Source organism: Salvia splendens, chromosome 3 (genome assembly GCF_004379255.2).
Source record: "Salvia splendens isolate huo1 chromosome 3, SspV2, whole genome shotgun sequence".
Taxonomy (NCBI): Eukaryota; Viridiplantae; Streptophyta; class Magnoliopsida; order Lamiales; family Lamiaceae; genus Salvia; species Salvia splendens.
This window is the reverse complement of record NC_056034.1, coordinates 27,733,081-27,805,169: the sequence shown is the minus strand read 5'-3', so window position 1 is coordinate 27,805,169 and position 72,089 is coordinate 27,733,081. Positions and strand designations below refer to the sequence as shown.

Sequence of the window (72,089 nt, the reverse complement as noted above, 5' to 3'; positions counted from 1 at the left end):
ACCACTTTTTGCGGTACGGTATGCGGTATGACGTTCTTGGTACGGTACCGTACCGACCCACGCCTACCATTGAATATCATAGAAATATTTACTCTTTTTTTTTGCAAAAGTTATATTTTTAGTTGTTTTATAAATGAATTCAATTTAGAAAATAAAAGAATGTTTGATTTTGCTAGATTATTTGGCTGACTTAGAATTTAGGAATTTTTTTTTGTTTATTGATTTTGGATATGTAATTGGTTCCAAAACAAATTAAAAAGCTAAGGACCGTTATATCGATATCAAACAACGTTTTAAAAATTAGACTAGATTGGTCAGTTCGACCGATCCGACTACGAACCGAGATGCAGTTAGATCAGGTTCACCCCTTATATCAGTTAATATACTCCCTCCATTCCCAAACAATAGTTTTTTTTTCCATTTTGGCCAATCTCACAAAATTAGTCCACTTTCATTTTATCAAGTTTGTCAGTCTAGTGAAATGGACCTCATTCTCCATTATTAACACTTCAATCAATTTTTCTTTCTATCCCTCTCATACTTTCACAATTTTTCATTAAAACTCGTGTCTACTCAAAGTTTCTATTTTTATGGGACGGATGGGGTATTAGACCACTGGACCAGGAAAAAAACCGATTTTTATTTTTAAAATGTTTTATTTCAAAATTTGTGGTTAGTGGGGGATGAACAGAGGATCTCTGGTCAAGTAATCAACAACTCTACTATTCCATCACATCCAATTTTTATGAAAATGATAAACATCAACTACTCTTATACATTAAACTTGAAATTTTTTACCCATACAAACTAATCATTTGTGTTTAATTTTATATTTTTATAAGTAATTGTTAGTATGCATATTTAATTATAAATATTTTTTATCAGTTATGAAATTTTGTTATTATTTATAAAATATAGTTATAACTAATAATTATTATCCCACAAAACTTGTTAAATTTTACTTTTTACTATTTTTGGTAGTGGACCTCATATTCCACTTATTCAATCCAACTCACACTTTATTATAAAACTAATATATAAAAGTAGGACTCGCTCTCCACTAACTTTTTCGACTCACTTTCAATTATATTTCTTAAAACCCGTGGTCGTTCAAAGTGTGACAAAATTTAAGGGACGGAGGGACTTAAATTTATTTGAGTTATCATTAATTATAGTTTGTAATTTACTAAATATTAATATTTTCATAGTATATAATTAATATATATACATTAAAAATTTTATATACTAGTACTATTTTTATATATATTAATCAATATTTCGTGTTTTATTATATATATTTGCGATAATAATAGAATTCTATTGTAGAATATAGATAATACATTATGACTTGATATTTGATCAGATAAACTTATTTGAATTAATATTTATTTTTCATCAATATTTATATATAAGTACAAAGTTCTGTATTTCCCCTAACAAATAATGTATAGTATATTTAATTATATTTTTTAATACAAATTAATTAAATTTTATCATTCATTAAATTTTAATTGTTTATATTTGAATATAAAATTAATTATATACTCTATGATTTAATATTTTTATGATATTTATTATTTTATCATTCATTAAATTTTATATATTTTACATATTTCGTCCCTTAAAAATAATAAGTATATTTACATGTTGGTCGGCCACTTAAAATTATACAATTATATTTAAGAAGCTTTTAAACAAATATTATCAAACACATAGGGGTGTGCATTCGGGTTTCGGTTCGTTTTTTTGCCAAAACCGAACCAAAACTGAAAAACCGAATTTAGTTCAAAATCCAAACCGAACCGAACCCGAAAAACCGAAACCGAAAAACTAAAAATCGAACTTAAAAAACCGAAAAACCCGAACAAAACCGAAAAACCTGAAAAAAATAAATATAATATAAATATATATTTATATATGTGTATTTTATTTTATTTTATATATACTAATAGAATATTTATATATAATATAAAATTAATAATACATATAATATATATTATATAGTAGAATATATTAAAAGAATATATATATTATATATAATATAATATATTAAATTAATAGAATATATATATAATTCGGTTTTTCGGTTTTTCAGTTTTTTTCTTCGCCCGAACCGAATCGAACCAAAAAACCAAATTTTTTTTATTTTTAAAACCGAACCGAGCCGAAAAACCGAAAAAACTGAACCGAATTTCAAAATTTCGGTTTGGTTCGGTTCGGATATTCGGTTTCCGGTTTTTTTGCTCACCCCTACAAATAGTTTATTTTATTTACAACTTATACCATTAAAAAAAATAATTTAATATTTTGTGGATCACACTGTCCATATACACTACTTAAATGAATTACTAATAATATGGATCTTACAATCCATTAACACTAATTTTTCTATCTATTTTTTTTCTTTTACTTTATTTACTGCTTTTTAAAACTTGTTATTTTTAAGAGATAGGTGTGGTAAATATTTGCAGTATACAACGGTTGGACTAATGATTTAACCGATTGAATCCTAAACTAGTTAGAGTAGCTTTATTGATTTACTTATCAATCCAATTTTTAAAATATTGACGTTAAGATATATATTTGAATTTTGCGAAAACAACATAAAAAGGAAGCCGTCTTTGAATTGAATTTGTGTTTCTAGTAATTCATCATTTTCAATCTAACACAACTATTTATAGTGCTAAAGCTACACTAATTAATGTATACTACAATCAACATATTCAACTTCTGTTGTTTTCCGTCGTTGCCTTGATATTCCTTTGATGATCTCTTCAACCATCGCCTTAATATGTCCGCTCCAATTTTTTTTTCATTATTCCAATATACCAGTATCAATTTTTTTTAGCTGGTGTAAATATTTGGAATTGTCTACTCGTTTACTAATTAAAATTTGATAATATCGTTGGAACAATTTGTAAAACTCTCTTAAAATAAAAATTATGATGAATATTAAAAGGATATGAGCTAGATTAGATTAATATGAATTAAATAATTATAGTTGGACTATAATTATAATAGTCCATAAACCCAACAATAATGGAACCCTAGTGACTCATCATCTACATAATGGTTATTTATTCTCCATTGTGGGAGAGGAAAAATAGCGTAACATTAGAGGGAAAATACGAAAAGCTTTGTAGAGAGAATTTCTAGCTTTCTTCTACGGAGCAATTGTACCGGGATAGTTCCTGCATCGGATTGGATTGCACGTGGACCTCGATAGTAGTGGATTCAACTTGCAGGATACAATCGTAGAAGAAAACAACACAACAAGTAAGATTTAGTTCCGTTGTGTATTATGTGTTCAACTTACAATATAATTATGAATCTACATCTGTTATTCTTGTCTGCAATTTCCGCTGCGCTCATTAGATGAATACAAGAATTCCTAACAGTGGTATCAGAGCCGGGGCTCGATTCATAATCTGTTTTGTAATTTGATTATATGTGGCGATTTTGGAAATCAAACTTTTATACTTGGTTTAACAGTTTCGACAGAAACTGAAATTAGATTTCAAATATTAGAAATTAGATTTCAAACTTCAACGTTTCGAAAATTGTTTGAAACATGGGAATCAGATTTCCACAATTTGGGAAATTAAAGAAAACCGAACTGCGATAAATTTTATTGAAGGAGATTCAAGGGGTTTTTGATGGATTTATTATGACTGTACATTGGATTGGTGATTCTGGGTTTGTTGGCACCAAAAACTGGGTATTATCTGTATAATCTTGTGAACGGGCGGTGGGAGCTGATCTTTTAATATTAAATATGCCTAAATAGATTAATTTCACCATAATTATGATGAAGAAACACGAAATACATATGCCACAGATAAGTAAAAGGTTTTAATTTGATTTTGAAATCAAAAGTGGTTTTGAACCAAAAACAGGTTTCGGATTTTATAAAGGATTTAATTTGATTTTGAAATCAAAAGGTGGTTTTGAACCAAAATGGGTTTCCTCTGCGCAGCGATGACTGGATTTGTTTTTTAGGATTAATTGATTGTTTGATTAATTCAATCTTAAAGGTTAATCATTGAGATTAATATTAAATATATTATTAATATTGTTTTAGAATTAATATTAAATATCTATTTATATTAGTTGGGAATTGATATAGACTAGATGATAAATTTATTAATTGGATTAATGGATTAATGAGCAAGAATTTGTTAATATTATTATTTTTTGGAATAATAAATAATATATGTGCTTGATGATGATTTGAAATTATTTATTACAAATTTATTAATTTAGAATTAATATAGATTGGATTAATTTCGTTAATTAGATTAACAAATTGGGACATAGTTATCATCTGGAAATGATAATATATACTCCACAGCACAATATTAATTTGGAATTAATATTAAATATGTATAATTATATTAATTTAGAATTAATATAATTAAATCCACATTTAATTAGAGAATAAATTTGATTTTATTTGTTGAGCTTTATTTGATATCCTATGTGATAAGCATGCTATTTGATTTTATGCTTATTTATTTAACTATAGTAGTTAGAGACCGTTTTATTGTTTGGGTAGGCGGCGCCCAGTATATGTAGTCCGTGTTATACTATGTTTGGGTAGGCGGCGCCCAGTATTTGTAGTCCGTGTTATACTATGTCTGAGTAGGCGGCGCCCAGTAATTGTTTGAAATTTAATATAAGATATTATATTCACAGAACTAGTATCACACTTTTCCCCATAAAATATAAGTCTTGTTTTGAAACAAATGCATCGTCCATCATAATTGTTTGATGTTCCTAGCCTTTTCGACTACGAGTTTTACGCCAAAGTGTTTACTCTAAATCTACAAGGGCTAGGCTCATTCATAGATGCATGGTTGGCATCGTGTGATGGGGTTGACTTGTTTAAATTGTTTAGTGACGCCAAAGCGACCTAAATAGTTTATGGATGCATATTAATTAGATTAATAAACCAAGAATTGCAAAATAGTTGTTACAATTGGCTTGGAGGCCTACCTTGTGATATTATTGTAGTGATCAGCCAAAGCAGGGGCTGCAATAATATAGACTTGGATCTTGGACCACTAAAATTTATATTTAATATAAATTCGTATTTTATGTTTGGGGGGCATAATATATGTTAAAATTAGTGGGAGCTAATCAATACAATAAACATTTGTTTGATTAGTGATACAAATGTGATCTTTATATGTTTTTCTAATTTGCTTTTCGTTTTATTTTCTGTTCAGATAATATGTCAAACTTATCTTATGAGTGTATGATGGAAACAAACAAATTGACTAGGTCAAATTTCACGGAGTGATAGAGAGACTGCCCAAAACTCAAGGCACAAGGTGCAACGAGTGAGAGTTCAGCTATGTTTGTCATTGAGATAAATATGCCTATGAATAACTCACAATCCTGGGCATTGGATACCGCTTGTGGTTCACACATTTGTAATAATGTCCAAGGTTTAATTGACAGCAGGAAAGTGAGGCCTGGGGAAGTAGACCTACGTGTTGGAAATGGAGCAAAAGTTGCTGCCGAACGCGTGGGAACTTATAGATTAGATCTTCCCTCAGGACATAGACTAGATTTACATAATTGTTATTTTGTTCCAGTTATTTCAAAGAATATTATTTCCATTCCGATGTTGGACATCAAAGGTTTTTCCTTCCATTTTGCAAACAACAGATGCTCGTTTTCTAATAATGGATTGTTTTATGGAAATGCCTCTTTAGAGAATGGATTATATATGCTTGAATAAAAACGGAATATTCTCAATGTGCAAAATAAAAGACTTAAGCTATTTAATACGGATAATGCTACTTATCTTTGGCATTGTAGACTTGGTCATATCAATGAGAAAAGGATAGCGAAATTGCGAAAGTTAGATTATCTAAATTCATTTGATTTTGAATCATATGGTGCTTGTGAATTCCGTCTCAAAGGAAAGATGACTAATAAGCCACTTTCTGGGAAAGGGGTGCGTGCTAATGATGTGCTAGAGTTGATCCACACAGATGTGTGTGGACCGTTTCCAACTCAAGCAAAAGGTGGTTATTCGTACTTCATTACTTTCACTGATGAATTGACAAGGTATGGATATGTGTATCTTATGAAACACAAATCTGAGGCCTTTGAGAAATTTATAGAGTTTAAGTGTGAAGTTGAGAAATAACTTGGGAAAAGTATCAAAACTATTCGATCAGATCGAGGAGGGGAATACTTGAGCCGAGAATTTCTTGATTACTTGAAATCGCATGGAATTCAGTCAGATTGGACACCTCCTGGTACACCACAAATGAATGGAGTATCTGAAAGGAGAAACCGAACATTACTAGATATGGTTCGATCCATGATGAGTTTAGCTAGTCTTTATTTATTTCTCTGGGGTCATGCTTTACTAACGGCTATTTACATTCTAAATAGGATTCCTTCTAAATCAGTCGAGAAAACATCATATGAGTTATGGTGTGGCAAGAAAGCAAGTCTTAACCATATCCGTACCTGGGGTTGTCCAGCTTTTGTTAAGAAAATTATGACTGATAAATTGGAAACTAAAAGTGAGAAATGTTATTTTGTGGGATATCCTAAAGAAACTAAAGGGTACGATTTTACTGTCCCAAAAATCACAAGGTGATAACATCAAGGAATGTGACGTTCCTTGAAGACAGTTATGTCTGCAAGGAACAAGGTCAAAATACAGTAGTTCTTGAAGAAATTCAAGAACCACAAGTTAACAATGAGGATGAGGTATTATCCACTGGATTGGACAATAACTCAGTGGGAGTTTTTGATGATCTATTGAGAGGGGAAATTACTCTTAGAGAGGACCTTAGAGAGACTCTCGAAGGACCACCTAAAGACAATGAGATGCATCAAAGACAAGATGATACAATAGTTGCATCACCTCTACCTCAAGAAGATCATAGTGATATTCCTGAACCTTCTCACATACAGAATGAACAGCCTGAACCAGAGCAAAACCAACTCAATAGGCCTAGAAGGATTCGTCGTGCACCTGAGAGACTGAATCTAATGGTTGAGAACCAAGATGATGAAGTTGATTTAGATGACGATGAGCCTAAGACCTATACCGAGGCAGTGTCGGACACCGATCGAGAGAAGTGGCTTGAAGCCTTGATATCTGAAATGGACTCGATGTACTTCAACTTAGTCTGGGAACTAGTTGACTTGCCAGATGGGGTTTACCCCATAGGTTGCAAATGGATCTTCAAAAAGAAGAGAGATGCAGATGGCAAAGTACAAACCTACAAGGCTAGGTTAGTGGCAAAGGGTTATAGTCAGCGCGAAGGCATTGACTGTGATGAAACCTTTTCGCCAGTTGCTAAGATCAAGTCCATTAGGATATTCTTGCAATTGCTGTATACTACAATTTTGACATTTGGCAAATGAATGTCAAAACCGCATTTCTCAATGGAGAATTAGAAGGTGATGTCTATATGACACAGCCTGAATGTTTTGTATCGAAAGAAAGGCCGAATGCAGTGTGCAAGCTAAAGAAGTCCATTTATGGACTTAAGCAAGCTTCGAGGAGTTGGAATATTTGTTTTGACAGAACAATCAAATCGTTTGGTTTTGTCAGAAGCAAAGAGGATCCATGTGTTTATAGTAAACGCGAAAATGGAAACGTCGTATACCTTATCATATATGTTGATGACATCTTGATTATAGGAAGTGATCGTTCCATGATGCAATCCGTAAAAGAATGATTGTCTAGTTCCTTTATGATAAAGGATCTGGGTGATGCTTCCTACATCCTTGGAATTAAGATCTATCGAGATAGACCAAATAGGATGTTAGGATTATCACAATCCACTTACATAGACAAGTTGCTAAGACGCTTCTCAATGGAGAATTCTATGAAAGGTTTTCTTCCTATGGGACATGACATTGTATTGTCAAAGAAAGATTGTCCTTCTAATGACAAAGAAAGAGACAACATGAAAAGGATCTCTTATGCTTCGACTATAGGATATATTATGTAGGGCATGATCTCTACAAGGCCAGATGTGGTCTATGTGCTTAGCATGACAGACAGATTTCAGCAAAATCCCAGTGAGGAACATTGGAAAATTGGTAAGACTATTCTTAAGTACCTTAGAAGGACTAAATAATATTTCTTAGTCTATGGTGGACAACCAGAGTTATCAGTTACTGGGTACACTGATGCTAGTTTCCAAACATACCATGACGACTATAAGTCTCAGTCTGGCTATGTTTTGTCCTCAATGGTGGAGCAGTGAGTTGGAATAGTTCCAAGCAAGGTACAACTGCCGATTCCACCACCGAATCCGAGTATATTGCTGTATCTGAAGCTGCCAAAGAAGTTGTTGCTTGATTAGAGTTCGTTAAAGAACTGGGTGTCATTCCGAGTGCCAATAATGCAATACCTTTGTATTGTGACAACACTGGAGCTGTTGCGCAAGCAAAACAACCCAGAGCTACGAACAGGAACAAACATGTTCCCAGAAGATATCATCTGATTAGAGAAATAATTGAAAGAGGCGACATAAAATTAGAAATAGTACCCACTGATAATAATTTGGCTGATCCTTTTACCAAACCGTTATGTTAGCAAAACACAACAAGCACTTTGAGAGCTTAGGTGTTAAGCATGTTGGTAGATGGCTTTAAATCAGTGAGAGTTACAGTTTTATATGTCTTAGAAACATTTTGTGTTGAGACAATACTACTTGATCACATTATATGAAAATTTTATTTTCTATGGGTTTTGTGCACTTATTGGAATAATTGTTTAAAATATTTGCATTTATTCTAAATATTTGTTCCCTTGAATTATGACTGTCGTTAATGGTGTGAGACATTAATGATATAGTATAATTCTAAAATAGCCTTAACCAATGATCATCAAGAATGGAATATTGATGATATGTTATAGGTTAGCATGGGGTTTGCATCACATTCTTCGAGAATGTAGTTGTTCTCACAACTATGAGATATTAGATACTCGTGATGGACACATGGTATACTTTGGAGAGTATTGGTATACCCTACTATTAAACTGTTTTGTTAAGTGTCTACAGTTTATTAGTACATGAAGTATGTAATAGTCCTTGGATCTGAGGTCATTACACATTTTGTTTGTTCAGTGGTGTGCTTTGATCTTGTCCAACGCTTTGCCTCCCAAAGGAGGATTGAGACACGGACTTGTGTTGGGTATATCATAAGATAAATGGAAATGGTAGTTGAGCCAAGAATGAGATTCATTCTTCGATTAGAATTTTGAGAGAACACTAAAATTCTCTATATTACTTGACCATTAAGTCATTGGCTAATGCAAAGATGTATTCGATTAAAATAATTGAATATGATCGAATGGGTCATTTAATAAAGATGAGATAAAGTGATTGAGCTATTTGGATGACACATGACAAATCTTAGGCTCAATCGGGTGGTTCGTGAATGAAAGGATATTACTATAAACTTTGTGTAAAGACTTGTTTACCGAATTCACGTAAACGTCCTTCATATATCGAGCTACGTTGTCAACGCAGTCTAGGAGTTTTGTGCAGACTTCGATTAGATCGTCGTCGATAATGAGGGCCTAAAGGGTCACACTATATGTGTATTTTGATCCGCTCAAGGGTACAGAGTTGGAATTGCGTATTATATCTAATGCTAGTCCAAGTGGGAGATTGAAAGGATATGTGCTAGATTAGATTAATATGAATTAAATAATTATAGTTGGACTACAATTATAATAGTCCATAAGCCCAACAATCATGGAACCCTAGTGACTCATCATCTACATAATGGTTATTTATTCTCCATTGTGGGAGAGGAAAAATAACGTAACATTAGAGAGAAAATACGAAAAGCTTTGTAGAGAGAATTCCTAGCTTTCTTCTACGGAGCAATTGTACCGGGATAGTTCCTGCATCGGATTGGATTGCACGTGGACTTCGATAGTAGTGGATTCAACTTGCAGGATACAATCGTAGAAGAAAACAACACAACAAGATTTAGTTCCGTTGTGTATTACGTGCTCAACTTACAATATAATAATGAATCTAGATCTGTTATTCTTGTCTGCAATTTCCGCTGCGCTCATTAGATGAATACAAGAATTCCTAACATGTTTACTCATTTAATCATTATTTAACGATGTGCTGGCATGACCATTTGGTGTGATCCCATCTTAATTAGACTATCTCCAACCATACTCCAAAAATAAATTTTGGTGTAGAAATCTTCTTCAACTATACACTATACTCAAACCTATTTTTGGTGTTTTTTTGTGAAACAACACCAAATATGGTGTTACTGCAAAAATTTTGTGAGACGGAAACTCAAAAATGGTATAAATGGTTGAAGTAAAATTACTTTTGGTGTGATGTATACTCAAAAATGAGTTTGAGTTTGGTGTAAATGGTTGGAGATGGTCTTACACTCGAACCTTACATTGTTTTGGGAAATTCGTCAACCGCTATTTTCAGACTTAATGAATTTTTTGCCACGTTAGATAACCAATGTTGTTGGTTATTAATTTATTGGATAGCGATTTATGACAAAATATTCAATAGACTTTCCATACCAAATTGACATTATGAGGTGGTGTGCCCAATCAAATATATTAATCTTCGACAAATAGAAATGACCCACATCCAACTAATAGAGCCAACTAGACATGCCAACTAATAGAGTTATTTTTAAAAAAATATTCATTAAACCACTTATAAAAAAAGATATTCATTAAATCACTTTTATAAAATATTGTATAATTTTTAAATATGGAAACTATCAATATGCTTTTTTCCTTCTACGTATAGTATATACACACTTATATATACATAATACAATAATTATATTTTATACGTACTTTTGGCAACAATAAAAAATAATATAATCATGCGACACTTTGTTAGTATTGTTTAAAATTCATAATTATAATTTTATTCTTATACATTTATATACAAAAATATATAATTGAAAATTTACACAGTAAAAAAATAATGGCTATAATTTCATTTTTCTATTTTTCTAGTGCATTTTAATGGTTGTTTACTTAGTACTCTCTCCGTTCCCAAAAAGTATAAACTTAATATGGAAATAAAAAGTAAATAATAAATATAAAATATGCAAATATATTTATATATTAGAGGAAAAATATTGGCAATTTTTATATTTTAAGATTATGCAATATTCCATAAAAGTGGTTTAATAATATCTTCTAAAAATAACTCTATTAGTTGACCGGTCTAGTTGGATGTAAGTCATTTATATTTCCATTTCTCAAAGATTAATTGGTTGGACACGCCATCTCATAATGTCACTTTTGTATGGAAGTCACTGAATATTTTCTCGTGATTTAGAGACATAATATCTCTATGTCATAATGCTTTTACATTTATTTGTCATAGGCATAATTTATATTGTGACTAATTTATCCTAACCTTATAGTACTATTAAATAGATGGGTAGTGATAAATTAATAAAAATTGTATACACAAAATTGGACATTTAAAATGTAATATTGTAATGTATTACATGTTTATCCTTTTTGTTGACCATTTAGGAAAGATTAAGTTTCTCATAATCAACATTTATATATTTAAGTAATAATAAGTAATTAATATGTAGATCAACCGTTACATAATATATTCTTTCATTAACAAAATTGAGGATATTTCTTTTCCATTTTATCAAAATTTAAACTCTCCCCTACAAATTATATTCATATGGTTCATGATTTCATGATTTTCTGATGAATATTATGATAAGGAATAAATTAAAATAAATTTAATAAAAAATTACAATATTTTTAGAAAAATATTATAGATTAACTTTCTTCAAATTTGCAAAATACAGTACTACCGTAAAAGCATTTGTGACACCCCGGAATTTCGTTCCTTTCTTTTGAGATAAATCAGATTTATTAGCTTAATTTTTCATTTAGAAGACGTGTGATCGTAGAATTTTTGTTGTAATCCCGACCTTTTAAAATTATAAGTGCTCGATCTTGGAGAATAAGGAATAAGAAATTATTCATGCAAAAGAGAATAAATTAGTGCAATACTTTTTGAAGAGGATTTTACATATGTTTTGGAAAGACAAAGTGAAAAAGACTACACTATGTAGCTTACATCATGTGGTACCACAATCGTGGAATGCAAAAACCTCCACTTTAAATATTCTAACACTAAGCATTTGGTCTAAAAACAGTAGTAAGATAGATTAGGATTGGGACAAGTCCCTACCCTTTTCTTCTTCTCTATCGACGACCACATAAGACTCCAAATTTGACAACCATATGCCTCCTTCTCCTTGGCAAATTCTTGCATCAGAATGGCAACAACATAGGCAAGAGTACCTACATTTGTGATACCAAAATAGTTAAAGGAAGAAGATCAAGTATAGTAAGGTCAAATATGACATCACAAAAAAAAGGAAAAGGGCAGCTAGCATAGGGGCAGCCAAGACACCCCTACAAACTCATGAGATCAGCCAGTTTAAGGTCCCAAGACTTGCACAAATTAAGTAAAGAGGCATTGTGCCAAGTCTAAAAAGAGATAGAGCTGGCAGCCCCAAAGTAGGAGGCTTTGCCCCCAAGTTTTAGTCACAAACAACCAAGAAATGTGGCTATATAAACCACCCACTCCTCTCCCACACCTCTCAAGCACCCCAAAGTTCGAGTATTATCAAGGAGTATCAAAGGAGAGGCAGTGGCAGGGAGCAAGGAGGGTAGCCAAGAAACAAAGGATTCACCAAGTGAGGTAATTACCTCAACACCTCAACACCATATTTTGCATCATGTAGATCAACCACAATAGATAGTCAATAACTTAGAATCATAGAAGCTCAATAGAATATCCACAATAATAGCATAAGTAAGCAATACGCAGGAAGCCTCACAACAGTAACAAATTTGAGATGATATTGTCGACTGCCTCTTAGGCAATCAACAAATAGAAACTTAAGGTTATCAAGATTCTCACACAATATCAGCAAGTTAAGTTCCCTTCTCAAAGATCACAACTTTAGAATACTCAATTACCAACACCACTTGAGACTGCCATAGCTCAAGGCAAGAAAAAGAAGTTTAAGGGGAAAAGGGGAAGGTGACTTAGCTTAGGAAGTGGGCTGTCCGGCGACGGCGACACCGGAGCTTCCACACACAACAGAGAAGGAGAGCCGGAGAGTACGCGCAGCGCTAGGAGCTCCCCGACGCTTGTTCGACGGAGGCGCTGCGATCTCCGGATAAAGAGTCTCGGCGGAAAAACAGAGAAGGAGATAAAGGGAGAAAGGCGACGCCTGTTCTCCCATTGGTAACACCGCTGCTCTCCAAATCGAAGGAGACGAGGACACGGACCCGGCGGTGGAGTCCGGAGCGAAGGCGTACTGCCTCCCGGAGAGCTCGACGGAGCAGTGAAACCGCAGAGAGAGAGAGAGAAGATGATGGAGGCAGTGGCGATGCGTGCCGTACGCTGCCAGCGACGCAGAGGAGGCGCCGACCGGAGCAGCGGCGGGCGCGAGGAGAAGACGCCACAGTGCCCCTCTCGGTTTGGAGAAATTCAAATTTGTGGAGGAAGAGAGGTCACTCCGGCGTGGACTCGCCGGAGACGAGCGAACAGCGGGGTGAATTCGCCGGAGGCGGCGACGAGACGAGGTGGAAGGAGGAACCGCCGCTGCTGCATCCTCAATTCTTAGGGTTTTTTTTTTGGAGGATTTGAAGAATTTGGGGGTAATTTTTGGAGAAGTACCGATGGGAGTGGAGTAAGTATTGGATTCATTTACTTTAGAGTTGGGCCATGTTGAATTAAAAGAAAAAGAGAGTCCGATGGAAGAATAAAGAGATTGGGCTTGTCTCTTTTAATTAAGGAATCGAGTTTAAGGATTTGGGCCAGAGGCCTATTTAGTTTAATTTGGGCCGAGAACGGTTAGTTGTTGTGTTGGAATTAATTTAAAGGTTTGAGTTGAAGCTCAATAAATTAATTCTCGAATAATTTACTAAATTCCGAAGATGGAAAATTTTGAAGTTGGATAAGCGAGGGCCGACCGGCGTCGCCCCGCGACGCCATGGGCGGCATTAAGAAAATTCGAAGAAAAGAATTAGAATGGATTTTTTTTCAAGAATCCATATTTTATTTAAATAAGAGCACAAATAATTGTGTTAGAGAAAATAGAATTTCTCCAGATTTAGTAAAGAGAATAATTAATCTCTGCACACAAGTGAAGCCCGAGGTAGGATTAAGAAAAATCCTATAAGCCGAGACTAAGATATAGGTGCTATCCTCTCGGATGCATGCATTCTTTTCTCAGGAAAAATAGTTCATGTATTAATTAGCGTGTTACGCTATTTATTTTCAAAGGATAAATTATTCAAGGGCAAGTGAGGCCAGGCGAGAGTTGTTATTTGGAGATAGGCGTATCAGGTGGGCTTTCTTTTAATATCTAGCACATTAGTGCGGATATAAATCAAATACTTGGCGAAATTATGAAGTATCATCTTTTCTCAAAAATGAAGCTGTGATTATTTTCAAGTTGTTGTCATGCCATAAAATGTTTATTTTTGAGGCCTATCTGTTGGGGCTATATGCCGAGGGCTTTGGCGAGCCAAAGCTATGTAACGAATTCTATTCCCAATAGGACCGCCCTATTCGGAATAATGTGCACAAGGGCTGTGAGCCATCCAAGAGGAAGGAGTATTGATCGGAGTCGATGTTATTAATTAATCACGTGGATCTTTCGACGATTCGTGTCTTCATACACGAAGTCGTTTAGTAAAGACTTATTTCGCTGTACTTTTGTTTAGTGATAATTTCAAAGTCCCACCATCGAACTCTGATTTAGTTGATGAGATGAATTATTCTATTTCTGAGACCGTGTAATTGAATACTTGGCTTCTATTTTATGATATCAATCGATTTGGCCTTTTCGGCTAGTTCCTTGAGTTCTACCCTTTTTCTTTCCTCGTTTCTTTAATCCCTCTTATTAGTCACGGATTACACGATTTTGCTATCCTTAGCAAAATGCGATCGTGACAACATTTGAATTGACTTACAAATGGAGAATTTTATTTAATATTCACACATTTATTTATCGTTTGAGTTTGCTAAAAACTGATATATACGTACTAATTTTTAATTCAATATCTAATACTATCATTGACAACAAATTATTTTATTATGAAATGGTTTTACAAATTAAAATTACAAAAACAACTATATGCATATATATTCAATTTCTTAATATTATCATTTAATGAAAAAATAATAATCATTCGCATCTTTATGTTGTTACTAAATAATCTTCAAAATTCTAAGTTATAAACCAATTACATGTATATATACTTAATTTTTTCGTATTATCATCCACCAAAATAACTATAGTCGTACTCATCTAATTATTCATAGTTCCTAAAATTCTAAGTTATAAAAACGATTACATTTATATATACTTAATTATTTGTGTTATTATTCAATGAAATAATCATAGTTATTCGCACCCAATTATTTTGTTATAAAATAATCTATAAAAATTCTGAGTTATAAAAACGATTACATGTATATATACTTCATTTTTTAGTTTTATCATCCAACGAAATAATCATAGTCATTCTTATTCAATTATTTTATCATTAAATTCTTTAAAAATCTAAGTTATAAAAACGAGAACATGTATATATATTTAGTGTTATCATCCAACGAGATAATCATTGTCAATTGCATCTAATTATTTAAATAGCATTAAGTAAAAATATAAGTTATGTAAATATATATATTTAATTTCTTAGTGTTATCATTCAACGTAACAATTATAGTCATCCACATTCAACTATTTTATTATTAAATAATCTTTAAATTTATAACTTATAAAAATGACTACATGTATATATATACTTAATTTCTTATTATTATCATCCAACGAAATAATATTAGTCATTCACATCCAATTATTTTTTGTTAAATAATTCTTAAACTTTAAAGTTATAAAAATAATTTCTTGTATATATACTTAATTTCTTAGAGTTATCATCTAACGAAATTAGTCATTCGCATCCAATTATTCTATTAAATAATCTATAAAATTCTAAGTTATAAAAGGACTACGTGGATATACACTTGATTTGTTAACGTCGTCATTTAAGGAAATGATCATAGTTTTTCACATTTCATTATTTTATTACTAAATAATCTTTAAAATTCTAAGTTAATAAAAAAACTATATGTACATATACTTTATTTATAAGTGTTATTATTCAATGAAATAATAACGGTAGTTGTCATCCAATTATTTTATTATTATATAATTTCTTAGTGTTGTCATCAAATGAAATCATAAGTCATTCACGTGCAATCATTTTATTTTTAAATATTTCTTAAAATTTTAAGTTATAAAAACAACAATGTATGTATACTTAAATTCTTAGTGTTATCGTCCAACAAAATAACATTCTATTTGTCCCATTAAAAATAAAATATTTTTTTGGATTATCCCACTGAAAATAACATATTCTCTATTTTTTTTCTCTTTTACTTTATTTATTCTTTATTTAACTAAAAAAAACAATAATAGTACTATTAAAATCCTGTGACAGTATTTAATATGATGGAGAGAGATTAATAATCATTCGCATCCAATTATTTTGTTATTAAATTATCATTTAAATTTTAAGTTATATAGACGATTGAATGTATATACTTAATTTTCTAATATGATCATTCAGTAAAATAATATTGACATTCTTTTTAGTCTTTACTATTTTATTTATTTATTTATATATTTAAAATTGACATATAGCAATGTAATAGCCAAAGCTACGTAGGAGCTTAGTCCTTTTAAACTTTTTTTTCTTAAATTTGTACTATATGACATTAATCTAAAATTGTAAAGTAATTTCTTTTTGTTTTCATCATTTTACTGTTAAAGCGCAAAAAATTACTATAAGTATTAAAATTTTAAGGTATGTAATCTTATAATTTTGAATTCAACGATAATTTAGTGCTAAATATTAGTAGTAGTATATTCGTTTGTTAAAACATATGCATAATCAACAATCTTGGCTACCATTAAATTATCTTAGTTTATAAAATTCCCATATATAAATGACACCTTTTTTATTGTATCCATCTTCCACATTTTCATAATTTCCATATTTTATAAAAAGGATAATTTAGTAAGAAAATAGTAATAAGAAAACCGGTTTAAATTAAAACCGGTTTAAAATGTAAGGGCAAATTTAATTTATCTTTACTCTAAATAGATATATACCTAATTAAGGAAAATTAAATCAAATTAAATATTCTTATCTAAATGCATAGTATTTACTAGTTGGAGATAACTTGAATAGTCCATAAGTAATGGATTTTATAAATTTTCATAGGTATAAAACTATTAACAAAATATTAGTTTCATTTAGATTATAAATTAATTATTATAGTTTAATTAACAAACTAGCTACATAACTTAATTATTGTATTTAATTGTAAATTAATTTGATAACTTAAATAGCATTATATGTTTTTTCAAATAATTTTTTACTTAATCATTTTATAGATTAGTATAGTTTTTTCTTTGTCTTTTGTGCTATTTTTTCATAGCTTGTTCTTTATCGTTAAATTTTTTAAAACATTTTATCAATGTAGTAACAATAAAATCAATTTTTAATATATGAAAAAATATAATAAAAATTAAATACTTTTCTCATTTGAATTGTATAATAAAATAATGTACTGTTATTATGATAATGCTTTTTTGGGATTATCTTTTTCATTTTTGTGTTGTTTTGCTTAGCTTTTATTAAATGTAATATTTTTATTTTATTTGAGCAAGGAACTTTTATATTTATAAAGAAAAAAATATGAACTCCAATATCTTAGAACGAAAAAGAGAGAATATTAAATAGACTAGTTAAAAATATTTGAATTTTTTTATCAACAAGGGGTTAGAGTACGTATCATTCCATAAATTAAAAATTTTAAAAACATTGCATTTTTGAAAGTAAAGAATTAAAATTACAATTTTGAAATTCTTAAAATCAAAACTGTAAACTGAATTAGTACTACTATTATTTTATCATATGTCAAATTTTAATTTGTTACATTATATACTGGATTGAGATAAGAATTTTAACATTTTACAAATAAAAAGAGAAAATGTTAATTATATAGCCTTAAAATATTGCATAGATGTGTCATTCCAAAATAATGAATTTATAGAAACTAATATTTTGGAAGGTAAATAATTAAAATTAAAATTATGAAATTTTTTAAATTAAAATCGTAAACTCAGTTAGTATCAATACATCATACGCATATCAAAATTTGAATTTGTTGTATGTTCAGTGAATAAAGTTAAGAAGTGATAACTTTATACCTTTAAACTATTGAACAAACGAGTTAAGAAGTGTTAACATTCCAAAAAAATACCAGATAAACTAGGAGAGAAATGAGAAACAATATGAAGAAATTTCCAATAAAATTGATACTCAGTCGAAAATGAATGGTTACTGAACGAGGGAAAATTATAGTACTACTTTATATTTTATAAATTTTTTAAAGTACTTAAATTTTAAAATTATCTGTTTTATTTTTAACAAAAAAATTGGTGAAATTGTTAATCTTTTCTTATATTCGTTCTTCAATTTTTCGAGTACATAACAAAAAAAAAGTGATAAATGTGTAATAAATGTGGGTCCTTCCTTCTCTAACCTTCCAACGTTTCAAAATTCTATATCTTCGGATATAATTTCCTTAATTCAAGCTATCCTTATTTAAGATGTTAATTAACTCTTAAATGCAAATTATGGATTATATGGAAGGGCAATAAGGTATATATACAAAACATAAATTTAATCAACAATAAAATATAATGTAAAATTACTATTTAAACCCCATTTTGGCAATGCCATAATGTCAAAAAATTTATTTCCCTAATTTATTATAGTAGTACTATTACTTTAATTTCCAAATTACATAAAATATACTATTATACATTGGATCCGTTCATTTAAGACTTCTTATAAATTGGATCCGTGCATTTAACACAAAATATAAATACTAAACGCTGGTAATTTTTAAGAAGGCATATTTAAAATAACTAATTTAATGACAAACTAAAATACAAATAGTACTCCCTCCGTCCCGCACTACTTGCACTTATTTCCTTTTTAGCGTCCCAAGTTATTTGCACTCTTTCCATTTTTAGTAACAATTTATACCTACAGCCGTAATTGTTGACTTTGTCTATCACTCATTCCTTAATCTCCGTGCCCAAAAGGAAATGTGCGAGTAATGCGGGACGGAGGGAGTAGTATTCAGAAAATAATACTCCTTCCGTCCCAAGTTACTTGAGTCATATTCTATTTTGAGTTGTCCTAAGTTAGTTGAGTCATTTTTTTTTTGGCTAAAAACAAAACATTTAATCACACTTACTTTATTCTTTCTTTTAGTTTACTTTCTCTCATCTCTTTTGCTTTATTCTCTCGTCTATTTTATTTAACTCACTAAACACAACTTTTCTTAAATCTCGTGCCGAAAAGAAACGCGTAGGACGGAGGGAGTAGCAATTATGGTAAGACTAATTAAACGCAAATTAATAGAGTGGAGGGAAACAAAAGTGAATTTCAACGGACCTCCAAATATTTGAAATGCTCCCGCGCCATCCACTCCACTCTACTCTACTATTTACCTCCGTTTCTTCTTCTTCTTCAACGCTGAAACAAACAAGGAATTCAGCAAATAATGGCGAAGCAAAGTAAAACGAAGAAGCAGGAATACGTTGGAAAAGGAAAAGTAACACCAGTTCAGATCGCCTTCATCGTCGATTGATATCTCTCCGATAATACTTATATCCACACGCGCTCCAATTTCCGATCCGAAGCATCGCATCTAATCGCCAAATCACCCGTTCAAGAAGTAATTTTATAAGTTTCTTATTATATTTCCGTTATTTATTAGGTTTATTGATGTGTGATTTTTGTAGGCTCCGAAAAGCTTGTTGAGCTTGGCTGCGATCCTGGATGAGTACATTACACTCAAGGAGCAGAAGGTGTTGGTTGATCAAGAGATTGAACACGAGAAATTGCGTGTTCAGAATTTGCTTAACGGAATGCAGGAGGCTATGAACGCTTATAATACTCCTCCCCCACCGCCCTCGGCAGGTACCATTTCGCCCTAATTTGGTTCTAAACAACAGAATTGATATAGAATTTTAAGTTGATTTTGTATAAATAATTGTTGAAAATGTTGTCATCTCGAATCGATCCACTCTGAATAACTGTAAAAAAATCATGGATTAAATATGCCCGGTCAATGGATTTTGACCAAATAATAAATGTGACGAGACATTTAATTTTGTGAAATTAAATGATATAGCGTCGATCTACATTTTACGTAGATAAATGTAGTATATTCACTTTCTCAAATCCGATTTCCGGTGAGTGAGAAATAGTGGATTAAAGTTGGGCATAATTAGCTTTTAATTAAAGCTTGGAGTTGGAGCTTAGGGAATAATTAACTAGTGTTAATTATCCCACATTGGAGGATTAACACATCTTTTAATGTGTTTAAATTAAGTGACTTTATGTTACTTAATAATTATAGTGGACCAAGATGGGTGAAAAAGCCCACGCGCGTACACGCGCGCGCCGCCGCCCGCCCGCCCGAGCCCGAGCCCGTGCCCGTGCTCGCGGTCGCGGGCCCGATCCCGATCCCGATCTCGATCTCGATCTTGGACTTGGATCTTGGCAATTGGTCTTTGGGTGGTGCTTGGGCTTGGTGCTTGGGCTTGTCCCTAGCCCCAACTCAAGCCACGTCGTCAAGCGTGGCACAGTCAGAGCTGCCACGTGAGAAAAGCACACGCTCCGCACGCGAAAGGCACACTCCTGCCACACGCTCGTAACCGTCGGCGGTTACGAATCTGCCATGATGAGCCTTCATGGCTGTTGACCCACAGCAGTGGACCGAGCCTATAAATAGGCTAGCCACTCCATGCATTTGCACTACATCATTCACAAGCATCATAAGCTCTCTCCCTCTCTGCATTGTCTTTCTGTCGAAGCTCTGCCCTCTCCTCCATCCAGTTCGCCGGAGCTCTGCTGATTGCGGTGCTGCATCAATAGAGACGTAGCCGTTTTACCTTTGGGGACGACACGCCAAACCGAAGAGCACTACCGGGGCGTATCTCGTCTTGCGGGAAGAGGCCTCCTCGACTCGGCTAATTCACGGTTTAGTTGTTTCGACTTACGTTGTAATTTTTAAGTTCAGTTCTTCATTTTCTTCCTTTTGGGTTGTATTACGCCCTACAGTTATCTTTGTAATCCCAGAATCCAACAATCGCAAGACGAGATAACTTGCCTTTGAAGGAATTTGGACTCTAAACTGAACTAAAACTTTCGAAACACTTAACACCTTTGCTGGAGATGTCGACTGATTCCAACACCGCCACTGCCACCACCGCCGCCGCCATTCCCTCCACCATGGCGACCACTGGACCGGTCAACACTTCATCGATTCCCTCGATGATGCCAACCCCCGGCTTCCCAGCCGCCTCATCCACTGTCCCGTGGGTTTGGGACAACCCTTTCGGGGCGTCCACTGGTTCCACCTTTGGTGGTTCGGTTGGTTCCACTTTTAGTGGTTCCTTCGGATCCTTTAATGGATCGAGTGTTGGTGCCTCCGGGCTCAATACTGGTGTTGGATCTTCCGGGATCAACACGAATGTGGGGGGCACTATGCCCAACACGAACATGGGGGGCTCTATGCCCAACCAAGTTGTTGGCTCCTTCGGGGGCAACGGAATTGGTCCCTTCCATGGACCAACTTCGGCACCTTTGGCACCAAGAATGATGCCACCTGCAGAGAAACCACCCAAGTTTGGAGGATCTGACTTCAAGAGGTGGTACCAAAAGATGTTGTTCTACTTGACAACATTGGGCGTCGCCAACTTTCTCACTGAAAACGAGCCGCCCGCGCCAAGCGACCAAGAGACTAGGCTCGAAGTCATGGCGGACTATGAAGCTTGGAGAAAAGGGGATTATCTATGTAAAAATTTTATTTTAAGTGCATTAGATGATAGCCTCTACAATGTATACTCCAATGTAATCACATCTAAACAAATGTGGGAAAACCTAGAAAAGAAGTATAGCATAGATAATGCTGCAGGGACGGAACAAGTTGTAGCTTCCAAATTTATGGACTACAAGATGGTCGATTCTCGACCCGTCATGGAGCAAGTCCAAGAGCTCCAAATGATCATCCACTCATTAGTGGCTGAAGGGATGACCTTGCCGGATAAATTTCTAAGGTGCACGATCATTGACAAGCTCCCTTCAAGTTGGAAGGACTTCAAGAGTTATCTCAAGCACAAGCGAAAGCAGATGACCCTTGAAGACTTGATCGTGAAGTTGCGCATTGAGGCTGATGTGCGCAAGAGCGACCAAAAGACTAAGGGATTCACCCCAAATGAAGCCAAAGCCAATCTGTTGGAGCGGGGCGGTCCCTCCAACAAACGCCCTCGCCCGAACCGTCCAAGTGACAAAGGGAAGGGAAAGCAGCATTCAAAGAAGTTTGAAGGCGACTGCTACAAATGTGGCAAACAAGGCCACTTTGCAAAAGACTGCCGCAGCAAGAAGAAGAAGCCGGCTACCCACGTCGTTGAGAAGGAGTTCAAGGACTGGGATGAGAACGACCTCATTGCAGTGGTCACTGAAGAGGTTAACCTTGTTGATAACAAGGGTGGCTGGTACATCGACACCGGCGCTACTGCTCATGTCTGCTCAGATAGGAGCAAGTTTGCCTCCTACACGGCTGTTGAAGGGAGGAAAATCAACATGGGGAATCAAGCATCGTCCGAAATCCTCGGCGTTGGCAACGTGATTCTCATGATGACGTCTGGCGTCACAATCACTTTGAAGGATGTGCTGCATGTCCCGGACATCCGCAAGAACCTAGTGTCAGGATCAATACTAGTTAATAAGGGGTTTAAACTTGTATTTGAGTCTGATAGGTTTGCTTTGTATAAGTTTGGAAAATCCCTCGGAAAAAGGTTATGTAACCGATGGGCTTTTCAAACATAGTGTGACGACTCGCAGTGTTGCTAAGCCTTTGGCTAATAAGAATAAAGCATCTACTTCCTCTTACTTGACTGAGTGTTCAAATTTGTGGCATTGTAGATTGAGACATGTAAATTCAAAAGCCATTAAAAGATTAGTAAATTTAGATTTACTAAAGGCTAATGAATTGGATATCCAAGATAAATGTGAAATTTGTCTTGAAGCAAAAATGACTAAGTTGCCGTTTCACTTGGTTGAACGAAGCACAAAACCCCTTGAATTAATTCACACGGACGTATGTGATTTAAAGATGGTGCAAACTAGAGGTGGTAAAAAGTATTTTATCACTTTCATAGATGATTGCACAAGGTATTGCTACATTTATCTTTTAAGAAGTAAAGATGAAGCAATAGAAGCGTTCAAAAACTATAAGAACGAAGTTGAGAATCAACTTAGTTGTAAAATCAAATCGATTCGAAGCGATAGAGGAGGCGAATATAGAGAATCAACTTAGTTGATTTGCCTGAATGTGCTAAACTAGGATGCAAATGGGTCCTTAAAAGAAAGTTTAAGGCCGATGGAACAGTTGATAAGTATAAAGCCCGTTTAGTAGTAAAGGGTTTTAAACAAAAGGAAGGACATGACTTCTTCGATACATAATCACCTGTAACAAGGATTACATCTATTCGAGTGCTTCTCGCTATTGCTGCATTGCACAATCTTGAGATTCATCAAATGGATGTAAAGACCGTGTTTCTAAATGATGAATTAGAAGTTGAAATATATATGGAGCAACCCGAAGGGTTTGTAGTACATGGACAAGAGAAAAAGGTATGCAAGCTCGTAAAGTCTCTATATGGATTAAAACAAGCGCCATTGCAATGGCACTTGAAGTTTGATAATGTGATGTTATCAAATGGGTTTAAAATCAACGAGTGCGACAAATGTGTCTACATCAAGAGCACTAATAACGGCCATGTTATAGTGTGTCTATACGTTGATGATATGTTAATCTTGGGTAGTAACACTCAAGTAATTAACGATACAAATGCCATGTTAAAGAGAAACTTTGACATGAAAGACATGGGTCTAGCCGATGTAATTCTTGGGATGAAGATTCTAAGAACGTCTGATGGAATCATCTTAGCACAATCACATTATGTTGAGAAGATATTGAATAAATTCAAAGCCTATGATGGCGCGCCTGTTAAGACTCCAATTGAACTCGACGTTCACTTGAGCAAAAATAAAGGCGAGCCCGTTGCACAAGAAGAGTATGCACGGGTGATCGAATGCATTATGTACTTGACTAATTGCACTCGACCTGACATCGCTTGTGCCGTGAACAAGTTGAGTCGTTACACGAGCAATCCAAGCAAAGAGCATTGGAGAGCTCTTGTGAGGGTTTTGAGATATTTAAAACATACTCAAAATCTTGGGCTACACTTCTCGAGATACCCCCGGTACTTGAAGGGTACTGTGATGCGAATTGGATATCCGATAATAGAGATTCACTTTCAACAAGTGGATACGTCTTTACTATTGTGGGTGGTGCTGTATCGTGAAAATCCACAAAACAGACTTGTATAGCCCGATCAACAATGCAATTGGAGTTCATTGCCTTAGATAAGGCGGGTGAGGAAGCCGAGTGGCTTAAGAACTTCCTTGAAGATATTCCATGTTGGTCTAAGCCAGTGCCACCAGTGCTAATCCACTGCGATAGCCAAGCGGCGATTGGAAGGGCAAACAATGGCTTCTATAATGGTAAGTCTCGACATATACGTCGACGACATAACACCGTGAGACATTTGATCACAACAGGGGTGATTACAATTGACTATGTGAAGTCAATAGATAATCTAGCGGATCCACTAACCAAAGGGTTAAACCGTGATCAAATGAATAAGTTGCTAGAGGGAATGAGTTTGAAATCCACAAACTAAAGAACTATTATAGTGGTAACCCAACCATGATGACTGGAGATCCCAAGAACTTGGTTCAAAGGGACAACTAAGCTATGAGAGTTCATGAGAAACACTCAACTATATCTATTCCCTAGAGAGCAATAGAGTGTTGAAGAACTTGCCTAGTGGTAAAGGCTAAGTCTATGACTTTTAATGATTCTTAAGGATCCCAAAGAGATGGAGTTCTCAAAGATACCAAGTATGGCAAGGTACTTGACTAAGCATCACCTATGTAAGTGCGAAATGTGGTCGCTTCATAAAACACACTTATGAATCCAAAGTGGTGTCCAAGACCGCAATGGACACAAAACGTGAGAACGGATGAGGTTGAGGTGTTTAAGCGTTAACACCATTGTCTCGGTGCACGCCGTGGGGGATTAGTTCAAAGCATCGCGCTACTAAGCCGCCTGTGTATCCGATGGTGTCGACTATGGAAGGTTCAAGGCCAACAACTACCTATCCTTATGCTTATATACCTCTCGAGGGTTGAGCTTGTGTCTGCATGCATATGCATTCGGCTATTTCCACTCATGTGGGGGATTGTAAAAAATCATGGATTAAATATGCCCGGTCAATGGATTTTGACCAAATAATAAATGTGACGAGACATTTAATTTTGTAAAATTAAATGACATAGCGTCGATCTACATTTTACGTAGATAAATGCAGTATATTCACTTTCTCAAATCCGATTTCCGGTGAGTGAGAAATAGTGGATTAAAGTTGGGCATAATTAGCTTTTAATTAAAGCTTGGAGTTGGAGCTTAGGGAATAATTAACTAGTGTTAATTATCCCACATTGGAGGATTAACACATCTTTTAATGTGTTTAAATTAAGTGACTTTATGTTACTTAATAATTATAGTGGACCAAGATGGGTGAAAGAGCCCACAAGCGCGCACACGCGCGCGCTGCCGCCGCTTGCCCGCCCGAGCCCGAGCCCGTGCACGTGCTCGTACTCGTGGTCGCGGTCGCGGGCCGCGGGCCTCGGGCCCGGGCCCGATCCCGATCCCGATCTCGATCTTGGACTTAGACTTGGACTTGGACTTGGACTTGGATCTTGGCAATTGGTCTTTGGGTGGTCTTTGGGCTTGGTGTTTGGGCTTGTCCCTAGCCCCAAATCTTTTTATACCACCGCAGAGTCAGCAATCCAAGTGGCTTGACACGTCGTCAAGCGTGGCACAGTCAGAGCTGCCACGTGAGAAAACCACACGCTCCGCACTCGAAAGGCATACTCCTGCCACACGTTTGTAACCGTCGGCGGTTACGAATCTGCCATGATGAGCCTTCATGGCTGTTGACCCACAGCAGTGGACCGAGCCTATAAATAGGCTAGCCACTCCATGCATTTGCACTACATCATTCACAAGCATCATAAGCTCTCTCCCTCTCTGCATTGTCTTTCTGTCGAAGCTCTGCCCTCTCCTCCATCCAGTTCGCCGGAGCTCTGCTGATTGCGGTGCTGCATCAATAGAGACGTAGCCGTTTTACCTTTGGGGACGACACGCCAAACCGAAGAGCACTACCGGGGCGTATCTCGTCTTGCGGGAAGAGGCCTCCTCGACTCGGCTAATTCACGGTTTAGTTGTTTCGACTTACGTTGTAATTTTTAAGTTCAGTTCTTCCTTTTCTTCCTTTTGGGTTGTATTACACCCTACGGTTATCTTTGTAATCCCAGAATCCAACAATAACAACCACGATTTGTATATCTACTTCTTTGTTACTGTTGTGACTTGAAACACTTGCAATCAGAAATTTGATCCAATTCAGGCTTTTCTTTGGAGTAATGTCTGTATTTGTTTGTTATCCAGGCTTTTATCGAATGCACAACAACACTGGCTATGAAATCTACATTTAGGCTGCCCGATACAAGGAATGTTTGCACGAATTTCTCCACTCCAATCACAAATCAAGCACCAACCAAAAGAAAAGAAATCAAACATGCCTCAGATGGTCCTGCAGCTATCAAGAGATCTCGTACAAACGCGCATTCCAAAGGTAAATTCTTTCGTGCTAGCAACTGCACGATTGTAGAAATAGCTGGCTGATCATACGATCTTAAATGTGCTGCATTTTATATTTTCTCAGATGCTAGCATAGTTACACAATCAAACAATGCAAAAATGAATCAAGAAATGGCTGTGATGAACTCTGCTGCTCGGTCGTTTGCTTTTGCGAACGCCACCAGTAGATCACCAGCTCAAGGATCTAACGTTGTAAAATGTTTGTTCAACCAAGAAAGTCCAGCATCACGAGCAAATTCATCTGTCCCTAAAACACCCCCAAGGGCATCTACTTCTCAAACTGAAAAATCCGCTTCTCCTTTAGAAATTTCAACTGCTACCTCAAGTAAAGATGTTGCTCCCCAACAGATTATCTCTGCTAACTGCACTATAATCTCCTCAGAGACCATTCGTGTGAGCCCCAACAAGCAAATAGCTTATTACTCGATAGAGAAAAACCAAATCACTTGCTCGCCTCTTAAGTCAAATTTGAAGAGGACTAACGTGAACGAGCATGTTAAGGAAAGGCTTGATTTTGGCACTTCTGAAATGCCAATGATCACGGAGAATCAGGCAACTGATGGCAACTCAACATCTGAATCTGAGAAAGAAGCAGATAATCTTGACTTGGATTTTCCAAACTTAGATAGCCTTGGTTTGGATTTCAACCTTTCAGAGTTTCTGTTGGACTTTGATATTGGAGGTGACTCGCCTTTATCTTCAGGGCAAGAATTTGCTTCTTCACCAGATTCTTTTTTACGGGCTTCTCTATGAATTATTCTTTTCACTATCCAATTGTTTTCTAAATAAGCTAGCCAATCTTTGTGCCCCACCATTTCAGGTCTCCTCTCACCTCTGGAAACATTGAAATAGGTGCTACACAAATCACATCAGAATACTCATCAACCATGGCAGGACTTATAGGGCATACAAATATCAACTTAGTTGGTATGAAGTTAAATATTTGTGTTGTTTTAGTAAAGCCTTGTGCATGCTGACATTTCTGTAATGATTTACTTTAGCAGGGATAGATCCTGTTTCATCTACGAGGTCTGTCACTAAATGTATTACAATTGTCAGTCCTGGTAATTTTTCTCCCCCTACTATGCTGGTCAATATATGTTGTGATGCATTGCTCTTCTTGAAGCATAGTTTTCCTCTGTTTGCAGTCAAAAATCAGAGAAGGAACTTCACTCAGAATTAACTTATCCGATAGGCCATGATGGGCTCGAGAAAACCTCTTCATTCCGATAACACTGACAAGCTACAAGGGATCACTGACATTCACATTTGCTATCTAAGATTTGCTAGGATAGATGATTTTTTACTGCATTATGTAAATGCACTATAACTATTCATAGACGTAGTATTTTAATTTGGTTCAAACATTAAGAGCATGAATAACGCTTGGGGCCGGGCCGCATCTCGCGAGTTCCGGCCCGTCCCGCGCGTTGGAGGAGGAGGCGGCACGGCCTGGGCTGGTCCCCATGCCGCGATCGCGGCCTGGTGCTCGTCCCGCGGCCCGGCCTGGGACGGCGTTATTCTGGAGCCGGGCCAAATCCGCGAGTCCTGCCCCAGCGTTACACGCTTCTCGGGCCGGGCCGCAACCGATTTTTTTTTTTAAATTCGATTTTTTTTTATAAATACTACATTTTCATACACATTCAACTTCACATTCAACTTCAAATCTCTTCTTATAATTCCAAAAAATGCCTCATCGTCAAAGAATATTCGAAGATCAATTAACCCGGGTGTTAGGCGAGGCGCTGCCGGCAATCCAAGAAGAAATGAACAACGAAGTTGAACGCTTCCAAGCTTGGAACGAAGAACAAACCTGGGTACCACGTTCTCGGATGTATATTCACCGAGACCGTGAAGCAGCTGCGTTGCGGCTTTTCACGGATTATTTCTCAAGAGATCCGCGATGGAGTGATCAGATGTTCCGTCGCCGGTTCCGGATGCGGAGGCCTTTGTTCCTACGCATTGTCAACGCAGTTGTATCTCGTGACATGTATTTCGGCCAAACTACTGATGCTGTGGGCCGGCAAAGTATATCGACGTTGCAGAAATGCACGTCTGCCATTCGTCAACTCGCTTACGGAACTACATCAGATATGTTCGATGAGTATCTCCATGTAAGCGAGCCTACTGGACGGGAGTGTCTCGCGAGATTCTGTCGGGCAGTCATCGAAGAATTCAAGGATACGCACTTGAGAAAGCCAACGACCGACGACATTAGGAAGTTGGTCGACATGCACTAGCGGGTCCACGGCTTTCCGGGGATGCTTGGAAGCATCGACTGTATACACTGGCAGTGGAAGAATTGTCCAACGGCTTGGAGAGGACAATACACTAGTGGGCACAAGGGCACACATCCGACGATTGTCTTGGAGGCCGTTGCCGACCAACGATTGCATGCCTACTTTGGTGTCGCGGGGTCCAACAACGACCTCAATGTGTTGAACGAGTCTCCATTGTTCAATGACTTGAGTGCCGGGCGAGCACCGAACATAGAGTTCACGGCCAACCAACGTCGGTATAGTATGGGGTACTATATGGCAGACGAGATCTACCCTCGATGGCCTGTGTTCGTGAGGACTATCACAGCTCCGACAACCGATCGGAGGGCAATGTTTGCCCGAAGGCAAGAGGCCGTTCGGAAAGATGTCGAGCGTGCATTCGGAGTCCTCCAAGCGCGGTGGACTATCGTGAAGGGAGCGGCCCGTGGTTGGCAGCGGTCACACATCACCGACATCATGTATGCATGTATCATAATGCATAACATGATCGTTGAGGACGAGCAAGATAACGTCACATCGTGGAGCCACGATCCGCTCGCCAGCACCGGGAGTGACTACGTTGTCACCGAGCCGCCCGTGCAAGGCCTTCCTCCCGACATCCGCAATGTCATGGCCCGTTCAGCTGCGATGCGCCAAGAGGAACAACACACTCGCCTCCAAGCCGATCTAATCGAAGAAATTTGGACTCGCACCAACGTTTTCCAGCATTGACGTTATGTTTTTATGTATTTTATTTTCAGTTTTAAAATTTATATGTTGTAATTTTGCAGTATTCGGCGAAATGTTATAAATTTCCGGCGTTTTTTTTTATGTTTAAAATAGGTTGGAGTTGTGAATAGTGTCATTTATTAGTTGCGGCCCGAGTTGCGGCCTGCAGGGTTAGAGGCTTCTCAGGCCGGGCCGCAACTGTAGAGGAATGATGACGTGGAGGGGACTTGGGGACAGAACTTGGGACGGGGTTATTTATGCTCTAACGGTGTATAGGCAGGAAACTAGCAATGCATGAATGAAATATTTTCTTTTGTCTGGATTTGGTTCCTGGTTCCTCGGGTCATCTAGATACTTCATTGAAGGAGCAGATTCTACCTGCTTTTGAAATCTCGATGTTTCCGCGAGTCAGCGTGAATTCTCCGCAGGCAATGTCTAAGGTGAAAGCATACACTCCTCTCTCCCTATCGAGATCATGAAATGATTGAGCTTGTGATACGGAGTGAAAGGCAGAATCACCGAATGCATTCGTTAGTATGGATGCATCTTTCAACTTGCAGTTATTTGAATTTCTACTCCTTCATAAATTCAATCAAAATGAAGGAAATTATACTATTAGCCATCAATTATGCTGCTACAATTAGACCTTCTGAGAAATCCGAGCTGTTGCAGAAACATGTTTCTTTTTATTTTAATTTTTTTAATGACATACAAATCCCACATATGCAGGTGCTTTACCTCACGTTATATGTTAATCCCACAAATGCAGATATAGACATTTCTTGAATTACTACACTTGATTCCATGAGCAATCAACCCGCACATTAGAACAGCTACAAAAAAACTTTCCTGCATATGATAACGACGCAAAGAATGGAAACAAACGCTACAAGTGCTCCATCTCTACAAAGCCCAAACTCAGCCCACGTCAGAGGTCTTTTGACATCGGCCAATGCTTCTCTGAAACGTTTGTTCAGATCATCCAGGGACCCTGAGTTATCAATCACAATGTCTGTTTTCGTCTTCTTCAAATCCAGAGGCATCTGTGCATTGATCCGACTGTTCGCCTCCTCAGCTGTTGTTCCATCTCTTGACATGAGCCGTTCGAGTTGAGTCTGAGGGTCCACCCAAACCACAATAATGGGTTTGGTCCACTTGTCCATGTTGGCCTCAAACAACAGTGGTACATCGAGGGTAATGGTTTTACAACCCTTCATCCATAACTTGAACACTTCTAGCAATATCCCAGTGGAAATATAAGGGGCCAGCAACCTGAAAATGGAATAGTTTAACTAACTCATCGAGTGTTCACATCATCATAAAACCATCATAATGAAGCCAATTAAGAGGTTAGAGAAATGACGAGAGATACTGCCAAACTGCATGTCTATGCTTGATTATAGTATTAATTTGCAGCGATGCTTACTTACATGAAGAAAGGTTCACTACAGTGTCTACCAATTATCAAACTAAGGAGACATCAAGTATCCATATAGGGCAACAAAGGGAGTTAGTTTGATAACAAATTAGTGCCAATTCCAGAACCTAAACATCATTTACATACATTTTTACACATAGAGAGCTCTTCACTTTCAAACGTAGTATGAAAATCAGCAGAGTCTTAACCTCTAAATAACTAGCTTACATTCATCAATGCAAAGTTAGGCTCACCGAAGCCAGAATTGGCAAGTAAAAGAAAGCATGCTTTTTTTTTATCTTACATCTACTTACAATTTGAAAACAGATCAACTAACATAAAAAGCCTCAAGAGAGGTTGAGAAAGTAGCCTGATAATGAGCCATACATGGAAAACATATTTTACCATATCTCTCAGCAACTTCCAACCATCCTCGACTACCTAAAGAATTCCATCACATACCTCTACCTTGAGGCATTCTAAATGAAAATCCATGGTCTCATGCCCCTCTCACTTGGTATAGGAATTAGACAGTAAAAAAATGAAGTATAATATCTTACATTCATTCACCTTAGGGGTTGTTCGATTTGCAAAATTGTATATCAGGATTAAATATGTAATGTGTTTGTTTCATGAGATTGAATAATCATGTGATAATTAGTCATGGCCAACACCTCCAACAAAAATAATCTCACAACTTAATCCTAGATTATATTTTATCTAGGAAACCGAACATCACCTTAGAGTCTTACTTGGTCACAGTTTCAACATCCAAGAAATAAACTTCCCTATAATTATTAAAGAGAGTTACCAACTTTAACATAGAACAATTCATCAAAAATTAGAAGTATAATTCAAAATTTCTACTCATATAAACTTGTAATCTATTTTACAGAAGCATCAACATTACCTATTAAGAAGCTGACGCTTATCAGGATCATTGAACACAATTTGCCCTAATTTCGGCCGATCGACTTCTCCACTGGGAAGCAAAATCTCGTTACCAAACGCAGCCACCACTTTTCTCCACCCACCAGTTCCTTTCTTCAGAACATTCTAGAACTCCACCAAGGAAATAATTACTATGTCAAACAACAGAAGAAGAGTAGGATTTTCATAATCAGTTTGGGGAATAGTTTAGGGCATACGCGAGCGACGACGTCAGCATCGACAACGGGAATACCATGAGCTTTAAAGAGGTTTGAAACCGTACTCTTGCCCGATCCTATGCCGCCGGTCAATCCGACGATCCTCATAATGAAGGAGTGCTGCCGGAAATTGAAATCCAGCAGAATTTCAGAAAACTCAGTTCTCAAACAATTAAAGATTGGTGATTCACACGCAACGGTTAAACAATTAAAGAATCTGTAAAATACTCAAAATACCTGAAGGTGGAAGACAAGCGGCGGAGTGTGGGTGGTGTCGCGGTCGTCGGATCCTCTGCAGTGGGGAGGAATCACAGCACCGTGCTATGCAAAGAAAGACGCCGCTTTTACTCTTTGTTATTGCTTTTTTTTTTATACTGTATTTAGTTTTTAGTAGTGGCACGAAATAATTACACCATACATATTAGGGCTGACAAGTCGTGCGGATTGGGTCGTTATCGGGTCAACCTGATAATGACCCAACCCAATAAGGCCTAACCTGAACCCGACCTGTTAAGGAAACTGTAAATCCGAACACGAACCCGACCTGCTATCTTCAAATCCGAACACGACCCGCACCCGACACGAACCCGTTATCGACACAATATAATATGGGTTGACACGACACGATAACAACCCGAACCTGATATTACACGATTAAAACCTAATATTACACGATTAAACCTTAATTTTTAACCTAATTTACACAATTAAAATTCGTTTTACACTATTTAAACCTAATTTATAAGAAATTAAAACATTAAAGTAATATATATGTTTTTAAATAATAATAAAAATAATAATATTATTTCTTAATGGGTTACCCGTATCTAGGGATGTCAATCGGGCCGGCCCATCGGGTTTCGGGCCAGCCCTACTCGGGTTGCGGGTCAATCGGGTGCGGACTAATCGGGTTGTGAATTCTTTCGGTTTGTAAAAGTTCAACCCTAACCCTAAAAGCTCGGGTTTCGGGCTAGCCCAACGGGTTAATCGGGTTGCTACCGATGAGATTAACATGCGATCAATCCAATAAATAATGATGAAAATTAGTTATATTCATAAAATGTAAAATATTTAATTATGATAAATTTGAGATATATGGTCAAACTCAATCATAAACATGATTAAATACTAATATTTGAGATATTTCGTGAAATTATAATGTATGTTTTAGAAATTTAAATATTTTTAAGAGAATTTGAAGTTTTTAATTTATTTATCAATTATTATATTAATAAAAATTCAATATAAAATTTGTATATTTAATATAAAATTGAAAGTTATTTTTTTAGTTATCTATATTATAAAATTATTCAATGAAGTGTCGAATTAGGAGTAAAAAATAGAATAATAAAAATTTTATCGGGTTTTCGGGCCAGCCCATCGGGTTTTCGGGTCTAGCCCTAACGGGTCACGGGTTAATCGGGTGCGGGCTAATCGGGTTTTAATTTTATCGGGCTAGAAATTTCTAGCCCTAACCCTATAAATTTGGCGGGCTATTCGGGCCAGCCCACGGGTTGCGGGTTACATTGACATCCCTACCCGTATCCGACCCGAACCCGACCCGAACCCAACCCAAAATTATAGGGTTCTTAATGGGTCAACCGATAAGGACACAGATCCAATAAGACTTGACCCCAACCCAATAATTTCGTGCGGATTCGTGTCGGATTATCGTGTCGTGTCGAAAATTGCCAGCCCTAATACATATGTATATGTATGTATGTTTCAACAATGTTTCAAATTATATATATAGGTTTTAAATGAAATGTGAGATGAATGAGTTAGTGGAAGGCATGACTCTATTACCAATTATGGTAAAAGTGAACTGGAACTCCTATTTGCGGACATACTAAAATGAAAAAATGGGACTCCTAAGTGTTTCAAATTAGTGCATTCCGCTAAAAATCACTGACAGCGTTACTTTTATCTTATTTTTTATCCTATTCTCTCCAAAAATTATTTCTTATTTTCATCTTATTAGCATGATATTACTTCTTCAAATAATAACTCATATATTGCCCGTATAAGCATCTTCTATCATGCAGTAGTTATGCATATCATTTCAGCTAATATTTGCAGCTAATCTATATAAATAATTTTCAACCAATTTTTCATCCTCCCTAATTTCACGAACAAACAATTCCACCTTATCTTTGATAAGTTAATGATTCATCTCCTTCTAGCTGACCACATAATCTTTTCATTTCCTTTATCCTATTCTTAATTGGTTTTAGCCTTCTTTCACACACAAACACACACATATTCAATCTCTTTCTCCCAAAAAAAGAAAAGAAAAATGAATGTGTTGCTGCAACTATATAGTAGCTTGTTTTCGGAAGACTTGCAGCACCGAAAATGGCCTTCTTCCACTCCAATTTCATTCTGCAAACTCCTCATCAAGATATTTATATGTTCTAATCATGTTTTTAGATGGCATAATTTTGGAGTGAATAGAATAGAAAATAAGATACGATAACGGTTGTTAGTGATTTTTAACGGAGTGCACTAATTTGAAACACTAGTCAAACTTTTTGTATGATATATGATAAGTTAAAACCTTTTGTACTAATTTGAAATATTGGTGAAACATTTTGTATGGACTAGGGTCAACACCCGTGCTATACACGGGACATAAGATTTTCAAACCATGTAAATAAAGATCAAAGAGTATGAGTTAGTTAGAATAAAATATTAGTAGTAAAAATAAATACATAATAGAAAGAGAAGAAAATAAATATGTGTAAATAAAGACTAAAAAGTAAAAATCAGATAAATGGAACAAAATAAATGCTGGGGTTTGGTGCCCCTTGCACAGCGGAAGACTTGTACAAAACAAATAAATCAGATAAGGATCTATTTGACCGAGTATGCGATTAATCAATTCACATGTTAAACAGATAATTGCATGCTAGAACGCAAATAATTCATGCTCAAAGAAAGTAAATCCTAAAACATGAATTCTACGGTTTAGAGTTACCGATTTGATTCTCCAAAGAATTGTCAATTGCTCGCGCCTTCTCCACGATGATCTTCAATACTAGACCACGAATCTTGTCACTGGTTCCTGAACTGTATCTCGATATCAGGGTGAACTGATCTTATCAAAATACTAGGACTCGAATAAAGAAGACAGAAATTCCTCACGGAGGAGAGCTGAAGAAAAAATCGTCTCCTTCATTAATTAGAGAGGGACGAAATTTTCTAGGAAAAATAATAATTGTGTTTTTTCTGTCTCATTTATTCTCCTATTTATATTAAGTTCATATTAGGCCCAGTCAGAGATCTATGGAAGGTTTTGGATATGGCATCACCCAATTAGCTTTTTCTAATTAAATTGAACTCATAATTTAATATAAGCTTATATTGAAATATTACGAGCAACCATTATAGAAGTAATATTGCACTGCCCATCCAAATCCGAAATTACAAGTAATCCGGGTTTCCGTTATGTTTATTGTTTATTTCCCGCGCTTAAGATATAAATGTCCATTAATTAATTAATGTCTGGTATGGACTTAATTAATTAACATCTTATTAATTCCAAGAGTGGACTTAGCAAGAAACACTTATTTATTATTCATGGAATAATTAAATTCCAACTGGTCAGTTTTCGAATAATAAAACCTTGTTTCGAGCAAACCTTGTTTCAATGAATAATAAACGCTTATTTATTATTCATAGAGTAATCAAACGACCAAACCTTGTGGATGTTATCAAACGAGACTCACCTCACGCACGATTCAATATAATAGCAATCCTAGCACCGCTAGATATTAATCACCACTACCCAATATACCAGGATTTTTGGGTTGCGAAAAACTCGCACCGTTTGGTAAGTCAAAGTAGTGCATAATCAATATCGTATGCTCAATGCTAACATTAATAAGAGTTTGATTACTCTATGAATAATAAATAAGCGTTTCTTGCTAAGTCCACTATTGGAGATAATAATATGTTAATTAATTAAGTCCATAGCAGACATTAATTAATTAATGGACGTTTCTATCTTAAGCACGGGAAATAAATGACAAAAAATGGAAATCCGGAATACTTGTAATTTCAGATTTGGATGGGCAGTGCAATATTACTTCTGTAGTGGCTGCTCGTAATATTACAATATAAGCTTATATTAAATTGTGGGTTCAATTTAATTAGTAAAAAGCTAATTGGGGGAGGCCATATCGAAATTCTTCCATAGATCCCTGACTGGGCCCAATATGTGGCTTAATATAAATAGGAGAATAAAGGAGACAGAAAAAATACATTATTTTCATCAAAATTTTCGTTCCCCTCTCTGCCTTGAAGAGAGACGATTTTCAGCTCTCCTCCGTGAGCAGTTTCCGTCTTCTTTATTTGAGTCCTAGTATTCCGGTGAGATCAGCCCACACTGATATCAGTTTACAGTCCGAGAACCAGTCAGAAGATCCGTGGTTTAGTACTCAAGATCTTCACATGGAGAAGGCGCTAGCTCTCTTCGATTCTTTGGAGAATCAACGAGGTAAATTGCTAATTCCGTAGTAAGCATGTTCTAGGTGTTAATTGTGCTAAAGCATGTTTGAATTCAAGTTATGAGCATGATACATGTGAGCATTACGCGAAAAGATTTTGTCTAAATAATCAGCTAAATAGATCAGAATCTTTATGTGATAAATTTATTGCATGCTTCCGCTGCCAACCCCTTCAATCAGTAGACCAAGAGGTAATTTAAATCCATTTCCAGATCTAAATCATCGGCTTATTTCTATATGAGTATCCAATGTTGAATAAAATCTAACAAATATGAGCCTAATTCAGAAAGGATTTTTTCTTCATTAAACTTCTATATGTAAAACTTGAATTTGTTTATAGAAGACATAACACAGCTGTTGCTTCAATGCATGCTTAAAATTTTTACTAAACAACTTCAAAGATGGAGTGAAATCGTACCTGTGCCAATATTTCAGTCATAATTTAACACATAAACAATATCTATGCCATTGCTGAAAATATTGAATTTTGAGCTTTTTTCAACAAAAGGGTCAATGTTTAAAAGCTCAACATAAAGGGATTTGAGAGATAGAAGTATGCAAAGAATATCAGGATATTTGAAGATGAGTACCTGAACTTGAATATGTTAAGTGCTCAGATGGCAAACTCTTGAGTATTGCAGATTTTTTCAATTTCTTCATTGATTATTCCTTTGATATGTGTATCCACAGAGAGATTAAAGGGTAATATAACAAATAATTGAAAATGGAAAAGCTAAGCTTTAAAAGGTATAGAACTACTTCTAAACTATGATGACCTTACACCATGTAAACAGATTATATATAGGAGAAAGAAGAAGGTTATGAGAATTATAGATAAGTAAAAACTGAGAGACAAATGATAATGGGAAAGCTGGAAATTAAAGGGTTAGATCTACACACAAACCAAGGAGGCCTTTCAGTTTATCATGGTTATCAGTAATCCAAACCATGCAAAATAGACATACAAAAGGCACCTTAGAATTACCGATGTGGTAATAATAAATTTTACAAAAATGACTTCAAATTAGACTTAGATCAATTATTTTCTAATTGAATGTTTAAAATATGAGCTTAAGAGATTCACAAATGCAAAATACTAAGGTATACAGAATTGTTTTTATTTGAATACAGGGTTCTTTGTATGAAGAGTGAAGGAATAAAATATACACAGTTTTAGCTATTTTCCAACTATTCAATTAGTAATTGGTAAATGATAATACATCAACTTCTACATTACTTCAAAGTAGGAATAAAATAAATTATCTAATCAACTGTCTGTTTGTGTTTCTATATGTTTCCTGTTTGTGTTTCTATATGTTTCTTAGTATTTTCTGTGATTCAAATTGTCTGAATCAACCGTCTGTTTGTGAATTTCAGAGACTTAATTTGTAAAAGGTCATCCATTAACTTCTACATTGCTTCTAAATAGGAAAAAAAGGATTTTGAATACTAATATTGAACTTAAATGGTGTTTCAATATATTTCTTTAAATTATGTGATTCAAATAATGTTAATCCACTATCCACTTGTGAATTACAGGAAGATAAGGTTATTTTGCTAATGAAAACATTGATAGGGATGAATTGCACATATATATTGCTGCAATCTTTTTTATAATACACACAGTGTTTCTAATAGATTTGAATGCATTCTTCTAAGTTGAAAAAATTAAATTAAGTTAAGTGCATAGAATGATTTAATTCAACAACATTCTAAATTTGAGTAGTAATTAACACAAATTGTCATACAAACTTCTGCTCAATTTCTTTAAAGAGTTTAGTATAACATAACAAAGAAAAAAAGCTTCATATAAGAATTCTTCGAGGAATACACATTATATGCCATGAATGAAAATTTATTGAACTGTATACTAATATATGATCTTCTGATTTGAGCAGCCTAAGTGGTAGACAACAATAAAGACATGACCTCTTGAAGAAAGAGAAGCAACCAAAGAATGAAGTTTGATGAGCTTAAAAGATAAGTCACAAATAAATCAGTAATATATTTAAAGTTCTGAGTGCTTTTGGTTATGTTTGCATGATCTACTTGCTTAAATCATGATTAATAGACATTAGTAAATATGAATGCATATAAAACTTTAAACATCATGTTATGGAAATTATTCTAAGTCTAGGACTTAATAATTGATACTCCTCTACTGGCATGCATCAATTGTAGTAGACAAAGATAGCTGCCAAATTTTCCAAATATTATCTACCTTTGAATCATGTAAAACACACTTCAAAGTATTGTCATTCTTGTCTTCCGGTAAACCTTGATACACACGAACACACCTCACTTTAATTGTGGAGTTGGTTATTGCCTTGCTAAGATTGTTAACACATGTAACAAATGGAGCCATTAAATCAAAAGTTCACCTGTAAAATTCCAAAAAAATAAGTCTGTTTAGAGATATAAACAATGGCTAATGCATCTAACTCTTGCCCTTACAATAACAGCCTCTTTGCAGGTATGACATACATTACAAAGGAATGCTGAAATAATAAATATATTGTTACATTCCTCTGTAGGTAAATTGCTACTGAGAGGTATAGACAAAGTCATTTGAGAAAAGGGGAGATGTCAGTAACAGAAAAGGGAGGTCGAGAAGATTTTTTACCAAAATGGTAAGAATGTACATTACTGCAATCAAATAATAGAAACAGTTAGTGTACTAATTTTGTACTGCAACAATAACTATAAACTCCATATATGTGCAGGAAAAATGTTACAAAAGGGGAGACATCAGTGAAAGAAAAGGGATGCCAAGACTATCTTTTACCAAAATGGTAAGAATGTATATTGCAACAATCAAAACAATTCTTATAGAAACACTTAGTCTACTGATTTTGTACAGCAACCAATAACTATAAACTCCCCACATGTGCAGAAATAATGCAACAAAACAGAAGATATCAGTGAAAGAAAAGGGAAGAAAAGAAGATATTTTACCAAATGGTAAGAATGTTATTCACAATAATCAAAACAATTCTAATTGAAACAGAGATTAAACATTTAGTCTACTAATTTTATAAGAATGGAAAGAAGATACAACTACCAAAAACCGAGCTAATCACTGTGAGTTGCAGTGAGATGTAAGTTTTTAAGAGAGTGTTGCTAACTGATTTGTAAACTGATTGATTAAACGTATTTATAAAGGAGGAAACCAGCCTACACTGCACACATGTAAACCAATACATATTCCCAAAAAAACAAAATGATTATTAGAACCATTCACATATCTTCTTTAAAATATATATCAAATAATATTTTAGTAAGTTTTAATAAGTATAAAAATAATAAAAGGGTGTTAAGAATGCATTACCAATATTAAGTGTTAAATTTGCCGAATTAATAATAAGGAATATAAATGAGTGGCAGTTGTGTCTTGGAAAATGATTGAAACAATAAAAGCTATTAACTGAATGACCCATTTGACTTGTCAAATAAATGAGCTTGCTGATTGATATTTCTGTATTTAAACTAATCCAATTTTTCAGGAATGCAAAAGGGATTCATTATAACCCTAAAAAAGGAGCTTCCAGCCACCCTCTCCAAAAGAAAAAGAGAGAGACAAAAATGTTAACATAGGCTGGTACCTACACAGAGTCTGCAAAAGTTCTGAGAAGTGATTCTTCCATAAGAAACTCTTCAAGTCTGCATATGAAGTTAGAAGAAATCCAAAACGGTGCACATTAAAAGGTAACACATTTCATAAATAATATTAGTTTAAATCAAGTCCAGTAACTATCTTAATACCCTTTCTATATCATATTACATAATATTCATATTACTTCTAATATCACTATCAGATTCCCTTTCTGATGCAATAAACAAAAGAATATCATACACAAAGAAATAGATCTAACTATCTCCATACCCTTTATGAATGTGATTATAAAAGAAATAGGTCAGAATGACCATTGCAGTTTTGTGAATTAGAGATAAACAACCTCTATAATAGGGGAAGGACACCAATGTAAATAATTGCATATTACTCATATAACAAAGTGTGCACTACACAATTGTGGAACTTCAGTTATACATAGTTGAAAAACTAATAACTCCATTTTTATGCACAGGTTATCAAGTCATTTAAGGAAGATAAACAATTTATACATAAAGTATAAATCAACAAAGATTATAAGGAGATTTAGGGCAAACAAACTTTTCAAGTAATTACATAAATTTCCATGGTAATTATTTCACTACTCTTTACAAAAAAATCTTTATTGGGAGTTAGTTGTCAACATTGGTGCCATTAATTCCTATACATGATAAGATATATATCATCTATCCCTATTGCTTTTAAAATAAATCTAGCAAACTTCTTTTAGTTAGTTATTCTGAAATTGAAGCAAATTAGCCATTCAATAAAATGTTTTGGATGTAATTTAATGATGCACAAACTTTCCACTTCATTATATCACCTCTACCATAACTATATATATATATATATATATATATATATATATATATATATATATATATATATATATATATATATATATCTATCTTAGAAACACAATTAAAACTTATTTGCAGATATGGTATGTTGCAACCTTAATGTAGATAGTTTCAATTATTTTATTGCACCGTTTTTCCCTATATTTACAGACCCCAATTTCTTAAATATATATATAGGGGTGTGTTAATGTCCTTCGCAGCTTTTCAGTCCAATGTTCTTTTTAATCAAAGGCCTTGGATCCTTGAATTGGATGGTTGTGATGATCTACATTATTTGACGAAAAATTTGCATTATTAGTCGGTGTGCATTATTCAACTGAAAATCTGCATTATTACACTATAATGGTGCATTATTAGTCGGTGTGCATTATTCAACAGAAAATCTGCATTATTAAATGACACATGACATCAATCTAACCGTCGGATGACAAAATCGTGGGGCTGAGATTAAAAAGAACAATAAAACAAAAGATACAAAAATGAAATGAATACATCTCTCTCTCTCTCTCTCTCTATATATATATATATATATATATATATATATATAGGGTAGTGTTAATCTCCTTTTCTCCCCTTAGATTTAAGTTCCTTCTTCATTTGGAGCGTTAGATTAGATGGGTGGCCGATCCGGATTAGAAGCATAGTTAGGATTCCGTCGGTGCATTATTTGGTGCATTTCGTGCATCATAGGGGTTAATTAGTAAATGTATATTCTCAATACCTCCCAAAAACAGCATGTGCGAGATTTTAGCAGAGTATACCCACGACCTTCCATTTACTCTACACATTTGTCACTCCAAACGTATCTACTCTCAATCTCTCTATCCGCTTCGTCTCCCCAATCTCTATCCCATTTCAAAACCCTAGCCGCCTATTCAAGGTACCGGCCATCTCAACGGACCTTCGAAGGTCGTCAGATTCCCGGTTCAACAACCCTCCCATTTTGTACAAGCATTTTCTGCGGTCGACGAGGAGGTACGGCTTGTCGAAGATTAATTTCTGGGTTTAATTTCTGGGTTTCAGCAAACGTTTCTCCCCGATTTTCGACCCTACCTCACCACACAAACGACGATTCACCCATTTTTGCCCATAAATGAGGATATTTTCAAAATGGGATTTCTTCTAGATTATGGTTAAAAATTGTTTAGTTACCCATTATGTAGATGAAATCTGATAGGGTTCTGATTTTTTGGTTCGTCTCCCAGATTTATCACGACGAAAAGAGGACGTCCTTCCACTTCACAACCATCCCAGCCTGAAGGTGAGCATTCAATTTCATTTGCATGTCCAATTCCTGGAATAATTGGCTGCTTCTGTACATGAAGTATTGGGCGAATGCAAAATTCATGGCCGCATTATTTAACTGAATCTGTACATTATTTACATATTTGTATGCATTAATTATCATGTTTTAGGCATTATAGGCCTGCTGTTGTACATGAGTCAATGAGTGAATGCAGTAGTTGTATGTTCGTTTCTTGATTGAATCTGTACATTATGTAGCTATTTCTATGCATTATTTAGCATGGTTTAGCCATTATGTGACTTGTGTTGTACATGGGTCAAAAAGTGAATGCAATATTTGTATGTTCATTACTTGATCGAATCTGTACATTATGTAGCTATTTCTATGCATTCTTTATCCTATTTTATGCATCATTTGACTGTTGTTGTACATGAGTCTAAGAGTGACTGCAGTATTTACATGTTCATTACTTGAGTGAGTCGGTTCATTATTTGGCTATTTGAACGCATTATTTATCTTGTTTTATGCATCATGTGACTGCTGTTGTACATGAGTCAAAGAGTGAATGGAATATTTGTATGTTCATTACTTGATCGGATCTGTACATTATTTAGTTATTTTAGTGCATTATTTATTATGGTTTATGCTTTATGTGACTGTTGTTGGACATGAGACAATGAGTGATTGCAATATTCATGGTGCATTTGTTGATTTATTCTGAACATTATTTGATTATTAAAATGCATTATGTATCAGTTTTTATGCATTATTTTGATGCTTATGTACAAGGGTGTATAAGTGAATGCAGTATAACTGTCGACATTATTTTATTCAGTCTGCACATTATGTAACTAATTGTATGTTATTATTCTATATGTTGTACAACATCAAAGCAGCTAAGATTGGACATCGACGAGGCGGTCGATGATATACTGCCAGTAGGAATTGCCCATAAATTCCGGGAGTGATTATCAGAGGCCGGGACTAGTACAGCTCCGGAAGAGACCGAGGATAGGAAACCAAGGGGTAGGAACGTCGACCATCTGTATTGTTGACGAACTCCTACAGAGTTTCTGAATTGTATAAAGAGTTTAACTCCACGGCAGAAGATAGCCGTCACGGAACTTGTACATGAGTCTAAGAGTGAATGCAATATTTGTACATTATTTAGCTATTTCTATGCATTATTTATCCTGTTTTATGCATCATTTGACTGTTGTTGTACATTACTTAAGAATGAATGCAATATTTGTATGTTCATTATTTGAGTGATTTTGTACATTATTTGGCTATTTGAATGCATTATTTATCCTGTTTAATGCATCGCGTGGTTGCTGTCGTACATACTAAACCCTAGCCCCTAGGCTTGTTAAACCCCTAGGGAAAACAAGAAACATGCGCCAAACATCGAAACACGGCACACCTTAAATTAAACGGGTCAGGATAAATGTTCATTACATATCACAAAAAATGCATTACAGAAACTAAACTACGCATTATACTACACTAAAATGTACATTATGTATATCTGTTTTAAAAAATACCTACGCGCTATGCATGTGCAATCCGAGATGAATTACTGCAGCTCGTGTATTTGGACAACATTTTTTAGACTTAAAACATACTACACCCTAGCCCCTGGGCTTGTTAAACCCTTAGGGAAAACAAGGAACGTGCGCCAAACATCGAAACAAGACACAACTTAAATGAAACGGTGCTGGATAAATGTTCATTACATATCACAAGTAATGCATTACAGAAACTAAAACTACGCATTACACTATATAATATGTACATTATGTATATTTGTTTTAAAATATACCTACGCTTTATGCATGTGCAACCCAGACGAATTACTCCAGCTCGTGTATTTGGACAACGTTTTTAAGACTTAGAACATACTACACCCTAGCCCCTAGGCTTGTCAAACCCTTAGGGAAAACAAGAAACGTTCGCCAAACAACGGCACACGGCACAACTTAAGTTAAATGGGTTAGGATAAATGTGCATTACACATCACAAATAATGCATTATATAATATAAACTACGCATTATACTATACAAAATATACATTATGTGCAACCACAGACGAATAACTGCAGCTCGTGTATTTGGACAACGTTTTTTAGACTTAGAACATACTACACCATAGCCCCTAGGCTTGTTAAACCCTTAGGGAAAACAAGAAAACTGCGCCAAACATCGAAACACGACACAACTTAAATTAAACGCATCAGTATAAATGTTCATTACATATCACAAATAATGCATTACAGAAACTAAACTACGCATTATACTATACAATTTGTACATTATGTGTACAATATGTGGATCGACGACCGAGTTCACATTCATCAGCACTTCAAAGTCCCCGAGTTGAACCATTCAACTCACTAGCACAACCTCTTCTACCGCCGCGTTTCGCTCTACCTCACCTCCCTCCCGTCGCTCGAGGACTCCGATTTCACCAACCTCTCCGCCGGCAAAAAATCAAACGACATCGTTTTATCGCTCGACGAAAATCAGACGATCCACGATGATTTCCTCGACGCGAGAGTCTCGTGGCTGAATCCAGTGGTATGAATGATCCCCTATGTCACATGAAGTAACATCCTAGGGGTATGAATGCACCTTAGCCACCACATAATCAAAAAACGTCAAACATGCTTGGATAAAACAGTAAACAGGCACACCAACATGAAACACGAATTTCCTGATCTACACAGTTTAGGCGTAAAATTGTAAATTGAAACACGAATTTACTGATCTACACAGTTTGGGTTATGCGACTGATTTACTGATCTTTGAGCAACATGGGACGATGCTCTAATGGAGCAAAACTTTGCTGGAAAGCCATTCTCTTGAAATGAAATTGATGTGATTAAATTTTGTGGGGTCTAATATGGATATAGGAAGTAGCTAGATTTAAAGAGATGAAGGAGCAATGCATTTGGAGAAAATGACAAACAACACGTAGAAGCAATGATTCTTCTAACCGGTGATTTTAAAATGGTGGAAAATATGATAAAACGCGGACTGAAGGAGCAAGGATTAAAAGAAATCTAAAACAGATCTTGATGCAAAACTGCAGAAATCCTCAACGGAGGAAATCATGGACCATTCCATAACTAACTTCAATAGATATTCTCCAATTTACCCTTCTCACGTTAAAAATACATGGAATATGATAATTTGAATCAAATATTTAGTCCATTAGATTAGCATAAATCAATGCTGGAGATTAAGAAGAAGAAAGGATTAATAAGGGGAAAAGGATTTGAATACAACTCTATATATATATATATATATGGATGTGATCATATGATAACCCATATTTATGGTGATAACCTAATAACCTATCATTCTATGGACGAAATATATCATTTTATAAAATAGAACATCATTTTATGGATTAAAAGTATCATTCTATGCATGCTGAAAAAATATCATTTTATAGTGTATAAATATCATTTTTAGTAAAAATGATATTTTTGACCTATAAAATGATAGGTATTAGGTTATCACCATAAATATGGTTATCATTTTAACGCACCCATATATATATATGGTTTTGATCTATACAAAACTATATTTAAATACAGAAACGCAGAACAATATCATACGTAGGGCACATTTAGGTCATAGTTAGTTAATTTTTAGGTCATGCTAACAAAGCATGACCTAAAATGATCTTAGCATGAAATTAAACTTAAATATTATAATATGACCTAAAATTTCTTAATAATGACCTTCCGTGTTTTTGGTTAATTATTGACCATTAGATCATCGAATCCTAGGGCCAAGATTTGGGCTGCATTTCTGGATTTAAATGCATTTTTGTTTTGAACATCTCTATATATATATATATATATATATATGAATACTAACATGTTATTTACCTTTTTCAGAGATAAATTGCATTGGAAACAGATTTATGTATCTAATAGGTTGTCTCCCTCTCTCTCCCTCCCAATCTGTGTGTGTGTCTGTATCTCTATCACTATATCTCTCTCTCACCCCATCAATTTGTTGGAATCATGCTTGGTCAAACGATTTTGACTAATAATAAATATTACAAGACATTTAATTTTGTAAAATTAAATGCAATAGCGTCGATCTAAGTTCCGAGTAGATGACCGTAGCATATTCATTTTTTCAAATCCGATTCCTGGTGAGTGAGAAATAATATATTAAAGTTAGTCACAATAAAGCTAGAAATGAGCTATGAGAAAATACCTAAGGGATTAATTAACTAAGTGTTAATTATCCCACATCGGGGATGATAAACTTCTTTGATGAAGTATTTAATAAGATGAATTATTATGTGTAATAATTATGGTGGAATAAGATGGGTGACATAGCCCACACGCGCGCGCACGCGCGCCGCCGCCCGCCCGCGAGCCGCGCACCATGCCCCGTGCACCGGGCGCCGTGTGCCTTGGTCTTTGGGTGGTCTTTGAGCGTGGTTCAAGCCCCGCTTGTTCCTTTTAGACCACCTCAAACTCCACGCTATCCCCGACGGACCCCGACTCATGGTGGTCCTGGTCCATGTCAGGTCCCTGCTGGACCCCGACGCATAACGGGACACAAAAGGTCCCTGATGGACCCCGACGGTCCATGGTGTATCCCGTCGTGTAGTGTGTCCAGATGCATCATGTCTCTTCAGCTCCCAATGGCTAGTGCACCAGTCAGTAACCCCGGGCGGTTACAGTTAATGGCCATGATGACAGACATTATGTTTGTTGACTCCAGCAACCCCTGCGGGTGGACTTGACCTATAAATAGGCATGCATCCATTGCATTCAAAACACAACAAACTCAAGTATTCTTGCATACACGCTCTCTCCCTCTCTGCATAATCTTCCCGTCGAAGCTTTGCCCCCGCCTTACTCCCATTCGCCGGAGCTCTGCTGCTAGCGGTGCTGCTACTTCAGAGACGAAGCCATTTTATCTTTGGGGACGACACGCTAAAACCGAGAGCACTACCGGGGCGTATCTCGTCTTACGGAAAGAGGACTCCTCGACTCGGCTTACATCTTTACGGTTTATTGTTTCGAATTCTTCTTTGTAATTTCAATTAAGTTTATTTCCCTTTAATTTCTCCATTCTTCATTGGAGTTGTATTACGCTCAGTTAGTGTATCTTTGTATCACAGTAAATTTTCAACCAACAATCGCAAGACGAGATACACTTGCCGTTGAAAAAGGAGTTTGACTTTAAATTGAATCTAAAACTTTCGAAACTAATATCTTAGCATGGAGATGGACCTCGTTAGTATACTTTCGAAACTATTGTTAGGGTTAGTATACTGAAAAGTATAAATGGTGACTTAAGATGAAATCTATATGGAACAACCTGAAGGTTTTGTAGTACCTGGACAAGAGAGAAAGGTTTGCAAAATGGTTAAGTCCTTTTATGGATTGAAACGAGCATCGTTGCTTAAAATTTGATAGTGTGGTGTTATCAAATGAATTTAAAATCAACGAAGGTGACAAATGTGTCTACATTAAGAACACTGATAATAGATACGTTATAGTGTGTCTCTACGTTGATGATATGTTAATCATGGGTAGTAACTATACGAAAACCATGTTAAAAAGAAACTTTGACATGAAAGATATGGGTCTAGCCGATGTGATTTTTGGAATGAAAAATTCTAATTCAAATGAATCATCTTGACATAATCTCATTATGTTGAGAAAGTACTAAAGAGATTCAACGCCTATGATGGCATGTCGGCTAAGACACCAATATAGCTCAATGTTCACTTGAGCAAGAACAAGGGCGAGCCCGCTGCATAAGAAGATTATGCACGGGGCATTGGGTGCATTATGCATTTGACTAATTGCACTAGACTTGACATTGTTTGCGTTGTGAACAAGTTGAGTCGTTACACGAGCAATCCAAACAAGGAGAGTTGGAAAGCTCTTGTAAGAGTTTTGAGGTACTTGAAATATACTCAAAATCATAGGCTATAATTCTCGATATACCCCCCGATACTTGAAGGGTACTGTGATGCGAACTGGATATCCGATAACAAAGACTCACTTTGAACAAGTGGATATGTCTTTACTATTGGGGGGTACTGTCTCATGAAAATCCATGAAACAGACATGTATAGCTCGATCAACCATGGAATCGAAATTCATAGCTTTAGATAAAGTTAGTGAGGAAGCTGAGTGGCTTAAGAACTTCCTTGATGATATTTTATGGTGGTCTAAGCCAGTGCCTCCAGCGTTTATTCATTGTGATAGCTAAGCTGTTATATGAAGGACAAATAATGGCTTTTACAATGGTAAGTCCGGACATATTCGTCAACGATATAATACCATGAGACATTTGATCACAACATAGGTGATTACATTTGATTATGTGAAGTCATTGGGTAATCTAGCGGATCCGCTAACCATATGGTTAAATCGTGATCAAATGAATAAATTGTTAGAGGGAATGGGTTTAAAATCCATAAACTAAAGAATTGTCATAATGGTAACCCAACCATGATGACTGGAGATCCCAAGAACTTGGTTCAATGGAAAAACTAAGCTATGAGAGTTCGTGTGAAACACTCATCTATATCTATTCCCTAGAGAGCAATAAAGTGTTGAAAGACTAGCCTAGTGGTGAGGTTAAGTCTATGACTTTTAATGGTCCCTAAAGGATCTCGTTGAGAAGAAGTTCTCAAGGAGACCGAGTATGGCAAGATACTTAACGAAGAATCACCTATGTAAGTGTGATGTGGGGCCGCTTCAAACAATACACTTATGAATCCAGAGTGGTGTCCTAGGCCTGAAATGGACACAAAACGTGAGAACGGATGAGGTTGAGGTGTTTAGGTGTTAACATCATTGTTTAGGTGCATTCCGTGGAGAAATAGTTCAAAGCATCGCGCTACTAGTCCGCATGTGTATCCGATGGTGTTGACTATGGATGGTTCAAAGCCAAAAACTACCTATCCTTATGCTTACATACCTCTTGAGGGTTGAGCTTGTGTCTGCATACATATGCATTTGGCAATTTCCACTCATGTGGGGGATTGTTGGAATCGTGCTTGGTCAAACGACTTTGACTAATAATAAATGTTACAAGACATTTAATTTTGTGAAATTAAATACAATAGCGTCGATCTAAGTTCCGAGTAGATGACCGTAGCATATTCATTTTCTCAAATTCCCGGTGAGTGAGAAATAATATATTAAAATTAGTCATAATAAAGTTAGAAATGAGCTATGAGAAAAAAAATAAGGGATTAATTAACTAAGTGTTAATTATCCCACATCGGGGATGATAAATTCTTTGATGAAGTATTTAATAAGATGAATTATTATGTGTAATAATTATCGTGGAATAAGATGGGTGACAAAGCCCACACGCGCGCGCCACCGCCGCCCGCCCACGAGCCGCACACCGTGCCTCGTGCCCCGTGCACCGGGCGCTGTGTGCCTTGTGCCTTGGTCTTTGGGTGGTCTTTGGGCTGTTATTTGGAGCTGGTCGTTGAGCGTGGTTCAAGCCCCGCTTGTTCCTTTTAGACCAACTCAAACTCCACACTATCCCCGACGGACCCCGACTCATGGTGGTCCCGGTCCACGTTAGGTCCCCGCTGGACCCCGATGCATAACGGGAGACAAAAGGTCCCCGATGGACCCCAACGGTCCATGGTGTATCCCGTCGTATAGTGTGTCCAGATGCATCGTGTCTCTTCAGCTCCCAACGGCTAGTGCACCAGTCAGTAACCCCCGGCGGTTACGGTCAATGGCCTTGATGACAGACATTATGTCTATTGACTCCAGCAACCCCTGCGGGTGGACTTGTTCTATAAATAGGCATGCATCCATTGTATTCAAAACACAACAAACTCAAGCATTCTTGCATACACGCTATCTCCCTCTCTGCATAATCTTCCCGTCGAAGCTCTGCCCCCGCCTTACTCCCGTTCGCCGGAGCTCTGCTGATAGCAGTGCTGCTACTTCAGAGACGAAGCCGTTTTATCTTTGGGGACGACATGCTAAACCGAGAGCACTACCGGGGAGTATCTCGTCTTGCGGAAAGAGGACTCCTCGACTCTGCTTACATCTTTACGGTTTATTGTTTCGAACTGTTCTTTGTAATTTCAATTAAGTTTATTTCCGTTTAATTTCTCCATTCTTCATTGGGTTGTATCACAGTAAATTTTCAACCAACACAATTTCTCTCTCTCTCTCCCCTATTTTTCATGTTCTAAATTTGTGATCTAATGCTCTTCCCTCTCCCTTTGCTTTTTAATTTTCTTAAAAGGGTGATTTTAGTTCACTAAGGATTTCAGGTGCATGAGATAAGATCTCTGAAATTAAGGTATCAATATAAAAAATTAAATAGATTCATTATCATTATTTCTTAGTTGTATAATCATAATACTAATAATGTAATTTTATTTCCTTGCACATCTGGACTAATGAAATATTGAAGAAAATACATTCAATACCAACATTGGGAAAATGAAATTCATCTTGTTTATCACGTTTTCACAGTATCACATGTGCTGACAACTTTTTTTTCTAAAACAATATAATATAAAAGTAATCCAGAAATTGCAACAATTATAAAAGAAAAAAAAACAATCACAGCTTCACAAAATCCCACCAAAAGGGTACTATAGTAATTTCAACCAACTGCCACTTTTAAGTAGTATAGATAGTGTAATTATCCCTAGTAATACTGGTATTACTTTAGTTTACTAACAAGAGGCTACTTTGTATGGTGGAATAAAATAACAATTCTACCTCTATTTCATTTTTGTTTGGTATATTTTTCATTAAGAATTACTATTCTATTTGGAATCACCGTTCCATTCCATATGGGAATAGTACTTCCTTCAGATTTTAACAAAATAATAAAATATATTATTTTATATTTAAATTCAATATCACTCAATTTTATAATTTTTAAATTTTATAATAAAATCAAATTTTATAATTGTTAATTATTAAAAAAATCCATACACACACATTGCACACACACTATGCACACTATACACACACGCACACACTACACACATTGCACACACCACACACACTACACAATTTCATTCCATTTGTATTCCTTATATTCATCAAGCACAAGAATGGAATGGAATCCCCATTCCATTCTCACCCTTATTCCATTCCCATATCCATTCTATTCCCTCCTTATTTCATTCCTTCATAACAAGAATCTCCTAAAAGTTATTGGACGAGGCATTATGTTTTTATGTATTTCTTTTCTTTCTTTTTTATATTTCTATTAAGTTGATAATTAAATTTTTAATTAGTTATATTTGTAACAAAAGGAGCAAAAGTTAGTTTAATAATATCTGTGTAATACTGGTAATTTTTTTAATACACCAAAAAACTAAATTAAACTGAATTTGAAATTAAAAATGAATTATGGAATTAAGATTGAAATTATATAACAGAATTAGGGGATTCAATCATCATTTTTAAATATATATATATATATATATATATATATATATATATATATATATATATATATATATTTAGGGATGTATTCATATCCTTTTTCTAATTATTGTTCAACCTTCTCCTTAAATCTCAGCCCCACGATTTTGTGATCTGATAGCCGAGATACATGCTCCTTTTATTAATAAAATTATTATTTTAATTCAAAAAGGGCAGATTTGGTATTAGAAATTAAGTCAGTTTCCTTCCATGATTTACGTTATATATTGTTCCTAAATTCAAGGCTCCCATGATTTGATTTCCTTAATTAATTATCTTAATCTAAACTACATCTTTCTACAATTAAATTTTTATAGCATATTATAATTAAATAGCACGTAAATCGCTGAAATTGAAAGCGTAACAAATATTAATTTTTGAGATATACTACATACTTTCTTTTATTTAGCAATCCATCATCAAAATTCGTTTAGATATCATCTCAGCTAGGAAGTAGTTTTAACTGATAAACATAATGTACATATATTACTCTGTAATGGGTTTTTTTGACTCAGTAATGGACGATTTATGATCTGTAATGTATATGTTTGCTGAGCCGTTTTTTGTGATTGGTCGTGTTTGATTGTTCGGCGCACGTTTCATGTATTCCCAAAGGGTTTAGCAATCCTTGGAGCTAGGGTGTAGTATGTAGTAAGTAACAAAACCGTCGCCAATGTCCACGAGTTTCAGTTATTCATCTAGGGTTTAGATATCATCTCGGCTAGGGAGTAGTTTTAATTGATAAACATAATGTACATATATTACTCTGTAATGGTTTTTTTTTTACTAGGTAATGGATGATTTATGATCTGTAATGTATATGTTTGCTGAGCCGTTTTTTTGTGATTGGCCGTGTTTGATTGTTCGGCGCACGTTTCATGTATTCCCAAAGGGTTTAGCAATCCTTGGAGCTAGGGTGTAGTATGTAGTAAGTAACAAAACCGTCGCCAATGTCCACGAGTTTCAGTTATTCATCTAGGGTTTAGATATCATCTCGGCTAGGGAGTAGTTTTAATTGATAAACATAATGTACATATACTACTCTGTAATGGTTTTTTTTTACTAGGTAATGGATGATTTATGATCTGTAATGTATATGTTTGCTGAGCCGTTTTTTTGTGTTTGGTCGTGTTTGATTGTTCGGCGCACGTTTCATGTATTCCCCAAGGGTTTAGCAATCCTTAGGGCTAGGGTGTAGTATGTAGTAAGTAACAAAACCATCGCCAATGTCCATGAGTTTCAGTCATTCATCTAGGGTTTAGATATCATCTAGGCTAGGGAGTAGTTTTAATTGATAAACATAATGCACATATATTACTCTGTAATGGTTTTTTTTACTCAATAATGGACGATTTAATTATTATTCACAATCACTTAACTTACTGTGCATTATTATTCCAGTTCTATTCATTAATCAGCACATTTTGTACATTATTCGGTTAATTACATCCATTATGTTTTTTAGAGTCTATGATCGCATAACTCTATATACAATATCTATTCAGTTTGTTGTACATTATTATTAAAATCCAGTTAACTAACACTACATTATTTTCTACCTATTTTACATTATTAAGGAGTGGCGTGTCATTATTCGGTAATTTACATCAATTATAGATTTTGCGTTGATGAAATCATACACTAATACCAAAATATGATTCTGTTTGCAAGAAACACACTACATATTGTTCAAAACATACCAAGCCATAAGTCGGCTAGATTAAATGTGTTTAGAACCCAGTAGGATAGGTATCTCGGAATTTCCTTTATATTGAAATGCAGGATAGCTCCGAAACCTAGTTCTCGAATGGCTTCCTTCTGCCGTGGAGTTAGGCTTTTTAAACAATTAAGGAACTCGGATGGGGTCGGTTTTCTCTGCTTTGCCTCTTCATGAGCGGTATTCGTCTCGGCCCTTTGCTCAGCCAATCTCTCTCGGAATTTGTGCGCAATCGCAATTGGAATAACATCATCGACCGCTTCGTCAATGTCCAATCTAGGCTGCTTCGCTGCTGTCCAACATACGACATCAGAACATGATTATAATCAAAGGTATCAATATTGTACCGCATTTATATTAGATAATGCATAATACTTGATAAATAATGTATACAAGCAATCAAATAATGCACAACGGAATATTGCATTCACCCATTTACAACCTCTCTATTAAACTAGCAAGCCATTGCTTACAATAATTCAAAAATGCACGCCACTACTCCAGGAATTCTAAATGCAAATGCAATAGATTGCTCACCTGCAGCCTAGGTTGGTTGACTTTTTAAAGGTCGGCCTCTCTTCGTCATACTGGATCTGTGAGACGAATTAAAAATCAAAACCCGATAACATTTCCTCTACATGATCGCCCAATACACAATTGTAAACCAGTAAATAACTACAAATTCAATAATAGACAGAACCCTAACAAAAATGAACTCGATTTTAAGATTAAAGAAAATATCGAACAAAACGAGTTTGAAGACCGTGATTTTTTGGGAGAAATTATTGAATCGACGAGTAGGTGATGTGTAGGCGGTGAAAATCGGTGATGAACAGTGGGTATTACCAAATAATAAACCATTTAAACCCTACCTTGTTGTCGCCTTCAACTGGATGGTCGCGCTCCTTAGTGAGGTTTTGACTGTGAAACGACGCTGGAGGTTGATTTAGGGCAAAAATCGACGGTGTTGTTGATTTCCGGTGGCTTGTAGTTGCGGCTAGGCTTTGGAAATTGGGGTGAATTAGGGGAGACGAATTTCAGTCGTGGATTGAGGGGTGAGACGGTTGGAGTGAGAGAGAGAGAGAGAGTGAGTAGATGGAAAGTCTACTGAAAATTTCGCTTAATTCTCGCTCCTTCCGTTTTGAAACGTCTATGATTCAATGTTGTTTTACAATTATACCCATATAATGTACAGATTATGCCTAATAATGCAACACGTATTCATTTATCAAAGTTTAATCTAGTCCGTCCATCCACCTAATCTAATGGTTGATTTTATGTAGGAACTTAACACTTAGGGAGCAATAGGACCTTAATGCTCTCATATATATATATATATATATATATATATATATATATATATATATATATATATATATATATATAGGGCTGTGATCAATACCAAACCAGTCTTAAACCTTAAACGCCGAACAACATCATTATAAGACAACTTGGAGTTCATTATAATGAACTAATAACAAACTTATAATGAACTTCAGATCTTTATATTATGTTAGATGATGTCATTGTTTTTAAATCTTTGAATTCCCTATAATGAACTACAAATAAAATTATAATGAACTCTGCGTTGTTTTATAATGATGTGTTTAGTGTTTAGCGTTTAAAATTAGTTTGGTATATAAAACAACTCTATATATATATATATACCAAACACTTAATTGTTCAGCTAATTAGTTAATTTCTCAAAGAAATGATTATATTTTTTACGAAACACTTAATTTAAATTTGTTATAGCTCTTTGGAGAATAAATAAATTTGTTAACCCAATAGAAGTAGAAGTTCATATGTTAGAACCAGGGAAATTTTAAATATTATTTGCTATGATTTTAATTTATTAAATTTGAATTTCATATTAGTATTTTTTGGTATATTTAGAAAAACTATTTTGCAAACTTGCATTATTATACTTCCTCCGTCCACGATTACAACTCCATATTTGACATGACATGGGTTTTAAGCAATACTCCGTAGAATAGAATGTGGGTGGAAAAATGTTAGTGTAAGATGAGTCCTACTTAGTTTTATAATGAAACGTGGTGAGATAAAGTTAGTGGAATATGAGGTCCACTACTAAAAATGGTAAAAAGTAAATGAGACTTTTATTAGTGGACGGGCGAAAATAGCAAATTAGTTAGGACGCTTATTAGTGGATGAAGGGAGTAAGTAAATGTTGTAAAATTGTTGATTGAAATTAAATACTTTAGATATGTAAGTATAATCCTAACAAAATACTACTGTTGTAGTATTATGCAGATATTATTAAACTAACTTTTGCTTCTTTATAAAAATATGATATAAAGCTATTTGAAATTTTAATTATCAAAGAAATAGAAATATATAAAAAAAAGGAAGGAAAAAAACACATAAAAAAAAGAATGTGGCGTCTTTTATTATCATACTTAGAGTTGGGTAAGTACGGTATACCTTACTGAAACCACCATAACGTCAATTCGGTATGCGAAAAATTCATACATTTACCTTACCATAATTTTCGGTATACCAACTTCGTTATGACGAAATTCCATACCGATATCATACCTCATTTTCAGTATACCGTACTTTTATGGTATACCTGATTTTCAACATCAATGAAAATAGATAATTTGAATTTTTAGAATATTATTTATATTTTATAATTTAAAAAATATATTAAATATATTTAATTCATAATTATATTTATATGTCACAATAGATTTTATAATTTAAAAATATATAAAATATATTTTGTATATAATTATATTTATATTTTACTGTATATACCAAATTTCGGTATACAACCGGAGGGGAGCCGCGGCGCATGGGGGACAGCCGAGTACCCGGCGGAGCCGTGTGGCGGGCGGCGGGCAAGACGGCGGTGCCGCGGTGGTCTATTGCGAGCCGTGCAACCGCTGCAGCAATATTTTCTTTAATTTTTTTAAAATTTTTATCTATAAAATATATTTTTTTAAATTTTATCTATAAAATATCTATTCCCAACTCATTTTTTTCATTCCATTCCATTCTATTTATTTTTGTTCAATTAATTTTGTTCTAGCCCAATTAAAATATACTAACAATTAAAAAAATATGAGGCGTGGTTGGACAAGTTTTATGTGGCTGAGGTATGATTGTAATGGCTAGGTGGACAAGTTTTTTTTTTTTTTTTTTGTGGCTGAAGCATGGTTGTTCCACTATTGTGGACACTCTAAGATGACACATTTCGTGGATTGCACGAAATTTTAGGAATTATTGGTTAATGTGTTTAATTATAGAGAAAAAATGGGTGTACGTATTAACTTAACAACCCTTGAAATCCTAGTCGGCTTGGAACATAGATTGATAACTATAAGATAGTTATTAATGGATTACCTCTTTTTTGCTTGTGAACTCCCCTTGTTATTTACTCACTTTTTTGTTTTAAAATTTAATACTACTATTAGACAATAATTTTTCTACGCTTGTCTGAAAGAAGTCAAGTTGCACTAATTAGATCTTAACATCATTAAGATCTTAACATCATTATTTACGTGGATACATACTCTTGGTTGCTATTTACTACATTAGCCTCACACGCTTGAAAGTATAGCTCAGTAACATACAAGTCACATTTGTTATTGTCAAATTTTGATTTGTTTAGCTATTGTTGGTAATTTAACTATTCATAATTGTTTTTCACATTTCCGATTTTCCCAGTTATTTATTATTGTTGTTGTTGTTGTTCCTCATTGAGTTATTTATAGTTAGGTATTTTATTTATTTTCAAATAATTTTTTTCAAGAAAATAAAATTATTATGTTAGATAATGGACTAATTACATAATACTCCAATTTGTTTATTTTTTCATAGTATATGGTATGACACCCGTATTTGAAGTTTGAATGTTCATTTCATAACTACATCACATTGAATATTCTAAGAAAATATATAAAAAAAATTGCAAAGCACAATATCTCTAGAAAAAAATCGATAAGTCTCAATTAAAATTTGAGACCGCATCAATATGAAAAGTAAGAACCGTCCATTAGTGGGAAACATCAAATCGTGCAGGCACCAACACGTTTCAACAATAGTAATGAAACAAATGGTAACAAACACCACATTTTAATTAGAATAAGGGTTATTTGTCTCAAAATACATAAATTTTTAACCTTTTTTAATTTTCTCCAAACTTTTTATTTTTAAATCTAAATACATGAACTTTGAGTTTTTCTAATTTTTCCCCAAAAATTATTTTTTGGTAATTTTTGTGATTAAATACACGAACTCCATGATTAACTTTATGAAATAATATTCGACAAGACAATCCAATCAAAGAAAATTAATTATACGGTAATTGGGTATAAGTTCTCATGTTCAAATCCCTGAAGTAATAACATGAGTATTTTATCCTTTATGCGCACCGGATATTATAACGTTTTTTGAGACACATTGAAATTTACCATGATTTATCACCTCAGAGCATCCACTATGGGACCGCCCCCGCCGGGCGATATTATAACGTTTTTTGAGACACATTGAAATTTACCATGATTTATCACCTCAGAGCATCCACTATGGGACCGCCCCGCCTATAGCCCGGCGGGGGCGGTCCCGAGGCGGTTTATAGTGGGGGAGGTGTCAGCCCCCGGGGCGGACGACGATTTTGGGGCGGTGGGGGGCGGACAGGCGATGGGAGGGCGAGGACGCACCGGGCCGTCCGTTCGCCGCGCCTATATGCGCGCCGGCCATAGTGACTGGCGATCGGCGCGACGGCGGTCAACTCGAATTTTTTTTTATTACTTCCCTCTATAAATACCACTCTCCACCCCCTATTTTTTCACAATTTTCACAAAATCCCTCCATTCAATCTCTACACTTTCACTCTCTATAAAATGCACGGTGGAGATGACGAATTACCCTTTTGCAATACAACGAATATTCGGGTCCAATTACCTTGTTTTCTAATTATTTACATTGCGATGATTTTAATTATACTTGATTGAAACAAAAAAACATTTTAAAATAAAAATTGATTATAAAATTTGGGGGCTATTGGAAGTGTCCACCATAGTGGCGGAAACAAAATTTTGGGGCTATGGACAAAAAACCTGAGGCTATGGACAAAAATTGGGGCGGGGCTATTGGGGTGTCCGTCTTATAGTGGACACCCTTACTCTATTGGAGTCGGGGCGGTATGGAGGGACCTTTGGAGCGTGGGAATCGTCTTTTTTTAGTATTAAAAATATTAACAAATTAATTTTAAAGTGTAGGGCCCATCGAGTTTTTTTTTCCTCAAACACCATCACGGCGGGGGGTTAAGGCTGACCCCCAACCTGTATATATCAAAAATCATCAAAAGAACATACATCAACCAAACCCAAAAGTGACTCGGTCCGCACGAGAGATACAAATCACAAGAGCTAACAGAGCTACTATGGTATCCCCACAGACCGGGTACTAACCATCTAACTAACAAGAAAACAAACATAACAAAGCTATACATCAAAATAATAACAAGGATGATGGCCAGATGTTGGCCAAATCCAAAGGAAAATAAAAAACCATAAATCAAAACCACGAACCATGTGAAGTAGTCATCCATCTCGATATCTGAATCTGAAGTTTGGATAGCCCAACTGGTCCATCCTCACGAGCGACTTCAAATACCGAGGCGCTGAATCTGCATCAAAGAAGGTGATGGCAGGGGTCTGGACCCCCCTACCTGCCAAAAAATCGGCTGCCCGGTTGCCCTCTCGATAGATGTGAGAGAACATGACCTGCAGCTGTGAGATCAAAGTGCGAATGCGAGCCATGTGGTGTCTCACATCCGCCGCTCCTCCGCGTCCTGAAGTGAACACCGAGACCACTGCTGCTGCATCCATCTCGACCCAAACCTGCAAGGAGAACTGCATAGCCAATGTCAACTCGTGAAGAAGAGCTAAAAGCTCCGCCTCGAAGGCCGACCCAGCTACGAGAGGCGTACAAAAGGCCCCCAAGAGAGAACCGTTTGAGCCCCGAACCACTCCCCCACCGCCTGCCTGTCCCATCGAGGTGATAAAGGCCCCATCGGTGTTCAGCTTCACCCAAGGATCGTCGGGTGGATGCCAAAGCACTTGCAGGGACCTCAGAACTCGCCGGCGAGGAGGAGCAAAAGGCATGAAGTCGACAGCCGGGGTGCAACCGCGCCAATGAAGGAGGACAAGTATGCCCGCCGCCACCAACGTCCGCAAATGCCGAACAACCTGCCAAATAACATGGGAAGAACGGAAAGAAATGCCGCGGTGCTTGCAGCTATTCCTCTCCGTCCAGATAAACCAGTATACCAAACAGGGAATAATGAAGCTGATGTGCAAGGCGGTGGCCCTGTGAGAGGACCTCCACCAAAAACCTAATCTAAGTGCAATATCAGTGCACGTGTGAATGTGTGTGCTAAGGTAAGGGAACCAGCCATCGAAGCAATCCCAAACCGATCTCGCCAGAGGACTCGACACAAACAATCGAGTTGTGGCTCTAAATTTTCATACTATAATCTAGTCACAATACCCCTAAATTTAGTCAAATTATATGAACTCTCATTAAAAATTTAGTCAATATTCTTGTGTATCACATTTCTGTCTCATATATTGCCATATATAAAGAGGAAGGCAATTCGTAAACCTAAATAAAGCCAAGAACAAAAGGCAAAGGAAAAAATAAGCATCCAAAGGAAAGAATGGTTTCTGCAACGAGAATGCCATTGATTCTCTTCTTCGCTTTCTCTCTCCTTGTACAAGGAATATTAGGTGGTATGTGTAGGATTGAAACAAATTCAGTTTTTTATTTTGGCATGAGAAATTAAAAAAAAAATGGTTTGGTTGTAATTTATTGTGATTCAGGTGATGTGATCTGCGAGAATTTGCCGACGAAGCTGTGCTCGTTCGCGATCGCGTCGTCGGGGAAGAGGTGCGTGTTGGAGAACTACACGTGCAAGACGTCGGAGGTGGTGGTGGAGAGAATGTCCGGATACCTCGAGACTGATGACTGCGTCAAGGCATGCGAAGTCGATCGCCGATTCGTCGGAATCTCATCCGACGCCTTCTTGGCGCCGGACTTCGCCGCACGCCTCTGCTCTGATTCTTGTTATCAGAATTGCCCTAACATTGTCGACCTCTATTTCAACCTCGCTGCCGGAGAAGGTGATTTTGCTTTCTAATTCTACCCTCTTTTTTTTTTTGCTATGCATTAATTTTGCTTTATAAATTGTTCAGGTGTATTTCTGCCATCTCTCTGTGAGAAGCACAAGACAAATCGTCGCCGTGCGTTGCTGTAGATTTCGAGCAACGGTGGTGTCGTAGCTCCTGCCCCAGAACCTTTCTAAAATCATTTATCATCATAATTCTTTGAATTATTGTATACATTGTACTGGTGATTTTGTGGGAGACTCCTCTCAAAAAAATTTCCTTCCACATCATCACAGCCCTCTCCTCCCATAAGCCTTTCAATTTAATTCATTTTAATTGTTATTGTTTATCAAATATAAAATGTAATGAATTGTATATATAGAATAGAAATAAAAAAAATTTAAGAATGAAAAATTCGGGACAACTCTCACTCGGCGCTCGCGATAACCCTCCCATGGCTCGGTGGCAGCAATAGGAGCCTTCCCAACCGCCGTCCCGCACGGCGGTGGGAACAGTGGCGAAGTCAAGATTTTTACGATGGGGGCCCAAGTCACGGTTAATAATTATAGGGTTTATTCGATGTACGTGACATCGGGAGTTCGAATAATCAATATTTTAAATTTTTATGTAAGTATAATAGATGAAAACGAATATTTTATGATGTTTTAATGTCCACCATAAAAAAATATAAACAAACATATAAATTTTACAAGTAGAATAGAATATTTTTTTTCTTTAATTATAAGTATAATGATGGAAGACAACAATTATGAAGTGATAAAATTTAAATTAACATTGTTGGAAAAACAAGTAGCCGCCCATCTTCATTACATTAGGGTACCTAGAACATTATTAATGTTGGAGAGTTCCTAGTTGTATGGTTCCAATCCTCATTTATGAGTGTATATGAAGAGTCTCAAAATCCCTATAAATACTAGGGTGATGAGTCTCTCAAATCATAAAACAAAAATACGAACAATTTATCTCTTCACTTCTACTTTCAATATGCCTAACCGATCTTCTTACACCTCTCTCGATTACCATCTTTAAGATGGTATCAGAGCAGGATTTCCCTTTTTGGGACTCAGAAAAACTTCATCATAGTCCCGGATATACCTTTCCCGACCTTTTTTAAAACCTGCAAAACCAACCAAAACCAAACCATGTCAGATTCTGACACGGAAGAATCAAAACCAGCCCAAACAGAATCCATGACAGATCTGGCAACACAATTTGCCGAATTTCTGAAGTTCATGGAAAGCAAATCTGGAAACAAATCAGAAAACTCCAAAACAGACAACACTTCCCCAAAGAAGCAGTCAACCCAAATAGAATATTTGGGTGAAGTCAAGGTGGAAATCAAACTCAATGGGGATAATTATCCTCTTTGGGTCAATCTTATGGAGAGAGCCATTAGAGGAAGAGGACTGATTTCTCACATATCAGGAGTTTCAGATCCTCCTTCATCCGACGATCCCGGCTACTCGAAATCGCTACTGGACTCGCTACTGGTAAGAAGAGAAGCTGAAAATGACAAAGTTCTCAAACCTGAGCCAGAGCAATCTGGAATCGCTACTGGACTCGGAGCATTCGACCGAAGCCGACCTCTTCCGTCACCGGCGATCCGATTCCCATCAAACCAGAAACCAGATGAAGATAAAAGCAAATTAATATGCTCTCACTGTGGAGGAAAGAAGCATACACATGAAACTTGCTTTCACCTCCACGGCTATCCCGATTGGTGGCAGGAGATGAAGCGAAATCGACAGAACGGGAAGCGAGGCGGATGGAGTGGCGGAGGCGGCACCGGCGGCACTGGCCGTGGGAGAGCAGCAGCGGCGGTAGCAGGTGGCTCGGTTCCCACCTTCGTCGACGGAATCACGGGCGGCGTCGGCACTAGCTACACGGCGACCACACCTCCACCACTTCAACATCTCAACATCGGCCGTGGGAAGAATGCGGCAGGTGGCTCGGTGAAATCCAAGGAGGAAGATGGAGTGGGGCGGCTAGGACTTTCTAACCTACAACCCTCTTTTTTGCAAAAAACACCCCCAATTCCTTTTTTATCTCCAAACTTAACCCCACCCAAAAAGATCCCACCCCAAACAAACCTGTATTCTCAAAAATCACCCCAGCTGGCCGAAAATATCCATAAAACCCCTCCAAGTTTCGAAAAATCAGAAAATAGACCCCAAAAATTCGAAATTTTGTCCTCCATCAAATGCACAAACTCGTTTCAAGCCCTAGCCTACTCATCATCCTCACATGTAGGACCTAAAGATTACCACTGGCTTTTTGACTGTGGGGCAACAGACACCATGTCCTTTGATGCATCAGATTTCCTTGAAATTTCCCAATCCACGAAACATTATGTCCAAACAGCCAATGGGGAATTAGCACAAGTAAAGGGGGCAGGCACTATCAATATCTCACCGAGTCTTTGCCTCTCGAATTGTCTTTATGTCCCATCTTTGTCCCACAAACTCTTGTCTATTAGTCATGTGACAAAAGAGCTCAACTGCAAATTACTAATGCAACCTCGTTTTTGTATGTTATAGGATATCAAAACGGGGACGATAGTTGGGCGTGGCACTGAGCGGCATGGACTGTACTACGTGGATGAGATAGCCCAACAGAGTACTGCGATGCTGACTCATGGACTGACTGACAGACAGATTTGACTCTTGCACCGCCGGTTAGGGCACCCATCTATAGGGTATCTTCACCTATTGTTTCCTGAGTTAGTTTCTTCTTCGTATGTTTTGAACTGTGAAACTTGTGTTTTGGCAAAAAGCCATAGACATTCCTTTAAACTGAACAACACAAGAGAAAAATTTCCGTTTACCTTAATCCATTCTGATGTTTGGGGTCCTGCCCCGGTTACTGGTGGACAAGGGTTTCGATATTTTTTGCTATTTATTGATGATTTTTCTCGCATGACTTGGATTTATTTTTTGAAAACAAAATCAGAAGTTTTTGAAAAATTCACCGAGTTCTATAGTCTTGTCCAAACCCAATTTCACACCAAAATCCGAATTCTTAGATCTGATAATGGGCGGGAATATGTGAACTCTAGGATGCAATCTTTCTGTACTGAAAACGGCCTTGTTCATCAAACCTCTTGTGCATACACACCAGAACAAAATGGGGTCGCAAAGCGAAAAAATCGATACATCCTTGAAATCACCCGAGCCCTCTTACTCGAGTCCAACATCCCAAAATCCTTTTGGCCGGAGGCTGTCGCCACTGCTGTATATCTTCTTAATCGTCTTCCTACAGGTATCCTTAGCTTTAAAACTCCCTTAGAGGTTTTTTCTTCCCATAACTCAGTCCCTTCCTCCCTTCACCTCGATCCCAAAATCTTTGGATGTAATGTGTTTGTTCATATTCCAAAACATGATCGGGATAAATTCTCACCTTGTGCGGTCAAATGTGTTTTTTTGGGATATGGAAAAAATCAGAAAGGTTACCGTTGCTACGACCCTTCCACAGATCGCATGTACACTACTATGAACTGTGACTTTGTTGAGAGTGAATACTTCTATAGCCAATCTAGCGGTCAGGGGGAGAGAGAGTCAGCAACCTCGGGGTGTGACGCACTACATTGGCTACCTTTTTGGGGAGAGATCATTCAGGGGGAAGACGAGACCAACCAAACTGGCATGGTAGACCAAAATCCTGTCACAAAAGTCGGTCCAACAGAGGAAGTTAGCAATACCACCGGGCAGTCGGATCCCCAAGAACAGAACATGCAGCTTCAGGACACTACCGGGCTATCTGACCAGTCTTTGAATCCTGAGGTAAATGCTTCCAATCCCGATAATGGTACTACATCTGAAATACTAACAGTGACATGAGCAATACAGAAATCTCCGATGTAGAACATAATACAGGGCACTATGCATTACCCTATCGAAGCACAAGGGGCATTCCTCCTCGAAGATATTCGCCAGACTAGAAAGGACCGAAATCTCGGTACTCAGTGTCAAATCTGACACAGGGACACCTTACGGAAATGGCAAGGGCATTTGAAGCTGCACTTTATGAAGAAGAAGAAGAAATTCCACAGTCCTTTGAGATAGCAATGAAACACAAACACTGGATGGAAGCTATGAAGAAGGAGATTGATGCCTTGATCAAAAATGAAACATGGGAAAAATGTAATCTACCTCCGGGAAAGAAACCCGTAGGATGTCGTTGGATCTTCACTATAAAAAGACGAGCAGATGGTTCAATCGAGAGATACAAGGCAAGATTGGTGGCTAAGGGATATACTCAAGTGTATGGAGTAGACTTTGAAGAAACGTTCTCACCTGTGGCCAAACTAAATACAGTAAGAGCCCTTCTATCTGTTGCAGCATGCAAGGAATGACCACTATATCAGTTTGATGTTACAAATGCATTTCTTCACGGAGAGCTTGAGAAAGATAAAGAGGTCTACATGGAGGTTCCTCCAGGGTGTTATGCAGAATTTGAAAAAGGGCAAGTATGTAGGTTGAGGAAAACTCTTTATGGGTTAAAGCAGTCGCCTAGAGTGTGGTTTGGGAGATTTTGCCAGGCAATGTTCAAACATGGCTTTAAACAGAGCCATTCAGACCACACACTTTTCCTGAAGAAAAGGAACGACAAAATGACATGTTTGATCATTTATGTTGATGACATGATAATAACAGGAGATGATATCGAAGAAATCCAAAATCTAAAGAAGAGCCTATTCAGAGAGTTCGAGATGAAAGACTTGGGAGCATTGAAGTACTTTCTAGGCATTGAAGTGTTAAGATCAAAACACGGAATATTCCTAAGACAGAAGAAGTATGTACTGGATTTGCTAGCTGAAACAGGCCTATTAGACTGTAAGCCTGCTGAGACTCCTATGGTGCCAAATCATGGATTGAAGATTGTGGATGGAGCTAAGCCTACAAACCGTGAGAAATACCAACGGTTAGTAGGAAAGCTCATCTATCTTTCTCACACTAGACCTGACATCACATATGCAGTTGGAATTGTCAGTCAATTCATGCACCAACCTCAAGAAGATCATATGGATGTTGCTATGAGGATTGTTAGATATTTAAAGGGGACAACCAGTTATGGAGTGTTCTTAGGGAAAAATGATGACTTGGAAGTTGATGGTTACACCGATGCTGATTGGGCAAGCAATCCAATTGACAGAAAGTCCACTGGAGGATATTTTACCTTTGTTGGCGGCAACTTGGTCACTTGGAGGAGCAAGAAGCAGAAAGTTGTAGCCCTATCAAGCGCTGAAGCCGAATTTCGGGGGATCAGAAGTGGCCTGATGGAGATACTTTGGCTAAGGAGATTATTAACAGAAATTGGCTTTCCACCTACAAGGAAAAGTCAACTTTTTTGTGATAATAAAGCAGCAATCGGCATTTCAGAGAACCCAGTGCAACATGACAGAACTAAACATGTTGAAGTCGATCGTCACTTTATCAAAGAAAAGCTTGAAAGCGGCATTATAGAATTTCCATTTGTCCGATCAGAGGAGCAACTTGCGGACATACTGACCAAAGCGTTACATCCTAAAGTCTTCAAAGAATTTCTCGGCAAGTTGAGTATCGGAGATATCGTTTCTCAACTTGAGGGGGAGTGTTGGAAAAACAAGTAGCCGCCCATCTTCATTACATTAGGGTACCTAGAACAATATTAATCTTGGAGAGTTCCTAGTTGTATGGTTCCAATCCTCATTTATGAGTGTATATGAAGAGTCTCAAAATCCCTATAAATACTAGGGTGATGAGTCTCTCAAATCATAAAACAAAAATACGAACAATTTATCTCTTCACTTCTACTTTCAATATGCCTAACCGATCTTCTTACACCTCTCTCGATTACCATCTTTAAGAAACATAATTAATGATATAAAAGAAAAAAATAGAAATTATGTTGAAAAAATATAAAACAAAGAAAAGTAGAATCATTATAATACATAATGAAAAGAAAAGAGACATGATAGAAAGAGATGGAGAGAAAACATTCTATTGCATAATAGAAAGATATGACATAATAAAGAGAAAAGTTGAGATAAAAAGTCACCAAGGGGATTCAAAGTTGGGATCTATGGGTTGCAAAACAGCGTGTCCAACCAACTGCGCCGTTGAAATATCAAATCTATCAGAATTTGCATATACAATATATAGGTAAACGGAAAAATGATGTGGGGACCATGGGCCCCCTGGCCCAAACATGGCTTCGCCACTGGGTGAGAAGGCTTCCTATTGTGAATGCTTACGTTCCTTGTTTTTCGCTAGGATTTGCGGTCCAAATTTTCTTTATGACGTACAATCATTTTATAATGCTGCAATAAATAATGCAATATTGTTTAACATATTAGTGTCGCATAATGACTTTCAATGTCCAATAGTACTATTTCTTTAAATAAGAAGTAATATCATGAATCTAATATCACAAATATATTTAATAACAAATGTATAATAAGTGCCACATTTGATAAAAAATACTCTCTATGTCCCACAATAAGAGTCATACTTCATTTTTTTATTATAAATGGTAAGTAGGTCATAACCTACTTCCCTCATATTTTATTATAAAACTAATATAAAAAAGTGGGTCTTATATTTCACTAATTTTTTCAATCCACTATTATTTACATTTCTTAAAACCCGTGCCCACAATGAGAGTGACTCCTATTATAGGACAGAGGGAGTAGTATATTAAAATAAAGTTGTTACATACGATATTATGAATTTGTTCCAATTTTAAGAAGAGAATATTTTTATTACTCCTACATGGAGTAATATAATCATTTAAAAAATGAACACTTTTAATAGAAATAGAGTAGTAAACTCAAAAGTGAAATACTCTGCATTTAGTTAAGAGCATCCACAACCGTGCTCTTACCAGCGGCACGGTTGTGGGCCCGACCCCACTTTTTCTGCCTGCTCTCTGGCAAGAGCACAACACCCACAGCTGTGCTCTTCAGCAAGGACGAGCACAATTAATTTAAAAAATATTTCCATAATACTAAAATTCATTAAAAAACCACAATAAATATTACAAATTACAAATAAAATAAAAAAGACATAATTAAAATCCTAAAAATTAAAAATTACATAATTAAAATCCTAAAAATTAAAAATTACATAATTAAAATACTAAAAATTAAAAATTACATAATTAAAATCCTAAAAATTACACAATTATTGGGAAGGGACGGGAGGCCTAGGCTCCGGTGTCCACCCGTATCGCCCATCGGAGCCACCTTGGTCGTCGACCGGGTATGGCCGGTAGCCACCCGGAACGCCCGAATCTTGGGTGAGAAGAGGGGCCGAATAGTCCGTTTCCGGACTAGGAAACGGTTGTGAACCGAACCATTCGGGGTTCCAACTGTGGGAGCCGCTTGGGTTATCGTCGTGACCGGACATAGTGGTGTTGTAGGGTGTGAGAGAATGAAGATGAAAATGGATATGAGAGATTGAAGATGAGAATGGAGATGAGAGAATGATGATGAGAACTGTGTAGTTTGATGTGAATTTTTGGGAGTGAAATTGGGGGTATTTATAAATGAAAGTGTGTATTTTTGGGGTAAAAAAAATTAAAAAGTGGGAAAAAACGGTTATAAACGGATATAATTTTTTTAGGAAGTGAAATTTTTTTTTATTTTTTATCGGTTTTTTAATTAAAAATCGATTTTTTTTTAAAAAAATAATTTAAACACAACGGCTATGCCGTTGACGAATGAGGGCGCGCCACGTCAGCTGCTCGCTGGCACGGCGCTGCTCGATGCATCGAGCAGTTCCGTGCCAGCGGCGCGAGCACAACGGCGGCGGGTGGCGTCCGTGCCAGCGGCGCGGACCGCCGTGGCGACGGACGCCACCGTTGTGGATGCTCTAAGCCTTACTATGGCCCAACCATTGAGCCAATCTCTACAGTAGTAGTTTTGTTACTAAAAACAAACTTTCCTGCGAATTCATTACCAGTTTCAGACTCGAGTCCAATTCAGTAATCAATCAATTGCTACTTCTATGGAGCTCGATACTCAAGCAGCCGCAGAAATGTGCGGCGGAGACGACGACGACGAGAACTTGGTTGTGCTCGAGGACGGAGGTGGAGAGACCAAGAAATCACTCGACCGAGTTAAAGGGCCGTGGTCGCCTGATGAGGACGCAATGCTGAGTCAACTCGTTGGCAACTTCGGCGCCAGGAATTGGAGCCTCATCGCCCGTGGAATTCCCGGCAGATCTGGAAAATCTTGCCGCCTCCGTTGGTGCAATCAGCTCGATCCTGCCGTTAAACGCAAGCCCTTTACTGGTAATTCTCCTCGTCAGGTTCATTTTTAGGGTTAGGCGTTTCTCAATTTGTCTATTTTCATGCCATCCTATATGAATTGAAGCTACGGATTGAAATTAGAAACTGCATTTAGGTCAAATTATTATGTATAAGCTCAGATTGCATCCGATTTTTAATTTGATTCATCTACTTTAAATCAATGAAACTTGCGAGCTTATGTTTCCAATTTGTATCACCATTCTCAAAATAATGTGATTAGCTAATGTGGTGGAATACTGTTTCTTCGCTTAATCTACATATTCTTAGGTGGTGTTTGGTTTCCTAGATAAAATAGTATTACCAACATATAATCTAGAATTAAGTTGTATTAGAAATGAGTCACTCACCCCTTAAAAGGCCTCATAAGGGGGAGGGTTATCCACACTTATATAGAAGAGGGAGGGTAAGGGGGAGGGTTATCCACACTTATATAGAAGAGGGAGGGTTATCCACACTTATATAGAGGGTTATCCACACTTATATAGAAGAGGGAGGGTAAGGGGGGAGGGTTATCCACACTTATATAGAAGAGGGAGGGTTATCCACACTTATATAGAAGAGATAGGAGATAGGAGATAGGATCATCATCAAGCCGATGTGGGACAAGATATTAGAATTTTAACACGCCCTCTCAGTTGTGGGCCGGAATGACACATCGGACTTCCATCACGTGGGTAGGCAAGAGAAAAGATAAAGAAAATAAATTCCATCATCGACTTGGGCCCACTCTGATACCATATTAGAAATGAGCCACTCACCCCTTAAAAGGCCTCATAAGAGGGAGGGTTATCCACACTTATATAGAAGAGATAGGATCATCACCAAGCCGATGTGGGACAAGATATTAGAATTTTAACAAGTGAGATTATTTTAGTTTGAGGAATTGGCTATGACTAATTATCACATGATTACCCATCTAGGATTGAGTTGTGGGATTCAATCTCATGAACCAAACAAATAACATATTTAATCCCGAGATACAATCTTGCAAACCGAACATCCCCTTAGTAGAAACCGGCAGCATTTGTTTCAATCGCCGTCTTTGTGTCTTGAGTGTGCTGGTAATAAAAATGTGTGCGCTTTTTAATGGCTTATGTGGACTCAAATTCTTGCAGATGAAGAAGATAGAATCATACTCGAAGCTCATTCCACCCATGGGAATAAATGGGCTTCAATAGCGAGGCTGTTGCCAGGAAGAACAGATAACGCTATTAAGAATCACTGGAATTCCACATTGAGGCGTCGTTGCTTGGAGCTTGGCAAGTCTAAGTTGGAACCAGGCACTGCGGTGGAAGATACAAGTGCAGAGAAGTCAAAAGCATCTTCCGAAGAAACACCATCTTACGGAGATGCATACTCTGTTAAATCAAGTGAAGGTAAAGATGTCAGCTCCCTAGAACTTGTGGATGATAGTAACCTTTCGGACAAGGCTCGATTTGGAATTCAGTATATTGAGAGATCAAGAGGCCCTATGCCTTTATGCCGCCCTGTTGCACGCATTAGTGCATTTACTGTTTATAATCCAATTGATGGAACAGAGACTGCATGCCCATCCCCTTCACTCCCAGTTTCCAATTCAGATGCAGGGATGTCAAAGTTGCTTCAAGGAACCGGGAGTGAACTGAGTTTAATAATAGTCCCTCAGCAATGTGGCCATGGTTGCTGTGAAATATCTAATGGAATGGTACGAGTGAACTCTTTGCTGGGCCCAGAATTTATGGACCATGTGGAACCGCCATCCTTCACAAGCCATGAATTAGCTGAGTTGGCAGCTGATATAAGTAATGCTGCATGGTCTAAAAGTGGGTTGGAGAGCAGCAACATAAAAGCAATGGACAATATGGCCTGTGGGTTGCTATGTAGCAGCAGTATCAATGAACGAGGTGTCTTGGATAAAATGTAAAGATCAAAGAATGAGATAACGAGCATATCATCCCTGTTGCAGTTATCAGATAGAGTGAGTTGGCAGTCGGGGTCTGAATTGATGTGAGCAATACGAGTAAAACACAAAGTATCGAATTGCTCGACTACTAGAAGGATAAAGTTGTGACTATGATAAACAGGACAAATTTGAACTACTGAAGTTGGTTTGTGATTGTTGTGCTAGCAAGTAGATCATAAAATGGTTGAGTTGCGGAATGGAAGATTCACTTCTGCAGGTATATTTAGATAGCTTTTAAATCCATTTTCTCTATAGCTCGTTCTCTCTCTTTGTGACATAAGATTAGTTTAACTATTAGTTTGTTCATTAAACTGTGAAATCCCTTGTGCCTTAGGAATATTGCAGAATTTAACTTATCGTGGCTTCACCATAGATCACCGAGCATATTGTAATCTTCTAAGTTCTAATGACCTTGATTTTTATTTTTTTGCATTAGACAAGCACAATACAATATGTTTCAGTTTTCATGCTTCCAAACAAGATTTTTGTATTCGTTCATACACACTAGAGCTGCAAATTCAGTTGTTTCCTTCAAATTCTGATTAGGAATTTCCTCCATCCTTTGTGCTAGGTTCCATTTGATTGGATTAAATCTTTTAGTCTGCCTTCATCTATAGTTCATCACTGTATTTTTATTTAAGTATGTATGGCTAGTAATTTACCGTCAATAAAATGATTATTTGAATATGTATGGTTTTTTATCTACTCTCTTAATGGAATG

General features: G+C 36.3%; 4 protein-coding genes across 6 annotated transcripts; 3 read left to right on the top strand and 1 right to left on the bottom strand.

Annotated features, from left to right (window-relative positions):
• Positions 1-19,590: 19,590 nt before the first annotated feature.
• LOC121793919 lies at positions 19,591-28,373 on the top strand. 3 transcript variants are annotated; one of them, XM_042191940.1, is made up of 7 exons: positions 19,591-19,883; positions 19,951-20,128; positions 26,796-26,982; positions 27,073-27,712; positions 27,829-27,935; positions 28,010-28,072; positions 28,157-28,373. In XM_042191940.1, exons 3-7 carry the CDS (start codon positions 26,826-26,828, stop codon positions 28,189-28,191), a joined length of 1,002 nt encoding a protein of 333 aa, XP_042047874.1. In that variant the 5' UTR covers positions 19,591-19,883; positions 19,951-20,128; positions 26,796-26,825; the 3' UTR covers positions 28,192-28,373. The 3 variants fall into 3 exon arrangements, with proteins under 3 accessions (XP_042047874.1, XP_042047875.1, XP_042047877.1); XM_042191941.1 differs by having other exon boundaries at positions 19,592-19,883; positions 28,013-28,072; XM_042191943.1 differs by lacking the exons at positions 28,010-28,072; positions 28,157-28,373 and having other exon boundaries at positions 19,592-19,883; positions 27,073-27,690; positions 27,829-27,930.
• A 2,288-nt stretch (positions 28,374-30,661) lies between these two features.
• LOC121793551 (dephospho-CoA kinase-like) lies at positions 30,662-32,928 on the bottom strand. The gene is made up of 4 exons (XM_042191579.1): positions 32,798-32,928; positions 32,561-32,680; positions 32,323-32,468; positions 30,662-31,267 (listed from the first exon to the last, which is right to left on the bottom strand). The coding sequence occupies exons 2-4, from the start codon at positions 32,666-32,668 to the stop codon at positions 30,829-30,831; spliced, it is 693 nt and encodes a 230-aa protein (XP_042047513.1). The 5' UTR covers positions 32,669-32,680; positions 32,798-32,928; the 3' UTR covers positions 30,662-30,828.
• Positions 32,929-60,630: 27,702 nt separating this feature from the next.
• On the top strand, positions 60,631-61,515 carry LOC121795023. Its single transcript, XM_042193455.1, has 3 exons — positions 60,631-60,741; positions 60,832-61,131; positions 61,204-61,515. Exons 1-3 carry the CDS (start codon positions 60,669-60,671, stop codon positions 61,263-61,265), a joined length of 435 nt encoding a protein of 144 aa, XP_042049389.1. The 5' UTR covers positions 60,631-60,668; the 3' UTR covers positions 61,266-61,515.
• Positions 61,516-69,049: 7,534 nt separating this feature from the next.
• On the top strand, positions 69,050-71,866 carry LOC121797308 (transcription factor MYB1-like). Its single transcript, XM_042196060.1, has 2 exons — positions 69,050-69,408; positions 70,542-71,866. The coding sequence occupies exons 1-2, from the start codon at positions 69,123-69,125 to the stop codon at positions 71,327-71,329; spliced, it is 1,074 nt and encodes a 357-aa protein (XP_042051994.1). The 5' UTR covers positions 69,050-69,122; the 3' UTR covers positions 71,330-71,866.
• Positions 71,867-72,089: the final 223 nt, after the last annotated feature.

Excerpts from the sequence above, each read along its gene's own strand:
- LOC121797308 (XM_042196060.1), top strand. The coding sequence starts at position 69,123 with ATGGAGCTCGATACTCAAGCAGCCGCAGAAATGTGCGGCGGAGACGAC. Across the intron at positions 69,409-70,541 it reads TAAACGCAAGCCCTTTACTG|ATGAAGAAGATAGAATCATA; the intron begins GTAATTCTCCTC and ends AAATTCTTGCAG.
- LOC121793551 (XM_042191579.1), bottom strand. The coding sequence starts at position 32,668 with ATGAGGATCGTCGGATTGACCGGCGGCATAGGATCGGGCAAGAGTACG. Across the intron at positions 32,469-32,560 it reads ATGCTGACGTCGTCGCTCGC|AATGTTCTGAAGAAAGGAAC; the intron begins GTATGCCCTAAA and ends GTGGAGTTCTAG. Across the intron at positions 31,268-32,322 it reads AAGCGTCAGCTTCTTAATAG|GTTGCTGGCCCCTTATATTT; the intron begins GTAATGTTGATG and ends TTCCATTTTCAG.
- LOC121793919 (XM_042191940.1), top strand. The coding sequence starts at position 26,826 with ATGAAATCTACATTTAGGCTGCCCGATACAAGGAATGTTTGCACGAAT. Across the intron at positions 27,713-27,828 it reads GACTCGCCTTTATCTTCAGG|GTCTCCTCTCACCTCTGGAA; the intron begins GCAAGAATTTGC and ends CCACCATTTCAG. Across the intron at positions 27,936-28,009 it reads TACAAATATCAACTTAGTTG|CAGGGATAGATCCTGTTTCA; the intron begins GTATGAAGTTAA and ends GATTTACTTTAG.
- LOC121795023 (XM_042193455.1), top strand. The coding sequence starts at position 60,669 with ATGGTTTCTGCAACGAGAATGCCATTGATTCTCTTCTTCGCTTTCTCT. Across the intron at positions 60,742-60,831 it reads TGTACAAGGAATATTAGGTG|GTGATGTGATCTGCGAGAAT; the intron begins GTATGTGTAGGA and ends ATTGTGATTCAG. Across the intron at positions 61,132-61,203 it reads CAACCTCGCTGCCGGAGAAG|GTGTATTTCTGCCATCTCTC; the intron begins GTGATTTTGCTT and ends TAAATTGTTCAG.